Here is a 72,089-nt window from a genome sequence, read left to right on the forward strand (position 1 = left end):
TAAAGCAAATGCAAGGGCATTACAAGACAAGAAGTCCTCATTTGAAGGAGCTTAATCAAAAGGCTATGGCATAATGTAGTCGGTTTGATTTCTACAAGTTTGTTCATATAAACAGAAAAGAAAATCAAAGGGCAAATGAGTTATTAGCTAAAGCCATTGTAGTACCAGACCGGGGGGTGGTTTCTTGGGTAGACACTGGATGGCCAAAACTAAAAGATGTTCAGCAATATGTGGAAGAAGGCATCTTTCCTCGAGGGTTAGCTCCACAACAGAAGCAGAGATTGGATACTTTTGGCCACGCCTCCATAAGGATGTATATGAATGTCACGAATGGAACCTATCAACTTGAGGATATTGATGGCATGGTGATACCCAGACGCACCAATGAGTATCTCCTTAAATTCTTCTATGCTCGACCACCTTAAGGGCTAGCAGACCCTCTCTGTACTAGAGAGGATCTGCTGGGGGGGGAAAGATGTGACGCCAAAAATTGATATTTTTAACTTGGCATTGATATTGTTTTTCTCTATGTTTGATAAGGGTTTGAGTATCAAGTGATAGCCTAGTGGCTCTCACTTATTTCTATTTTCTATGATATTGTATGGGATTGAGAGGATGAGTGGAATGGCTCATTGTAAATACCATAGGTATGAATTATAAATACCTTGGTATGGGGTGAGAGTTATTTGTGTATGGGATATTATGAGTTTTTTTAGAAATTAGGAAGAGTGAGTCATATAAAGAGGTGGGCTCATGTCCATGTGTTCCAATAATATAAGAGAGGCCACATGCCAAGCGTGTGGAAGGCATGTGGAGGAGTGTGAAGTCAAGAGGAATCCTTCTAGAACTCCTATGTGGAATAAGGAGGATGTGGACATGTGGAAAAGAGAGGGTCCCTATGGGCTCCATGTGAGGAGACTCTTTACTTTCTCAATATTTTAAGAGTCTTGAGCATCTTTTGATGGGACACATGGCAAGAGTAGCCAAAAAGGACATGGATGGTGACATACGTGCTTATGTGATTGATGGGGAAAGGAATCTACAGGCAGCAATTGTAAATGGGTGAAGGAGGGTAACAAAATCTCTATAAAAGGAGCCCTCCTCTCCCTTGTTCATCAATCTCTTCCACCATTAGGCCTTATGTTGCTGTAGTTCTAGTCTCCCCAAGCCTCTTTCATGAGCCTTCTCTCCCTCTTGTAGATATTCTCTTATAACACTTATTTCATTAATTTTGGACTTGTCAATGTACAAATTCATTTTTACATATACTTTTGGACTAGTTTTCAGATAAAATTTAAGAAAAACCCAATCTTCAAAGCACATATAAAAACATAAAAACAAGCATTTTTTTATATATTTTTTAAGGACATGAAACTAAAATTATAAAATTTAACGCAATCTAGATAAGTTACATGAAAAAATAAGATTAGGTTGTTGTAAACTCTCTTAATATTTAATGGTGTTAATAAACACCTTCAAAAGTTAAGCCTGAGATAAGTTACACAAAAAAGAGTGGTCCATTAATTGTAAACTCACTTTATATTTATAATAGTGTTTAGGAAACACTTTCAAAAGTTACAAGTGGAAGTAGCAAACTCTCACAATATTTATAATTTAGGTGTTGAAAAACACCAAAAGTTACAATAAGACTCTCATTGGAAGGCAAATTACACCAAAAGTTACAATAAGACTCTCACTGGAAGGCAAATTTATTTTCAAGACTACAGCCATTCAATTGCCTGAATTTTCTATTTTCAAGTCCTTAGCCTAAATTCAACCCATTCAAGAGCTGAGCTCATCTCATCCTCATCGATGTAGTTAAAATTATAGAAGAGAAGTAAGGATTGATGAATTTTCTCTTGCATAACACTTTGTTTATTCCGAATGGCTTGCGCTTCCTCGGGGGAAAATCTTCCATAACGAGCCACACGCGAAGATATCTCACTTTGAAAGTCTATCAACTCTCTCCTATATGACTGCAATTTATCTATTTCAGTAGTAGCTATACTTATTTTTCTTTCCTCTTCCTTCTCTAAGCCCTTCTGACAAGCAAAGTCATCCTTCTCGTACTGGGTTAATGGAGCTGGATTTTGCTTTCTCTCCTCTCTCTTTCCTTGGTTCTCGGCAATCCATTCTTTGAGGCTGCTAATGGCTTGCTCGACAGAATCGATTACCTTAAAAAGATCCATAATGGCTGCAAGATGAAAGGAGTATGCTTGAGAAGAGGAGGTAAGATGGAAGGAGCGAGCAAGCTTGAGGAGAGGAGTAAGGTAAGAAGAGTAAAGTGGAAGAAGTGTGGAGAGGAGTAAGGTAAGAACAGTAAAGTGGAAGAAGTTTTTACTGCGGGTGAGATATAGAAGATGAACGAGGTGAGTAAGGTAACGAGAGTGAGGAAAGATATAGAAGACTAACGAGGTGAGGAAGGTAACGAGAGTGAGGAAGAGAGTGAGGAAAGATATAGAAGACGAACGAGGTGAGGAAGGTAACGAGATTGCTGCGGGCAAGATGGAAGGAGCAAGCTTGAGGAGAGGAAGGAGCAAGCTTGAGGAGAGGAGTAAGGTAAGAAGAGCAAAGTGGAAGAAGTGTCTGCTGCGGGTGAGATATAGAAGATGAACGACTACTAGGGAATTTATAGAACTACAGATGCAAGACCGTAATGCGAGATGACTAGATGCAAGATCGTAATGCGAGACATTATAAAATAAAATGATGGGATGCAAGACCGTAATGGGAGACATTTGAGACATATAAGATAGTGATAGTACATTGAAATCTATAAAGTAATATGATGGAACACAGGAATGATATAATTAATAGAAAATCTATAAAGTAATATGATGGAACACAGGAATGATATAATTAATAGAATCTCATCATGAAGAGCAAAGTGCAAGAAGTGTCTGCTGCGGGTGAGATATAGAAGATGAACGACTACTAGGGAATTTATAGAACTACAGATGCAAGACCGTAATGCGAGACGACTAGATGCAAGATTGTAATGCGAGACATTATAAAATAAAATGATGGGATGCAAGACCGTAATGGGAGTCATTTGAGACATATAAGATAGTGATAGTACATTGAAATCTATAAAGTAAAATGATGGAACACAAGAATGATATAATTAATAGAATCTCATCATGAGATACTTGCTATACATAATAAATGATAGATTTTGAGTACATTGAAATCTATAAAATAAAGTGATGGAACATAAGAATGAATTAGACTTTCAAAAATGTAAAACCTAATGTATTGTACATAATAAATTAGACTTTCAAAAAAGTAAAACCTAATGTATTGTAATGAAAAAATATCATAAAATATCCTAATGTATTGCAACATTTAACATAAGTTTTAAAAACACTATCATTAATCGATACAAACAAGATAAAAATCTTCAAGGACTCATGTTTCTTTCTAAATGTTTTACAACTGAATAGAGTCGGATGAGTTCTCTTGAGGCTGTGATTCTCTAAGAGTACATTGAGTCTCTACTTGTGTGGATGGTGTACATTGAGATTCTACTTCTAGTGCAATCGGGATAGACTTAATCTCTTCCTCCTTTACAAGATGTGATGTTGTAGATGCACATTGAGTCTCCACTTCTTGTGTAGGAAGAATGCATTGAGTCTCTAATTCAAGTGGTTCTTCATTGAGTCCATCATGTTGTTTCCCAATGATAGCAGTTAGATAGTGAACAGTCTTAGCCACAAAATCTTGTAGCTCGAGCTTGTTATATGCTTTTATGGAGACATGTTCAAAAATTTCATTGAGATACAACATGAAGTTGTATGCAATTCTCCACCCACTACTAAACATGTCCTTTTGGTCCACTGCGAGGCGTGTCTGGAAATTTGGTTGGTCTTGATGCTCCCTGATTTTCATAATCGCAGAAACTAACTTGTTTGCAGACCTGTCCATCATGACATATGCCAAAGTGAATTTGTGTAGTAAATAGTAACTTGATGCATGTTCATAATGATATGATAAAAGAACACTTACTTGAACACCCCGTGAAAGCCTGTAATTGAGTTGACAAACCAACAATGGTTGTCATCAAGGTCCCATACTATAAGGCTCCAATGTGAACTACATCACCAATAAAGAGCGATAAGATTTATCACAATATTAATTATTAATTGACACAATATTATAAATAAGAGAGTAAAAGAAAGATTGAGACCATACTTACTTCTCATAGTATGGCATAAAGACAAGTAGTATGCCATCCAAGTCTAAAGGTTGTAGAATTGAACAAACATCATCTACTGTCTTCTTGGTATCACTAAGTACAGCTGAAAGAAGAGAATCGAGCATACAGACGCGATTCTGTACTGATCTAGGAAAATGAGATATAACCGTACTGCAGCAATAAATAAACAAATGTTAGAAGCAGATTGAATCAAATGATTGAAGTATCAAGTCAAGAGATGTTCATATCAAACCTGAGGATGGCCATCATGACTTTGTCATTAGCCTCTTTCAAAGGGTCGGAGAGGATTGTAACTTCCTCGCTACCAAAAGTCAAAACACGAGGTTGCTTGCTAATGATGACCTTAACCTCAGAAGAGCTCCCCATTTCGTCCAATACAGCAGTTACATCAGGACAACTTATGGGCGTAGCAACCAATGTTTCCTCTGGATGCTCCACCACGTTATCAAGAAATGCCTTAATGATAGATGACATAAATGCCTGCAGATGCAAGTCTGTATATGTGGACAATGAGGTTTCACCGCCTCTCAAATCAAAAATTTGAGCAAGGAGCAAGAAGCAGTTATATCCAACTCTCCACCCACAACTGTGGTCATCATTCTGCTTCGCTGCAGGGCATGTTACATACTCTATTTGATCTTCCAAGTCACCCTCCATTTGCATAAGTGCATCTATAGCACTTACCAACTTTCGAGCAGATCTACACATCAAAATAGAAAACATAAATGAATGTGTGCATTGCATAGGATGCATCTCATTGACATAATTATGACACAAGTAGGTTATACTTACTCTGACACACTGCCATGGATAGATGCTATTGAATTGACAAAGAAGCATTGCTTGGCTAAGATGTCCACAATTACCAAGCTCCAATGCAAGCTGCATTATCAATTAAGAATAATTATTATTTGATATAATCCTCCACAATGTAAGAGATAAGCTAGGTAGGGATTGATACTCACTCTTCGTGATATGCGGTAAAGATAACTCGCGCCGCAGTCAAATCAATAGGTTGCAACCACTTAAAAATGTCATCTATGGTCTTCTCCTTATTGCTAAGTACACTAGAAACAAGAGGATCGACCATATATGCACATCTTTGTATATATAGCGGAAGCTGTTGTAAAACCATACTGCAATAAAAAGAAAAGAATATTAGTTCATTTGATCCAATGGAAATACAAAAGCATAAAGTCAGTAAAAAGTTTGTGTCAAACCTGAGGATGGCTATTATAACCTTGTCATTGACCTCTTTCTTGAAGTTTATGAGGATTGAAATATCCTCTTCATCGAATATAAAAGTAAGAGGTTGTTCTCGAACTTGAAACCTAACTTGAAATGACTTCTCCATTTGCTGCAATGTATGATTATTTTCTAGAGTCATCCGATGGATAGCCAGAGCAGCTTTGCTTTCTTGAGATGAGCTTTCATGATTCTCTGCTCCAACTATGTCCTCCTCATCCTCCTCCTCTCCCTTCTCCTATAAAAGGATAAAATAATTATGAGATTCAAAATTTTAAATTAATTATAAATTTAAAAAGACCTTTAAATGAATAAAGAAAATTAAACATAAGTCTTCATACCTCTACATATCTTCGTGGTCTTTTTATGTAACCTTCAGAGGCAAGGTCAGTGTCATATCCATCTTCCTCTGCTTCCTTGCTATTGCTGGTATCCTCACTATTATATCCAGAGCTTTGATCATTTTCATCATCTTTCTTGCTCTCATCGTACATGATCTGCTCTATGTCATCCTCTTCATGTGAGATCGGACCTTTCTTATCAAACTTTATTGTGAGAGAAGCCACGGTATCAAGGTATTCCAAGCAAGCAGGGCTCTCAATAATATTTACATTGTGTCCTTTTCTGATAAGAGCTTCGAACAGATGTCCCATTCGGCACAATGTGACTTCCCATCCAGACGGTAGTAAAAATTCCATCATACTAATTAAAAGATCAGCACTTTTTGCTGGCCTTTCATAGTGATTTGCATTGCGATGGAGGGGACTTGGAGCTTCATGCTCTTCCAGCAGTAGTTGTAATCTCTTTGCATTCCCTCTTATATTGTTTTGTAAGGAGTGATCATTATAAGGGCTCTTCATGCACAAGAAAAAGGTTTCCAAACTCTGTATCTTGAGACCGCATTCTCTCTTGTCCCTTTTTCTTGAGTATATCCCATTGTAAATCTTGAGCTCATTGCCATATTGTTTTTCTAGGGTAGCAGACATTTGTTCCTTGTCATCTTTATCAGCAAATATGACTATATTACATTGTCCCACTCTACCAATGGTGGTATGTAATATTCTGTCAAGGAGTGGACGGATGTCATCCGCTGATATTTCATAGACAAAGAAAAGCTGAGGTCTCTCCCAAGCAGTGTCGTCGGACAAAAAATCACTCAATGAAACTCCCTTGCACTCAACACTCTTTCCAGACTCTGAAATGATTTCATGTATGAAATAAAAGCCCTTGTTCAAAGTCTTTTCTTTTCTGAGAGTGTGGTTATTGATGACTTTTTGTGCATATGCATACACATTTTCCGGAATGTCACTTCTCATAGAGGGAGTAATTTCAGATCCATCATCTTCTACCTTCACCCATTTATGCGCCCAAGCCTTCTGTTTAGCTGACGGTAAAGCTGATGCCATCTGCCTCACAATGTTATGATCAATTTTACATTGGCTGATTGGAATATTTTTTTCTCCCAATAAATATTCAATTGCACTCTTTACTGCATCACGCTTCACCTGTTGGATGATGTTATCTTCCATGCAATGATCTTTATCCTTTTTGCCAAAAAACCATTCTTTTGACATTAATTTCTCTGCAGCAAGACTTGCATATTTATCTGGTAGGTTTCTTAAAGGCCTCCACATCCGAGCTGTCATCTCTTTTTTCTCAATCTTCTTTGCCTTCTCTTTAATCAATGATGGAGCCTCATATGTAACATCTCCTTTCTCACATGCAAGACACACGTCTTTGATCTGATGAAAAACTTCATCACTACGGAAAAGTATGCTTGTGTAGTCTTGATACCTATCCCTTACTGTCTTGAAGCTTGTAATCACCTCAGCTCTTTCCTGCTTTCCCCTTGGTACAATGGCACTCAAGCATGTGTAGAAGTCAACAAGATTATCCGCTTCCACTTTAGTTGCAGTTCTTTTGAGAGTGGTCAAAGGAGAATTAAAAGTTTTCCATATGGTCCTAGCTTTGAGCAACATCTCTGAAGTGGAGGTGATTTTTCGTAGTGCATAAATGTCATGATTAAGTCTTTCCGACTCAATCAAATATTTCTTCTCGTTCTTGAAGATACAGATGCATGCAGAATAGTAGTGAAATTGAGGCACACTCGCGAAAGTTTGATAAGTAATTTCTCCTTTCTTGTATGCATCTCTAGAGCGCTCATTACAAGCATAGGCATAGTGCTGACCATCTATTGCCTCAAATGTACAATGAGCTAAGAAATTTCTCTTGGCATCCCTTATATGTCGTTCTGGATCATTCACTGAACTCTGTCCTTCTTGAAGTGAGGGAACTTGTTTTCCGAGGAACTTAGTGAATTGCATCTCAAAATCTATAGGCTGAGAGAAATTGATGGATTGACTATAATCTCCCATGACTGGCCAAAATGTTCTTGGACGGAGTACCAAATTAGAAACAACTGGTTTTTTTCCATCAATCAAAGCCTGAAAAATCTTTTCAGCATAGGCTGTATCTAAGGTCCTGCTATTGGTGAAGACACTTGCTTTGACCACTGATGAAGCATGTATAACTTGAGTCTTCTGGCCCCATATATATCCTGGATCCTCATCTGTCACAGCCTCATTCAAGCGAAGATTTAGGTTCTTCATTGATAACATTTCTGCTTCTAGATCTGACTCCATTTCAAGACCCTCCGCATCCTCTTCATGTTCTTCCTCTTCTCTTCTTTGCCCTTTCTTTGTATATGAACGACCTCTTTTTCTAGTTATAGGACTTGGAACTGTAGCTCGTGAAGTACTTGCCTTTTGCATTTGACGTCGAGGTTTATTTTTTAGGGGCTCAATGTGAACTGCTTTAGATCGCCCTACTTCTTCTTCTATTGCCTCAACTTCAGGTATACGTAAGGGCTTCACTTGTTCTGTTATTCCATCAACTTCATGAGTTACACCATCTAAGTGAGTAATACCATGAACAAGAGATGTGTGTGCATGTCCTGTCTTATCTGATGCATGTCGTGTCTCACTCAATTCAATTTCTGTCTGAGATGCATGTGCATGTCCGGTCTCCACCAATTCAATTCCTGTCTCAGATGTAGATCCCTTGTAAGCATCCACGTGTACAAGACCCTCATCCATTGCTACAATGTGTTCTGTCTCATCCACTCCACTTCCTCTCTCATTTGTATTACCATGAACCAAATCTACATGGCGTGTCTCATCACTTCCTTTCTCATGTGTGGATTCTTGCACCTTAGGTCCCTCCAATGAAGTTGAACCTTGTTGGATGACACCCTGAAAGTATTCAAGGATAATCTTTGACTGCATTTTTCTTGCTTCCTCAATGGGAAATTCCTCCCACACATGTTGAAGGATCTCCAATGCAGGAACCAATTCAGGAAATCTAGGTGCTTTTGGCGGCGGCATCACAAAGTGCATTGCATCTTTCTTAGAAAGAAGAAACGATCTGTTGCTCATTCTTGACTTTGTGTAAATCATCATTGTAGTGCTGTCTTTTTCAATTTTTATTCCTACTAAGGTGCCCCCTTGAATCAAATTGCTCTTGGAGAAAGATACATTTGATGCGCACTCATCTTTCTCCAACTCTCTCTTTGTCATCACTAGAATGAGATTTCCTTTACTTAAGACCAAGAACCATGCTTTCTTTGTTGTGTCAACAACTGTCCAGTTTGTGAAGTCCTTTGGGGCATAAATTCTTCCATTGTATTTCAGTGACATACCATTGACAAATGCTGTAGCCTCAAGATCCATCCTGTATTCAAGCACAACACAAATTTTAAGTACTTTGACAAACTACAATTACTTTGAAAAATCAAAAGTACAATGAGTCCCATTAATACACCTCCAGTTTGTATTCTTCCCAATCATATAAGTATCAATTTCATGCTTTGGGAATAGCCTAAAAGGCTTTACAAGGCTTAGAGCATAAATGCTTTGGGAATAGCCTAAAAGGCTTTACAAGGCTTAGAGCATAAATGCTTTGGGAATAGCCTAAAAGGCTTTACAAGGCTTAGAGCATAAATGTGAAAAAAAATAAGGATTTACAATGATCTCTGAATACAAATTTGAAGTTTGTCATATATAAGTACAAAATGCTCTGTCAACTCCCGCAACTGATATAAGTGTAAAATGCTCTGTCAACTTCCACAACTGTAATCTGTCATGTCCACTGATACAACTTTCAATCATCTTGAAAGTTTAAAAACCTAAATCGTTGCTTAAATGGTAGGGTTGTTGTGTCTGTGAAACCGAATGTGAATGTGAACGAATGGACTGACTCCGATTAGGAACTAGTCGGGAAATTTTGAGCATGGCTTTGATTGGTTTTTTTGGAGTTCTCTCCTCTAAGGACAAACTAATCTATGCTAATCTAGACTACACCAACCGTCGAAGCGAAGAAAAGCAAGAAATAATTTCTTTTCCATTGTTCTTTTTAATATCCTTAGGTTGCGAATTAAAAGCAAAAAATAATCTTTCCATTATTCTTTTTAATACACTAAGGTTGTGAGTTTAAAAAAGATAAAATTTATATTTTATCTTTTTTAAACTCACACCCCTTTCTCTCTCTCTCTCCCCCCCTTCTCTCCCCCCCTTCTCTCTCGCTGCTGCCCTCATCCTCCCACCCCACCTTCCCCATTCTCACTCCCACGCCCACGTCCATTCTTTCACCTTCCCCATTCCCACTCCCTCTCCCACTCCCATCCTCCCACCACTTTCTCTCTCTCTCCCCCCCCATTCTCTCTCGCTGCCGCGGCAGCGACCCCCCCTTCTCTCTCTCTCTCTTCTCCTTCTCATTTTAAAAAAGATAAAATTTATATTTTCAAAAACTAATTTACTTACAACTCATAAGAATTGAACATTCACATTATCCTCCCACCCCTTTCTCTCTCTCTCCCCCCCATTCTCTCTCGCTGCCGCGGCAGCGACCCCCCCTTCTCTCTCTCTCTCTTCTCCTTCTCATTTTAAAAAAGATAAAATTTATATTTAATTTACTTACAACTCATAAGAATTGAACATTCACATTAATAAGAAGTTAAAATCTTAATAAATTTGAATTTATATAATAAAAACTATAAAGTAGTTTAACTTAAAGTTTATGAAAAAATAACGTAAAATAAAGAAAACAAGACTTAAAATTAAAAATTTAATATTTACCTAGAAGAATATATTAATTCTCCCTAAAAAGAAATAAATTAAAGTAATAATAACGAATATTCTCCCTAAAAAGAAATAAATTAAAGTAATAATAACGAATGTAAGTTAAACTACTTTTAAAATTTTAATTTAAAATGTAATAAAATTAAAATTATACTCTTTATATTCCAAAACAAAATGCATTATAGTCTAAATTAAACTAGTAAATTAAAAATGAAAGTGAAACTCATTTTAAATTCAAAAACAAAGAAAAATTTAAAATTGAAGTTTCACATCCAGGGGTTTGTCTTTTGAAACACAAGGTTGTCTTTTATCACAATTTTCAGTCTTTTGAAACACAAGGTTGTCTTTTATCACAATTTTCACATCCACGCGTTTGTCTTTTGAAACACAAGGTTGTCTTTTATCACAATTTTCACATCCACGCGTTTGTCTTTTGAAACACAAGGTTGTCTTTTATCACAATTTTCAAGTTTTCACACGTTTGTCTTTTCAAACACAAGGATTCAAGTGAGAAATTTTGAAATTCTAGTTTCCACACGTTTCTCTTTTCAAACACCAAGGTTTGTCTTTTCAAACACAAGGATTCATAGTTTAAAAAAAGGCGGGAAATTTTGAAATTCTAGTTTCCACACGTTTCTTTTTCAAACACCAAGGTTTATAGTTTTGTTTGTTTAAGTTTCGACTAAATCACACACCAATCTTCTCTAATATGCCTCATTGATCGTAGCTCCCAAATTCTTCCATCAAAACATCTCTCCTTTATCTCTTCTTGATCGTCGCCCACTCATTTTTTCTCCTCATTGGTAAGATTTTTTATCTCGATCGTACTCTCTTGTGCCCTTCCTCTCTAAATTTTCATCAAACACCAAGGTTTATAGTTTTGTTTGTTTAAGTTTAGACTAAATCACATACTAATCTCCTCTCATATGCCTCATTGATCGTAGCTTCTTCATCTTGTCTAGATCGTCGCCCACTCATTTCTCCTTTTCATTGGTAAGATTTTCTATCTCGATCTCTTTATCTTGTCTCGATCGTCGCCCACTCATTTCTCCTCTTCATTGGTAAGATTTTCTATCTCGATCGTACTTTCTCGTGTCCTCCCTCTCTAAATTTTCATCTCTCTCACTCTTCTCTCTCTCTCTTTCCTCTCTGCTCTAGTCTACGTTTCCTCTCATCTTAGTCTACTCTCTCCCCTCCTCTTCATTTCCCCTCTCTCTCTCTCTCTTCCTTTCTCCTCACCTTTTTCCTCTCTGTCACTTGCGCTCCCCACTCTCCTCTCCACTCTCTCTCACTTGCCGAGATCTCCTCCCCCATCCCCTCTCTCTCTCTCCTCCCCCTCTCTCTCTCTCTCTCCACCCCTCCCTCTCTTTCGCTGCCGCGGCAGCGGCCCCTCCCCTCCTCTCTCTCTCTCCCTCCTCCCCCATCCCCTCTCTCTCTCTCCTCCCCCTCTCTCTCTCTCTCTCCACCCCTCCCTCTCTTTCGCGGCCCCTCCCCTCCTCTCTCTCTCTCCCTCCCCCCCTCTCTCGCATCTCCCCCCTACTCTCTCTCCCCCCCCCTCCTCTCTCGCTGCCGCGGCAGCGGCTCCCCCTCTCTCTTCCCTCTCCCCACCCCTTTCCTCTCCCCCTCTCCCCCTCTCTCTCTCCCTCCCCTCTCTCTCGCTACCCCCTTCTCTCTCTTCCCCCCCTCCCTCTCTCGCTGCCGCGGCAGCGGCCGCGGCCCCCCCCTTCTCTCTCTCTCCCCCTCCACTCTCTCGCTCCCTCTGCCCCCTCCCCCCTTCCCTCTCCCCCCCCCTCCCCCTATCTCGCTGCCGCGGCAGCGACCGCGGCCCCTCCCCCTTCTCTCTCTCTCCCCCTTCCCTCTCTCTCGCTGCCCCCGGCCCCTCCTCCCTTCCCTCTCCCCCCCCTCCCCCTCTCTCGCTGCCGCGGCAGCGGCCGCGGCCCCCCCCCCCCTTCTCTCTCCCCTCCCTCCCCTCCCTTTCCCCCCCCCCTTCTCTCTCCCCTCCCCCTCTCTCGTTGCCGCGGCAGCGGCCGCGGCCCCCCCCCCTTCCCTCTCCCCCCTCTCTCGCTCCCCCCTTCCCTCTCCCCCCCCTCCCCCTCTCTCGCTGCCGCGGCAGCGGCCGCGGCCCCCCCCCTTTCTCTCTCTCCTCGCCTCCCTTTCCCCCCCCCCCCTTCTCTCTCCCCTCCCCTCCCTCTCTCGCTGCCGCTGCCGCGGCAGCGGCCCCCCCCCTCTCTCTCTCTTCCCCCCCCTTCCCTCTCTCCTCCCCCCCCTTTCCCCCCCCTCCTCTCTCCCCTCCCCTCCCTCTCTCGCTGCCGCTGCCGCGGCAGCGGCCCCCCCCTCTCTCTCTCTTCCCGCCCCTTCCCTCTCGCTGCTCCCTCTCCCCCCCCTCCCCCTCTCTCGCTGCCGCGGCAGCGGCCGCGGCCCCCCCCCTTTCTCTCTCTCCTCGCCTCCCTTTCCCCCCCCCTCCTTCTCTCTCCCCTCCCCTCCCTCTCTCGCTGCCGCGGCAGCGACAGCGGCCCTCCCCCTCTCTCTCTCTTCCCCCCCCTTCCCTCTCTCCTCCCCTCCCTTTCCCCCCCCCCCCTTCTCTCTCCCCTCCCCTCCCTCTCTCGCTGCCGCTGCCGCGGCAGCAAACCCCCCCCCTTCTCTCTCTCTTCCCCCCCCTTCCCTCTCGCTGCCCCCTCTCTCCCCCCTTCCCTCTCGCCCCCCTCCCCCTCTCTCGCTGCCGCTGCCGCGGCAGCGGCCCCTTCCCCCCCTTCCTCCCCCCCCCCCTCTTCCTCTCCCTCTGCCCCCCCTCCCCCTCTCTCGCTGCCGCTGCCGCGGCAGCGGCCCCCTCCCCTCCCTCTCCACCCTCGCCTCCCCTCCCTCTTCCCCCTCTCTATCCCCGCCCCCCCTCCCTCTCTCGCCGCCCTCCCTCCCCCCTCGCGGCAGCGGCCTCCCCCTCCCCTCTCTCTCTCCCCCCCCTCGCTGCTTCTCCCCTCTCTCCCCTCTCTTTCCCCCTTCCCCCTTCTCTCCCCCCTCCCTTTCTCTCCCCTCTCTTTCCCCCCCCTTCTCTCGTCTCTCTCCCTCTCTCTTTCTTTCTCTCTTTTGCTGCCGAGGCAGCAAGACTCTCTCTCTTCTTTTCTCTCTCTAAAAATCTATCCTTCAAAAATTTCAAAGAATACAAATTTTAAAAACAGTACCTGGAAAAAAGTTGAAATCGATGCTTGTGCTTGCTTGTGCTTGCTTTTGCTCTTCCTCCTCTTTTTGCTTCTCCTCTTGCTCTTCCTTGTTGAAATGAGAGAAACAATGAGAGAAGGAGAGTATATATAAGAAAAACTAGGGTTTTGAGTGCTTCTCTCTCATTGGTCCTTCTATAACATTATCTCCTCTCCCATTGGCCTCTCTATTAGATTATCTTCTCTCTCTCTCCCACCCACTCCCATCCTCCCACCCCACTCTCACTCCCATCCTCCCACCCCACCTCCCCCATTATCACTCCCACACCCACGCCCATTCTTTCACCTTCCCCATTTCCACTCCCTCTCCCACTCCCATCCTCCCACCCCACCCCTCCCACTCCCACCCTCACTCCACCCCCACCTCCCCCATTCCCACTCCCACTCCCACTCCCATTCTCCCACCCACTCACATCCTCCCACCTACACGTCTCACTCCCACTCCCATCCTCCCACCCCCACCCCTCCCCCCCCATTCCCACTCCCACTCCCATTCTCCCACCCTTATCCTCCCACCTCACCCCTCCCACTCCCATCCTCCCACTCCCATTTTCCCACCCCCCCACCTCCCCCATTCCCACTCCCACTCCCATTTTCCCACCCCCCCCACCTCCCCCACTCCCACTCCCTCCCCCATCCTCCCACCCCACCCCTCCCACTTCCACCCCCACCTCCCCCATTCCCACTCCCATCCTCCCACCTCACCCCTCCCACTTCCACCCCCACCTCCCCCATTCCCACTCCCTCTCCCACTCCCATCCTCCCACTCCCACTCCCCACCCCACCCCTTCCACTCCCACTCCCATCCTCCCACCCTCACCCCACCCCCACCTCCCCCATTCCCACTCCCACTCCCACTCCCACTCCCACTCCCATTCTCCCACCCCCACCTCCCCCATTCCCACTCCCTCTCCCACTCCCACTCCCACTCTCCCACCCCCACCCCCACCGCCCCCATTCCCACTCCCTCTCCCACTCTCCCTTTCTCCCACTACCACCCTCCCACACTCCCTTTCTCCACTTTCCCACTCTCCCTTTCTCCCACTACCACCCTCCCAACTATCAATTCCACTATTACTTATAAATTCTAATTAAAACTATTACTTAAATAAATGATATTACTTGAAAACACTCATAGGATTTAAGGTTTAGGATTTCGTGGTTTGGGTTTAGGATTTGGGGTTTGGTGAGTTAGGGTTTAGGGTTTAGGGTTCAAGGTTTGAGGGTTAGGGTTTGGGGGTTAGGGTTTAGAGTTTGGTGGTTTAGGGTTTAGGGTTTAGGGGTTAGGGTTTAGGATTTAGGGTTTGGGGGTTAGGGTTTAGGGTTTGGGGTTTAGGGTTTGGGGTTTAGGGTTTGGGAGTTAGGGTTTAGGGTTTGGAGTTAGGGTTTAGGGTTTAGGGTTCAGGGTTTGGGGTTTAGGGTTTGGGTTTTGGGAGTTAGGGTTTAGGGTTTAGGGTTTGGGATTTAGGGTTTAGGGTTTAGGGTTTGGGAGTTAGGGTTTAGGGTTTAGGGGTTAGGGTTTGGGGTTTGGGGGTTAGGGTTTGGGGGTTAGGGTTAAGGGCTTAGGGTTTAGGAGTTAGGGTTTAGAGTTTAGGGTTTGGGGGTTAGGGTTAAGGGTTTAGGGTTTAGGGTTTCGGGTTTGGGAGTTAGGGTTTGGGGTTTGGGGTTTGGGAGTTAAGGTTTAGGGTTTAGGGTTTAGGGTTTAGGGTTTAGGGTTTGGGAGTTAGGGTTTAGGGTTTAGGGTTTAGGAGTTAGGGTTTAGGGTTTGGGGTTTAGGGTTTAGGGTTTGGGGTTTAGGGTTTGGGAGTTAGGGTTTAGGGTTTGGGAGTTAGGGTTTAGGGTTTAGGGTTTAGGAGTTAGGGTTTAGGGTTTGGGGTTTAGGGTTTAGGGTTTGGGGTTTAGGGTTTGGGAGTTAGGGTTTAGGGTTTGGGAGTTAGGGTTTAGGGTTTAGGGTTCAGGGTTTGGGGTTTAGGGTTTGGGTTTTGGGAGTTAGGGTTTAGGGTTTAGGGTTTGGGATTTAGGGTTTAGGGTTTAGGGTTTGGGAGTTAGGGTTTAGGGTTTAGGGTTTAGGGTTTGGGGGTTAGGGTTTGGGGTTTGGGGGTTAGGGTTTAGGGTTTAGGGTTTAGGGTTTAGGGTTAAGGGTTTAGGGTTTAGGGTTTAGGGTTTAGGGTTTAGGGTTTGGGGTTTGGGGTTTGGGAGTTAGGGTTTAGGGTTTAGGGTTTAGGGTTTAGGGTTTGGGAGTTAGGGTTTAGGGTTTGGGGTTTAGGGTTTAGGGTTTGGGGTTTAGGGTTTAGGGTTTGGGAGTTAGGGTTTGGGGTTTGGGGGTTAGGGTTTAGGGTTTGGGGTTTAGGGTTGAGGGTTTAGGGTTTAGGGTTTAGGGTTGTTATTGGTTAGGATTTAGGGTTGTTTTGGTTTACGGTTTAGGGTTTAGGGTTTATGGTTGTTATTGGTTAGTGTCTAATTAAATTTTCAAACACGTTCTGGATTTTTAAATCATTAATAAAGTAGATTATTGAGAAGAGACTAATGTTCTTTATAATGGTTGTTACAGCTTGTTTGCAGAGGAAACTCACAAAGGAGATGGCTACAAAATTTATTCCGGGGATGGAGGTGATTTTATGTTGCAAAAGAGAAGTAGTTGCATTTGCTACAATCCATGAAAGTGATCCAAATTCTATTTGTCACTTTAGAAGACTTGGCGAAGATAAGGTAGCGGTTATCGTATCAAGGATTCTTAGTGCACATGTTGAGCTAAAGCATAAGTGTGGGGATATGGAAATCCTTGGAGATGTTATGCCCTATAATACTTCCAACAAAGCATTTATTGCATGGGACAGAGATGAGACTTATCCAACACATGTCATCAGGAATACAAAGTGCATATCTTTGGATTTTAGAGTGGGAGATATTTTACAAATGTTATCATTTACAAATAAGTATGTAGCAGAAGGTCAAGTCTTGGGATTTGAACAAGTTGAACACTGGACATTTGCGCAGATGAGAATTCAAAAAGTTACTGATGATGGTATGGATGATAACTCAATGTCATTGGATGGTCCCTACTATGAGGTAGGTAAGGATTTGAGATGGAGCATGCAATTTTTAAAGATTGGAAAGACTCGGCATGTGGTTTTTAATGATAAACATAATGTATACTACAACATCAAAGAATTGAAAGAATATGCCAATGTACCAAGCTCTATTCCTTCAGAGATGGATGATTCCAATGCACTCAACTATAGCACTGACGTCTTATCAGAAGTCGATGAGTTCATTGGTACCGAGAAAGAAAAATATTTCACAAGTGATGCCTTATCCGGGGTGGATGAGTTCATGCACATTGAGAACTTGGGCAAAGATGTGAAAAGTGTTATATCTTCAAGCATGGATGGCTTCATGGATACTGACAAAGTTCTTGGAGTCAAAGCAGGTAACTATGGAATTATGGAAATCATGCACGATAGTATAATGAGTGATGTTCTCTCTGGAGTAGAGGAGTTTCAAGACTATGGAGTTATGAAATCCATAGAAAGTGCATCAATGAGCGATGTTCTCTCAGGAATAGATGAGTTTGAAGATCATTCTGGACAGTCTATCACCACTGACTATGGAGTTATGAAATCCATAGAAAGTGCATCAATGAGTGATGTTCTCTCAGGAATAGATGAGTTTGAAGATCATTCGGGACACTCTAATGCCATTGTGACAAGTGGTTCTACGATTGTATCAAAAGTAGGGATGAGATCAACAAAGGACTATTCGGTGTTTGACTTTGATTGTGAACTTGTAAATGTTACAAATGGTTTGACGAATGTATCAAAAGCAAGGATGACATCAACAAAGGAATATTCAGTATTTGACTGTCAGAGTGATAAGATCAAGGATGCAACATCTCATGAAAACAACGTGACAAATAAATCTTACAAGGAGAACTACACAAATCCAAATAAGAATGAACAGAAGGTCCCAAAACGGACATACAGATGCATGAAAAGACAACGAGTGCAGGCAGATCCAGAAAAGCAACCAAAGAGAATAAGAGTAATGAATGAAGATGTTATGCTAAAAGCAATGCGATCTACATGCTGTAAGCATACATGTATGCGATCCATTAACTTACATGACATCAAGGGTTGTAGAGAACATGTATGGCAAAGGAAAGGAAGCAGAAGAAATGAATACCTACTCACGAGATTGTCTTGCTTTCTTGTAAATGATAAGAGAAGGCGAAGTTCAGGACATCAAATAAGGCCTCTTATAAATGGAAAAAGTATATGCAATAATGCATATCGCATTATTACAGGATTATCACATGGCACATATTGGAATTTGGCTAATAAAGCAAAGTATGGAGTTAAATTTAACATTCATGGAAACATAGGAAGGCCCAAAACAAGAGCCTCAACGGTTGCGGCAACAGCAATTTTGAAAGATTACATTTATGAAAATGCTTTACCACAACCCCACCTATCAGAAATGCATCTTCCGATAGGTTTGACAAAAAAAGAAGTATTTAACTCTATTGGAGAAACACAGAGGCAAAGAGGGCATGCACCGGCATCTTTTCATACTTTGTATACTCTTTGGAAAAAAAGCTTTGGACATGTTAAAATCCCAAAGAGGCAAAAAATGTCAAAGTGCAATGACTGTGATGATCTAAAGCGAGCACTTGAGAGTGCAACATCTCCAGAACAAAAAGAAGCTTACAAAAGAAAGAGAGAATTTCATCATGGACTTGTTCGACATTCTAGAATAAAGTATGCATTTTGGAAGGAGCAAGCTATTTCTCACCCAAATGAGTACATGTGCATTATTGTAGATGGTATGGATCAAAATACAACAACATTACCTCGATTCGTTAACACTCCACCTAAGCTACAAGGCAAATACTTTTTAAAGACACATCTATGTGGAGTGTTAGTGCACGGATTTAAGTTTTTTGCAGACATATGGATTGATTCCTTGCATCTACACGATAGCAATCAAGTTGTAACATCCGTTATGAAGGCAATTCACAATGTACATGCAGAAAAAGGTCGCCTACCAGCAACTTTGAGAATACAAGCAGACAATTGTGGACGAGAGAATAAGAATGTACTCTTCTTTGCATTTTGCTCAATGCTAATCGCTCATAGAATCTTCAATGAGATTGAAGTTGGGTTTTTGTTGGTTGGGCACACACATGAGGATATCGATCAGGTATTTAGCACAGTTTCAAGAGAACTAAAACACAAGGACATGGAGACAATGGATGACTTGATAAGAAAATGCGGGAGGCAAGTTGGTGGCCGTAAGGAAGGAACAATATGCTCAATGGTTGAGAGGATGTATGATTGGAAGAGCTTTATTCTACCTTTCATACAAAAAGGTGGTGATGCCCTGATTGGTCATAGCGCTCCACACTATTTTCGATTTTTCTTAAAGGATGAAAAACCAGTGATGCAATGGCAACACTATTCTCTTGATACAAAATGGGAACCTGAAGAACCTTACTCTCTCTTAACTTCAATCCCGAGCAAAGAAATGCATCCAACATGGGCTCCTATAAAAGAATTCAGTGAGAAATCCAAAGGTGAAATAGAAGGCTTAAAAGCTTTTATTGCATACAAAGAGGAAATGCTCCGGAGATTTCCTGATTGGAAGCCCTCTTGGAAGGAACACACTACTGTTGTAATTAGCAAGACCTACCAATTGATAAAGGACCTTGCAAAAATGCGAGAAGATGATATTAAGGCAGAACGGCCTTTATTTTGGCCAAATGTTGGTAATGACTTGCGTCCAGCATGTGGTCTCTTTGAAAATGAGTTTGAATCGTTGCTCCCACGTCCATATTGTGGAACCAAGAAGAGAGAGTTTATGCCACAAATAGACATAGATGTCCATTGTTTTGTTGCAGTTCGACCATCGGATGATGAACATGAGAACGTGAAGTTTTGGGTTGCAAAAGTAGTTGACGTGAGCATGGATGACTGGGGGAGAGCTACAACATTTACAGCGGTATGGTATGAGCCAAGGGGCAGGAAGGAGAACCAAGATAACAGTACATTGTATAGTAGTTGTTTGAAAAAGGAATGGGTCCCAAACCATGAAGCAATTTCAAGACTTTCCACAGAGACAGTCATAGTATCCTGGAAATCAAGGTCAAAGAAAACAAAGAAGCACATGGGGTATGATGTAGAAGACAAAATAAAATTACCGCAACCAATTATTACGCACATTACAGAGTTCACAAAGATGCTCGCCCGGGAGGAAGTAGAAGGAGATAGCGCAAATGAAGAATGCCCATGATAACACCATTCAAATATCGAGAAAGAGTGAAGGTGGTGGTGGTTGTCAGATGAGAGTGAATGAAGATGGCACCCAAGCGACAAGTGACGACAGAAAGGACATTCTGAACAAGCAAATGTTTGGATCGCTCATTTCTGTGATCATGATAGAAAAGGACATTCAAACAAGCAAATGTTTGGATCGCCCATTTGTACTAAACTCATTGTAAAGGAAAAATTAAATTATTGAAAAGGCCACAGGAGATTCTTTGTACAAAGACTCATCCAGAGCAATATTTGTTGTAAAACTTATGACATGATAATGTAAAATTGCAAGCATAGCTATTGCTACTTTTTGGAGTACAAAAGAGGCTTCCATCATGTCTCATGTGTATATAAACCTTTTAATTTCTTGAATATTCAAGAGTGTTATAGTTTTCTGCATTGAAAGTAAAAAGAGTCTTACAGGTCTCTTATGTATACATTTTTAAAATGTTGTGAATCCTCAATAGCATGGTTTTTCATGGATTTAAACTAATAACTCGGATTTTTTATTTTAAGAATATGATTCTTATAAACAAGAAATAGAAATTTAGGATTTAATAGTAGTTTTTGCATTATTTGTACAACATTGTAGAGAGATATTTTGAAATGTCTTATGTGAAAATGATAGTGCCAGAAAGTAAACTTTTGATTCTCGAATGACAGTTTCATAAAGTAAACTTTTCAGTTGGGAAGGATTTTAAGGAATAGTCCAAAAGTAGACATATGAGTCCAAAATTAATGAAATAAGTGTTTTATGTAGACTCTTGAGTCCTTCTCTCTCTAGTTTATTCTCTCTCTATGAGTAGTCCTGGAGCTTCCGCTCCCTCTTGTATGTATGAAACCTCTTCTTCTCCCTTGTGTTTATAGTGTTGAAGGGGATTCTCACTCTATTTGTAATGAAGGTCACTTCAGGTTCTCTCTCTCTTGAGTATCTCGTCCCTTTTCTCTTTTAAAGCCTTGAAAGTTCTTTCTATTCGGCTGCTCATTGTGCACCCATGGTCCCTTTGTTTCTCGAGCCACCATGCAAACTTCTTCCCCTCTTCTAGGCAAAATCTATGAGGGGTGGATCGTTGATGAAGGTGGAGTCTTGAGGGAGCATCCTGCTCAGGCGAAATTAGCCTGGGTGGAGGGTAGTTTCCATGACAGTTTGACCCCCTGTTAGTGTTTTGCTCATAACTTTCTGTTCGGTAGTCCGATTATAACAAAATTTATATCAGCGCGAAGCTCTCTTCAAGGCGCATGTTTCTTTGTAATCAGATCTTGAATCAGATATTGCTGCAAAAAGTTATGAGTCTCTGTGTTTGATAGTCTGTTTTCATGACAGTTTTTACCCCCGTCTAGTAAACTATCCATAACTTTTTGGCCGCTTCTCTGTTTCTTACAAAACTTATATCAACGCGAAGCCCATCTCAAGGTGCATCTCTTTGTATGCTTGATTCTCTGATATCATGTCTCTACTGAAAGTTATAGGCCTCTGCGTCCAATGACAGTTTGTAGAGTGTTTTGAGCTAAGTGTAAAGGTGTCTATGAAGGAGGTGCAATGTTTCCTCGGAATCTACCCATCCAACCTAATCAGCCCCTTCACACTCCTCGATATATATCAGTTCACATCATGTTGAGCCGCAATATCTTCTTTCAACAACGTATCGCTCTTCTCTTTGGTGCAGATCGGCTCGCTGAGATTATGGCCTCTGCTGATCCTTTCCTTCTCCCTATGCTTGATTACAACATCACTTGGGATGTTACCATCTTCATTCTCATCTAAGGGAGGAAAGTATGGTGTGGTATCTTGGCATAAAAGCTTCTTTCTAATGTCCCATTCTCAGTGATAAATATCTTTGGCTGTCAGTTCGAAAGCAGCAGGAAGTGAAGAGGTGCGTGAAGTTTATTACCCCCAACTTCATGTCACAGTATGAGATTGGCACCACTGCCATTCTCCACTGGTGGCATTCTCCACAGAGATTGACACAATTCCATATGATATCTACACAATGGAGATAGTGATCACTACATAGAAGAATGCACATGTGAGTTTGATGATCTGAGTGTCATTATGTAGTTTCCAGCATGAGATTGGTATCACTGCCATTCTCCACTAGTGCCACTCTCAAGGACTTCTTATGAGGTCTTTCAATTTATCTCAAGGGATATTGGCACTAGTGCCACTCTCAAGGACTTCTTATGAGGTCTTGGAGAATGGCATTGGTGCCATTCTCCATTTAAAATTAGAATTTCAATCTCTAAATTTGCCATTCAATCATGAAAATCAAAATTGAGATTGAAGTTTAACTTGAAATCAAAATTTGAAAACTAGAATTTCGGTTTTGAAATACAATTTCAAACAGAATAATTTCAATTTGAAATACAAATTGAAATTAAAAATATCAATATGAATTTGAATTTAAATTTAATATTGGAGAGAATGGCATAAGTGCCACTCTATATATCCAAAATTCAAAAGGGAACAATGGCGGGAAGAGCTATATTTCAAAATTTTATTTATCTCAAGGTATATTGGCACTAGTGCCACTCTCAAGGACTTCTATGAGGTCTTGGAGAATGGCACTAGTGCCATTCTCCATTTAAAATTAGAATTTCAATCTCTAAATTTGCCATTCAATCATGAAAATCAAAATTGAGATTGAAGTTTAACTTGAAATCAAAATTTGAAAACTAGAATTTAGCTTTTGAAATACAATTTCAAAAGAATAATTTCAATTTGAAATACAAATTGAAATTAAAAATATCAATATGAATTTGAATTTAAATTTAATATTGGAGAGAATGGCATAAGTGCCACTCTATATATCCAAAATTCAAAAGGGAACAATGGCAGGAAGAGCTATATTTCAAAATTTGAATTATTTAGTAGTTTCAAACTATCACTTTTAACTTTCAAATCTACATTTCAAACAAATCAAGACCTTTTCTCTCATTTCAATTGATGCCTTTCCCTCATTCACTTTCTATTCATTCCAAACAAATCATTTCAATTTAGCAGAATTGGAGAGGAGTCTCAGAGTCTCAGAGTTTTACTCACCACAGCTCTCAGAGGCAGGGGCAGAATCGACTTTGTGAAGTCCCTTTTGAGGCCGGTGACTTTGTGAAGTCCTCTTGTGGGATTTTACCACTGAGATTGTTGTGACTCAAATCGAGGCTCACAGTGTAAGGAAGGTTCCCTACATTGTAGGGAATCGGACCAAAGAGGTGGTTGAAGGACATATTGAGCGTTCCCTGCAAAGATGAAAGGCCCCCAAGATCATCTAGGATTGCACCTGAAAGAATCGGCTGAAAGGTCAAGCTGCTCCAGGGCGAGAACGACTCGTCTGCAGCTGGCGGCATCCCGTGATAGGCTGACGAATTTTGTCGAGCAGCTTCTTACTTGAAACATCAAAAGTTTGCAAGTTACTCAGGCGGCTGATCTGAGGAGGCAAAGCTCCCATTATTTGGTTGCCTCCAAGCAAGATGGTGCGAAGGGACGTTGCGTTGAAGAGCTCGGGCGGGAGAGTTCCATTGATGCTGTTTCCCTGCAGGCTCAAGCAGCGCAGCTGATCGAGCGCTCCAAAAGCACAGGGTATGGAACCAGAGAGCTTTTTGCCGATGATGGCCAGACTAACAACCCGTGGAATAGCTTTCTGTGGGACGTTGGCGCAAGAGACGCCACTCCAGTAGCAAGGTGTGTCGTTGCTCATGAGAGCACGAATTCCCACGAGACCTTGCTTGAAAACAGTCGATCAACATAGGGCAACGAGCGCAATGACAGAGAAGTACTAGGGTATTTCAATTTTTTACCTTCTAACCTTTTGCTTTTCGTTAAAAAACAAATTTAACAATTTTTTACCTTCATTAGTTTAACCTTTTGCTTTTCATCAAAATTGCATTCAAGGCTTCATACTACATTGGCCTAGCCTATAATTTGCCATTATTGCCAGTCTTTATAATTAGCGTCCATGGGATGATCCTCTTTATCACATCCCTATTCCATTTCTAGAGATTTGTTATAGGAAATCTGGGCACAAAGAGAGAATGGAGAGGCTCATAGGATCCTCTGACATATGTATAGACAACATGGGATGGGAATCTAGGGGATCTGGCAGCAGCAGGTAGCACATGGGCCGATATGTAGGTAGCACCTACCTACCACATGGGTTGACATGGAGGTAGTAGCTAAGCCAAGCTAAAACAAGGAGCATATTGGAAGTATAAATTGGACTGACATGGATCCATTAATTGTAGAAAGCTGGTCACACGGAACTTCCCTTCATTTATTGTTGTTAGGGATTTAGATAAAATCAAAAAAGTGACTTAAGATGTTTTCCAAGTCAATACTTGCAAGACTTTCTTTGGCAATTTCCCATTCCTTGCATCTACATTCTAAGTAGCACATGCTTCAACATGTAATCCTTTGATAAGTCTTGACACATTTCTAGGGAAGCACTTTTTTCCAATCAGAGCTTGGAAGCACTTATTTTTGTGTGTAAGAGTGTACTATTAGCCGGAAAAGAAATCAAGACCAGAGGCTAGAGGCTAAGCATGGCGACGCTCGAGGGCCATAGTGAAAAGGAGATCGTGAGGGCGAACCGTTGTCATGGGAGGGGAAAAGGAATTAGAAGTGGAGGGAAGGAAGAGGGAGACTATGACACAAGGGGAAAAGGAGAGGGGGAAGAGAAGCATGTACATGATAGGAGAAGGAATGTAGAGATGGACACATCAAGGGTCTCTCCCCAATTAATGTATCCTCCCACATGCATGGTGTGTATGGAAAAGTCTCCATGTGGGCTAGGCGGTTACACACTCTCAATTGTGTGTGACAACCCTTTGCCTCAATTTTCCACATAAATCAAGCCCCATATCTCAAGTCTATGATACTCCCTTGGTCTCTTCCCAATTTTATAATATGTTCAAACCTCTAGGAGGACAAGTGGAGGGTTGGCACAAGGAATCTTGCCACCTCATCCTACTTTCCCCATTATTTAACTTGCCCTCTTGGACCTTCCCCACATGGGCCTATCCCATATGGAGGGAATAACTCAATATAATATCCATCTCCACCTATTTTATATTACTTCTCCCATGGACTTTGAGCCATATCTCACTAAATGTAGCCTAGGTGGAGGGGTGGCACATGGAGGAGCCATGCCACCTTACATTTTATAATATCACTATCATGGATTATGTACAACACACCTTATGGGTCCTCTTACATGGAAGGGTGGCACATGGTCATGTTGAGAGTTCGCGCTCAACATCATGTGATCATGTGTGCATAGCACCATCACGTGATCATATGTGCATAGCACTAACCTTATAGAGTGCTATAAAGGAAAGGGTTAGATTCCCTAACCCTAACCCTAGAAGGGTTTGTATATATTCTATTTTTTCAACTAATTCTAGTGTACAGTTAGTCATTTGTGGTGTGCTCTCTAGCTGTGCCCTCTCTCCTCATCTCCACTCTTCTCCTCTCCCCTCTTCATATTTTGTCATGGTATCAGAGCTCCCTTGTCTTCCGCTGAGACATTGCGATTCTTGAGAGTGTGAGAGAGATTGAGAGATTGAGAGTTTGTGTTCATTCTTTCACTTCCGTTGAGTGATAGAATTTCCGTCCATGTGAGAGAGATTTCTGCCCATTCATTCTCCGAGAGAGAGAGAGAGAAAGATAGGTATTTGTCTTGAGAGATTTGTGACAGCATACAAGGAGAAATTTCTAAGATATAGGGAGAGATTTGTTTTTCTTTTTTGAGAGACACTTCTGTTCCTCGAGAACTGGGAAAAGAGAGCTCTCATGCAAAGCAAAGCAGAGCTGCAACAGTGCGTTGAGACTCCAAAGCCTCTCCACCGACTATAAGGCTCAAAGCTCTCCTATTTACAACAGCCCCGCGACCTCAGTCTAGCAAGCAGTAGACGGCTGCCTCTTGCTCGCAACATCCAACGTGCCTCGCCATAGTTAAACGCAGCCAAGGTTGTTTTTTTTGGAGAAGGCCCAACTCTCGACCGGGTTGCTCTTGCTTTGCTGCTGCTAGCCAAGTTTGAGGTCGTAGCGGCCGAGCCAATCCTTCTACTCGAAGCTTCTAACGCTCCAACCGTAGCACTACAGCCACGACCATTTACAACTTTCGGATCCCAACTTCAGCCAAGCCAAGCGCATGCAAGCTCTCGTGAGCTCCTACACATCTTCTCCACCGACAACGACCGTAGCTAGCCTCTTGCTCCAAGCTCACGGGCTCCGCCGCCAACGCCTCCTCTATCAACCGGCCAAGCACCGAGCTCCAGCAGCAACTACAGCAAGCAATTCGTTGTACACTGGAGCAGCCAGTAGAAAGCTTAAGGATGGAGTAGTAGGCGTCCTCGAGGTCCTGCTTGTAGCTAGAGCCGACGCTTCGCTTGCGATCGAGGCAAAACTTAAGGCGGCGAAGGGACGGCATCAGAGGCAGAAGGCGTGACGGGGCTGGGCAACTGCTGCACAGGGTCAGAGTCCCCCTCGTAGTGCTTGCATTTCTTTAGCGGAGGTTCGATCGCCATAGCTTCAGTCGACGGAGAAGAACAGAATCTCAAAAGATTTCGACGCATCTTGAGAAGATTCCGGCGGCCCACGAGGCGACACGTGGCATCCCACACTCAACCCAACCTTATCCTCAGGGTCACCACTCACCCCAGAAGTGGTCTGCAGGTTGACACGTGGCAGACCTTATCTGCCACGTCACCATCGGAGCCACGTCATCAGTGCCACGTAAGCAATCCACGTCAGCTGCCACGTCATCACTGCCACATCAGCTGCCAGGTCATCAGGCCACATCATCTGCCACGTCATCGGCCACGTCATCTGCCACGTCATTTGCCACGTCACCTATGCCACGTCATCAGTGCCACGTCACCCTGCTGACATCATCTGTGCCACCTCAGCAGTCCAGTCAGCACTGACCCCTGCAGGCATAGTCCCTTGCCAGGCACACTATGCACACACTGCATGTGCACACTCCTGCCACCTCAGCACAGAGCTTCACTGGCACACCTCTTGCTAAGCACAGTGCCACATCATCACTGCATGTGACTCACAGTGACACATCATCATTGAGCACCATTTGCACTCCTTTTGCCCCTCCACCTAGATCAAGTCATATCTCTTGATCCAGGAAGAATTTGAGGGTGCTCCAAAAAGGAAAGTCGCTCGATTTTTCGTGCTCTACACGCTCGTTACATCACGCGCACATTTCGGCGCAAGTTACACTCACATTTGAGCCTCGCTGACAAAACCACTTCCTTCACGCACATTTGCCTCTACATCGACGCATCTGACCCAGCACTTAAAAAGAACAAAGGAAAAGGAATTATTTGCTGTTCTTTCATCGATCGACGGTTGGTTTAGATCTAGATGAGAGTAGACTAGATCGCCATAGAGGGGACGCTTTGAATTCCCCAAGTTGCCAATCTAAGCCATGCCCGAAATTCCCGACTAGTACCTACTCGGAGTCAGTCCATGCGCTCACATCCGATTTCACATCATTACATTACCTGAAATCTTACGTTCATCAGTTCAGTGAGCAGACTTCAGAGTTCAGAGGCATTGCAGATTGATTCAGTGGGCAGATAGCACTTGATTTCACACACACATGCCACCATTGTAAAGCCTATTTGGCTATCTCACGGCATCGTGCACATCATTTTTTCAGCCTTGTAAAGCCTCTTGGCTATTCCCGGCATCATTGCCACAAGCCTTGTAATACAGATCAGATCTTATTTACTGCAGTTCTATCTTCACCGACGGTACAGAGATTTCACTTGGCATCTTCAGTGTATTTGCAGTAGTGTATTTGCAGTTGATTCATACAGAGTTTTTTCAGGACACTTTTTTGAGTACATTGTTTGCACCATGTCGACTAGCAACCTCAATCTGGAGGCATCTGCTAAGTTAGACAACTCCAATTATGGTACATGGAAATACCGAATGGAGACCATTCTTGTGCTTCAGGACAAATGGGAGTATGTCAATGGATCCATACCTAGACCATTGGCCGATCCAGCCACCAGTAGCTCTACTCCATCTGTTGTCACAGCACCAGCAACGGGATCTACATCAGGATCTACATCTACACAAACAGTTTCCGCACCAGTACCAGATTTTGCCATTGCCCGAGCTCAAGCAGAATGGGATAAGAAAGACAAGTATGCCTATCACCTGATCAAGCAGAATGTGCAAGATGTCATGTTAGGACAGCTCAACACAGTCAAGACATCAAAAGAAGCATGGGATATGTTCGCAGCTCTCTACGAGTCCAAGAACACATCCAGGATTCTCACCCTGAGAAACCAGATCAACCAGAGTTTCCGCAACAGTAGTGAAACCGGTCATGCTTATGTTCTCCGCATCAAAGACTACAACAATCAACTTGCAGCAGCAAGAGAGACTATGAATCCCGCAGAAATGGTTCAAGTAATCCTGAATGGACTAGGAGAAGGATATGAGAATCTAGTCCAGAGTATTGCCATCCAACGGCAAATTCCAACACTGGAAGAACTTCAGTCAGTTCTACTTGGTGAAGAACTCAGGACTCAGGCCATTCAAGCACGTAAAGGTCATTCTAATGATCAAGCATTCACAGCTTCAGACAGAAGCAGAGGCAAAGGCAGAAACAGAGGTAGATCATATCAGAAAAGTGGTCATCATCAACAAAATCAAAGTCAGAATCAGCATCAGAATCAGCAGCATCCTCAGCAACATCAAAATCAGCAAAGAGGAAATCATTCCAACCGAGGAAGATTCCAAGGACGAGGGAATGCATCCACCAATGTGTCAAACATTCAATGCAACTATTGTCACAAGTTTGGACACTATGAAAGAGATTGCCGCAAGAAGCAGTATGACCAAGGCGGTCAATCCAGCAGTAATCGAGGAAATTCCCGAGGAAGAGGAAATCATCGTGGTGGACATTCTAGTCACAGTCATTTTGCAAATGAACATGGAAATATGTTTCTTGCAAGTGAGGAATTGCATCAGACTGATACAATGCACCTAGACACTGATTTCAATCCCAAAGAGGATTTCAGTTATCAAGTCGACCAAGTGGAACAGGATCCTTGGTACATCGACAGCGGTGCATCATCTCATATGACAAATCATCAGGAATGGTTCACAGAAATGAAGCCATTAGAAGGTCAAAAGAATGTCATCTACACAGCAGACAATACACCGAATCCGGTTCAAGGGACAGGTGTTATCCCTATGAACAATTTCACTGGTACAAAAGGATTAGTCAAAGATGTGCTCTATGTTCCGAAGCTCAGCAAGAACCTTTTGTCCGTAGGTCAAATGACGGAACACAACTACAAAGTCATCTTCGACGGTGATGAATGCACTATCAGAGACAAATCCAAAAGAGGTCAGCTAGTAGCAAAAGGTGTCAAGGAAGGACGCTTATACAGGATGCTAGCTACAGTACCAGATAAGCATGCCATGTCAGCTCAAATGCAACAGATGCCACTATCCGCAAAATGGCACAAGAGATATGGTCATGTCAACTTCAAGTACTTGTTAGATCTAAGGAATCAAAATATGGCAATTGGGATTCCGAAGCTACACTTTCTTGGAAAAGTTTGTGAAGCATGCTGCTTCGCAAACAAAAGCGAACCAACTTTGTCAGAAGTACCTCTCGTGCACGAGGTATTCTTGATTTAATTCATACAGATGTATGGGGTTATGCCCAGACCCGCAGCATCAATGGTTCACTTTATTACTTGACCTTCATCGACGACTACAGCAGATATTGTTGGGTCTACTTTCTGAAAGAGAAATCTGAAGTGTTTGCCAGATTTCAAGAATTCAAAGCCATGGTAGAAAACCAGACATGCAGAAAGATCAAGGTCATGAGATCAGACAGAGGAGGTGAATACATGTCTTCAGCATTCATGAACTTTTGCAAAACTCACGGCATTCGAAGACAATTCACATGTGCAGATACTCCTCAGCAAAATGCAATAGCTGAAAGGAAGAATGGGACTTTAGCAGACAGTGCTAGAGCAATGCTTAGTGAAAAGCATCTTCCGAATCAGTATTGGGCAGAAGCAATAGCTACAGCTAACTACTTGCTTAATCGGCTTCCTACCGAACCGATACAAGGTATGACTCCTTATGAAGCATTCACTGGACACAAGCCACGCATTGGGCATCTCCGCATATTTGGTTGCATAGCATATGCACACATACATGATGATCATCGCAGAAAATTGGATGCGAAGTCACGCAAATGCATCATGGTTGGCTACAGTGAAGAAAGTAAAGCATACAAATTGTATGATCCCATCAACCGCAAAGTCATTATCTCCAGAGATGTAATCTTTGATGAGGAATCAGAATGGAAAACCTCACCTACACAGGAGATAGAAGCATCGACTTCACAGTCATCTACAGAACAGGTTGATGAAGAAGAGCAAGAATTGCCAGCAACACCCCAATCAGCGTCACAGCAGCTCAGACGGTCTACTAGGGAAAGCAGACCACCAGCCAGATTGACATATGCTCAGAAAGGCAAAGCCATTCAGGTGGAAACCACCAACTATGCTCTTATGACTACCATCATGGCTACAGAAGAGCCAGTGTACTTCGAAGACGCAGTAGATAAGCCAGAATGGCAAACTGCAATGAATGAAGAAATGGATGCTTTGTATAAAAATAACACTTGGGAATTATGCGACCTTCCACCAGGAAAGAAGGCCATAGCCAACAAATGGGTATACAAAGTGAAGTACAATCCAGATGGCAGTATTCAGAGATACAAAGCCAGATTAGTTGCAAAAGGATTTGCACAACAATATGGCCAAGATTATGATGAGACTTATGCTCCAGTAGCAAAGATGGATTCCATACGGTTCTTGATATCACTAGCGACACTCAGTAAATGGAATGTGTATCAGCTCGATGTCAAGAATGCATTTCTCAATGGTTACCTAGACGAGGAAGTCTACATGCAACAACCAGCCGGTTATGTTGAACCAGGAAAAGAGAACAAGGTTTGCCATCTCAAGAAAAGTCTCTACGGCTTAAAGCAAGCACCCAGAAGTTGGTACAGCAGAATTGACAAGTATTTTGCTGATCTGGGATACATGAAGTCCAATGCAGATCATACTCTCTACTACAAAGTTCAAGGGGAAGATATTACTATTGCACTTTTGTACGTAGATGATCTGATTGTGACAGGAAGCAAGGATAGCTTCATCAGACAACTAAAACAATACTTATCTGCAGAGTTCGACATGAAAGATCTTGGACTTATGCACTATTGTCTTGGAATTGAGTTCTGGAGAGATTCAGATAGCACATTCATGAGTCAGCTCAAATATGTTGACAGTCTCCTGAAGAAGTTTCATATGGCAGATTGCAAGATTGCAGCCACTCCCATGGAACAGAGTTTGAAACTTACTAAAGATTCAGAAAAGCCTACAGTCAATGACAGATACTACAGGCAACTCATTGGATCTCTTATATATCTGACAATCACACGGCCAGATATTTGTTATGCAGTAAGCTCACTAGCACAGTTTATGGCAAATCCAAAACAGTCTCACTGGAATGCAGCCAAAAGAGTCTTGAGATACATCAGAGGTACAAGACAATTTGGGATAGAATACAGAGGAAGTCATCCACGGTTGCATGGATACTGTGACAGTGACTATGCTGGGGATCATGAGACCAGGAGATCGACACAGGGATATGCATTTTTCCTTGGTCAAGGTGCTATATCATGGTTGTCAAACAAACAGCCAACTGTTTCTTTGTCTTCGACTGAAGCAGAATATAGAGCACTCACTACAGGTGCATGTGAGGCTATATGGCTCAGAAGACTATTGTCAGAAACAGATTACTTTGATGAGTCAAAGCCAACAACAATATACTGTGATAATCAATCGGCTCAAGCATTGGCCAAAAATCCAGTATATCACTCCAGAACAAAGCACATTGATGTCAGAGAGCACTTCATCAGAGAAAGAGTGTTACTTGGTGACATCACACTCTGCAGCATTGTGATAGCAAAGAAAATATTGCAGACATCTTTACCAAACCACTCGGTAAAGAGCTATTCGAGAAACACCGACTAGCTCTTGGTTTGACGCAGAGGAAGGACATTCCCATTAAAGGGGTGTGACAGAATGTAATGCTCAGTCCTTCTTCGATTCCCCAGAATCATCATCTTGAGGGAAGGCCTACTTCATGATGTTGATCTTGAGGGAAGGTGTTGAGAGTTCGCGCTCAACATCATGTGATCATGTGTGCATAGCACCATCACGTGATCATATGTGCATAGCACTAACCTTATAGAGTGCTATAAAGGAAAGGGTTAGATTCCCTAACCCTAACCCTAGAAGGGTTTGTATATATTCTATTTTTTCAACTAATTCTAGTGTACAGTTAGTCATTTGTGGTGTGCTCTCTAGCTGTGCCCTCTCTCCTCATCTCCACTCTTCTCCTCTCCCCTCTTCATATTTTGTCAGGTCATGCCCTCCCACCTCAACCTTGGGCCCTATGCACACCATATTTTATTATACTATTGCCACATATGCAAACACACACACATATTAATGCCTTTTTCCTTATACAATTTTATCCATAACAGTTCCTCCCCCAAGGCAAGGAATGCACAACATTTCCATGCCTTGGTCCATCATGCACAAAGAAAGGCTTGAGGTAACGCTTGTTGATCACCTTCTTGCCATATGGTTCATGCAGCTCCTGAATTTGTACAGACCCATTGCTACGTTCCTTGATGACTTTGTATGGACCAATCCACAGTGGCAGAAACTTCTTATCCATTTGGTGGTCCAATCTGTTATCAAAGCATAGCACAACATCCCCCTCAGCAAAGTTTCTTTCCCATCCCTTCCGAATCTTAGCATCCAAGCGGGCCTTTTGTCGATTCTTTTGGATCTTTGTTTGGTGTAGTGCAAGGCGTCGGGTTTCATCTAACTTCTCAAGTTGTACCAATCTGGCCTCTACATGTTCATCTTCTGTCATCCTCTGTTCCTGTGCCAATCTCAAGGTCGGAATCTCTATCTCTAGTGGTAAAACTACCTCAGTACCATACACCAACTCAAAAGGAGTGTGACCTGTAGACGTTTTATGAGTGATGTTGTAAGCCCACACGGCTTCAGTGACCTTCTGATCCCATTGGCTCCTATTCCCTGTGGCCATTTTTCCCATGGTTTTACAAAGGAGGCCATTGGTCCGCTCTGTTTGACCCATGGGTGCTAGATAATAGATGCTAGAAGTGTGATGATCAATATCCATGCGATCCATTAGTAACTCTATTGCTGCATTTAAGAATGGACTCCCATGGTCAGAGACAATCTCCATGGGTGTCCCAAACCTTGTGCAGATACGTTCAAATATAAAATTTGAAACTGCCTTACCATTTGCAGCGGGGAGGGCGATAGCTTCAGCCCACTTAGTGACATACTGAGTGGCTACCAAAAGATACTTCTTTTTGCGGGCAGTCATGGGCAAGGGCCCGACAAAATCTATTCCCCACTTCTGAAATGGATGGATGGACATCACTGGGTGACGTTGCCCAGGACGCAAATACTTCCTACCAAAGAATTGGCATGGTTCACAGGATTTGCAATACAAAGTGACATCCTTGAACAAGGTCGGCCAATAGTATCCAGCATGTAAAATCTTCTTAGCTGTATAGTCACTGGCATAGTGGCCTCCACAAAATCCATCATGATAATGCTTCAATACCTTAGGCACTTCATCTACATCAATGGCCCGTCTTAGTACCCCATCCATGTCTTGATGGTACAACACCCCATCAAGGAGGGTGTAGTGCCTACTATCTCTGTGGATCTTCTTTCTCTCATAGCTAGTACTTTCTGAAGGAAAGGAGAAAGCAGTCAGAAACTTGTAGATACCACCATACCATGGATCCCCAACTTCTATGGCTGCTATAAGGGTTACATCAAGGCACTCCTCTAAATCAATCAAAGCATTCTTCAAGTTGGAACAACCCCCTTTTACAATTTTGAAAGAAAAATCATATTCTTGTAGAACTGCCAACCATTTGGCCAACCGACCCATGGGATTTGGTGATTGAAGAACCTGCTTTGCAAGACCAATGCCAGTGAGTATAAACAAGGACTTTCCAACCACATAATGCTTAAATTTCTCAATGCAAAACACCAAAGACAAGGCATGCTTGTCAGCCTCTGAATAGCATCACTCAGTGTCGAGCAATTGTCGAGAAGCAAATTGAACGGGATACATGAACCGATCCTCCCCTTGCTGGAGAAGAATACCTACCAGAGTGTGCTCACCAAACCCAGGATTGATATAGAAAGTCTTTGACCAGTCTGGATTGCGTAGAATGGGTTTTGGAGCCAGAGCATTCTTGATTTGTGCAAACCCATGATCACAATCCTCATCCCAAGAGAAATCAACCCCATCTTTTAATAGCATAGTCATGGGTCGTGTCAAAGCAGCATATTGATCAATGAAGCGGCGATAGTATCCTGCTAGATTGACAAATGAGTGTACCTGATGTTTGGTTGTAGGCGGGGAGAGCTTGAGGATGGCTTCTACCTTCTCGGGGTCAGGCTTGACGCCCTCGGATGAGACAATATGTCCCAATAACCTCCCTTGAGTGGCTCCAACGGTGCATTTCTCAGGGTTGAGACTGCCATTTGCATCATTGACCCTTTGGAAGGCCAATCTAACCTTCATGACGTGCTCCTTACATGACAAGAATATACAGAAATCATCTAAAAACACCTCCTAAAAACACCTCCAAGAAATCCCCCAAATAAGGAGCAAACACCATCTGCATAAATCTTTGAAAGGTAGCAGGAGCATTGGTGAGGCCAAATGGCATTACTTTGAATGCAAATGTCCCCCAGGGTGTGGATGTGGTTTTAAGCACATCTTCTTCGGCAATTTTGATTTGATAAAACCCAGAGTAACCATCACAGAAAGTATACATCTCATGACCACTTACCTTCTCAAGAATGAGGTCTTGAAAGGGCAGAGGATGATGATCCCTCTTGGTGGCAGCATTGAGTTTCTTATAGTCGATGCAGACCCGCCACTTGTTGTTTTTATTTGGGGTGACTACCACTAGTGAAACCCATTCAGTATTGTGAACTGGAACAATAAACCCAGCCTCTACAAGCTTCTACAACTCTGAGTGCAAAGCATCGATCTACAGGGGCCCTAATCTCCGATACTTCTAAGCCACAGGCTTCGCATCAGGCTTCAGCTCTATCTTGTGCTCTATGGCAGTCACATGGCGAAGGTGGTGGTAGCTAGTTGTAAAGAGGTCAGGAAAATCTTTGAACATTTCTAGGAACTCATCTTTCTCACTTGGAGTGAGGTCTGGGGAAAGCATAGATTCAAGCTATTGAGGACTAGCTGTTATCTTTTCTGCAGGTGGCAGGGTCGGAGACACCACCCCCATCAACTTCCTCTTCTAAGAATTCCTTCCCCCCGTCTAATTCTTCCATGGACTCAGACACCGAGGATGAGAGAGTATCACTATCTTGCTCCTCTTCTTCTTCCGGTTCCATGGCACTGGGTTGCACCGGGATCTTCTCCTTGGAAGCACCAAAAGACATGTGTCCTATCTTCCAATAACTGACTGCATCACTCTTTCTCAACCATGGTCTCCAGAGTATGGCTGGGTGAATTCTGCCTGTATCTTCAATGTCCAATACATAGAAATTGACAGTGGTGGTCAACCCATTGATAGTGATGGGCAAATCCTCAATGACTCCCAGGGTGGTGAGTCATCGACCATCTACTACCTTGATTCGAGTGGAGGAACACCTTGTACATTTCAAATTCAATTTATTCATGATTCGGGCACCATGATATTACATGCAGCTCCCCCATCAACACACACATTTTTGACATGGCCATTATCTATGATGACATCTACTGTAGGTGGGTGCCGATCAATTTCTTCAGAGATAGAAGATACCTCTCGTACCTTTCCCTTTTTCTTGCTCTTCCTTGTTGAGAGACCTTGCTGCAGCTCACGTCTCACCCTAGGGCTTAATGCTATTAGTTGAGGAAGCGTGATTCTCAAAGATCGATGAGCAAGGTCCTGAACAACCGAATAGTCCTCTTGCCCTGAGCCGATGGGAAAATTCGAGGGTGACCACTTACTCCTACGAGATCTTTTAGTCTTCTCTGTTGGTGGGTCTGCCATCTCAGCATCTGAGGGATCTGAGAAGAACACCTTCTTCCTGGGGTGGCCCGGTCCACGGTTTGAGGGGTCCAAGGTGGCATGACTTCTTTTCCCGAGGTCAAGGATCTCTACATCAGAATCCTCAGTGCCCGACTCACTTAAAAGATTCACCCTTGGAATATTGGGGCATTCTATGCGATAATGACCCTTCTGGTGGCACTCGTAGCATACAACATTAGCACGGTCTCTTGGAGGGTGGTTGGCTTGATTTCTGATGCCCACCATCTCAATTCGAAGATCATTTAGGGCCTTGGCTAGGTCATTGACTCCAGGTTCTGTTGCAAGGGGGGCCTCTTTAGCTAGAGGGGCCACAGGAGTAGAGAGGAGGGGGGCTCGTGGGTGAGGCTGGGAAAATCTTTGAGGCGGAGGGTGAGGATATACACCTTGTTGAGGGTAAGCATCTAAGGGAGGACCATACATTTGAGGTGGAGGCGGTGGATACATCCCTGATGAGGGGTGGGGGTATGGCCCTAAGTTAGATCCCCCAGGTTGTTGTTGCAGGAATTGAGGGGGTTGCGGAGGGACAATCGTCTTCTTTGAAGTGGGGTCAGGCTGAACTTCATGAAACTTTTGAGCAATCTCACATGCTAGCACCATAGTTTCTGGATTCTCCCATTTAAGCTTGAGGCGGAATTCATCACTTGCTCCTGCTTCAAGGTAGCCCAGCACATGCTGAGTCATTCTAGCTTGAAATCCGGCATTGTCCTCCTACGTGGCAATTAAACGGTCCAGGAGCACGGCTACTCGATCCACATATCGACGTGCCATCTCACCTTTTGACTGCTTCAAGTTTGCCACCTGCATGTACACATTCTCTGGCTCCTCTTCTTTTCCGAAATACTCAATCATCGCTACTGTCAACCTTGGCCAGCTTTGGCGAACGTCTTCGGCCTGCTTCTCATACCACACTTGGGCCAAACCCTCTAGAAATGTGGGAAGAACCAACAGCCATCTGTCTTCAGTAAGAAAGTTGAGAGAAACACAACTGCGCTTGAAGGCCACAAGATACTCATTTGGATTTTCTTCCACCCGTCCACAAAACACAGGAATGTCAGCCATGCTTAGAAGATGGAAAACAGAGGCTTATCTATGGATAAACAATAGAAAGAGGAAACTAGAACTGAAAATCGGGTGAAGATACATCCACAAAGCACACATAGGCAGGGTAGGGTGTGACTGGTGTAGTGTGAAATACTACACGGGAAGAATCTTTAGCATAGAATAGCACATAGACAATCTTAAAAGGACCAACCCTCATGATATCACATCCATCTTTACAAGTGAGGGTTAGAGGCGTGGCGTTGCATGAGGTTGTTCATCAAGGCAAACAAGAATGCCATGACCAATGTCAACAGTTGGAGAGCTTGCACATCACCTTCAGCTTCTTCCAGTTCTTGTAGTCGCCATGCTATTTCTTCAAGGGGTGTGCGGTCTGGCATCCTTCTTTTGAGCAATGTCCTTGAGGACCTTTCTGATGATCTTCCAAAGTCGGTGAACTCGTATCAAGTATGCCCAACACTTAGTTTCATGATGACCACAACCTTTGCATTCCTTACAAATGATCACCCTCCTTCGTGGCTTGCAGCTTTGTTGGGGTGGTGCTTCCACTCGCGTCATGCGTGATTGAAGTACAAGCTTCACATGCTAAGAAATTAGCAACTAGATTTCGAGCTCGAGGGATATCCTGAATTTTTACCTCTTCAAATTGGTTGCAAAGTACCAATGCTTGTTGATGTCGTGGAACCAAGCCTTTGCTCCGCACCTTCCACCTTCCACTAAGTTGTTCACACACTAGTTGAGAATCTCCTTGCACTTCAAGTTGCTTGGCATGATGTTCTTGTGCCTTTTGTAGCCCGAAAATGAGCGCGGAGTACTCAGCTTGATTGCAAGTACTTGCAGGTGCAGACTTGCTGTAACAATACTTCTCACCACCCGGTGAAGTGAGCTTCACACCCACGCCAGCAGCCTTGGTCGAAGGTTTGTAAGCTCCATCAAATTGAAGGATCCAAGATGTCATCAGACCAAGACTAAAATTCAGACATCCCAAGTTTTTTGGTAGTCCAAGATAGGTAGGAGGAGAGGGTGGGGAGAATTCAACACTTGAGCCAAACGTTCAACACCAAATAAACTTGCAATCCTTTGTTGATAGTTTATCTTAAGACCAAAAAGAATTACAACTTGAAGCTCAAAATGAGGCATAAAAGGTTGATTAGGTACAAATGGATTCCTTGGTCGAAACATTACCAACCATAGCCGAGGCCTAGAAACCTTTGTAGTGAGATTGAGAATAAACCATACAGGACGAGCTTATCCATAGGAATCAACAAGCAGATGCACCAAATCTCCCCCCAAGCTTGGGGAGCATCCCACCCTTCGACGGACACCGTTTTAATTACCTCTGAAGCAGCAAGTAGTTTGATCACCACACAATGAGTAGAAGTAAAATCAAAGTTCTCCCAGCGTATCAGTAGTTCTTCACCATGAATCATCCATGGTGTATCATTCCACTCGTCATCTCCTTGAACAATGCACTGGACAATTAGCCGTTGAAGGTCGACATGAAGATCAAGGAAGAGATCTCGTGCATTGGTACCCGTAAGGTGCGGAGGACCAGGCACCAAATCATTAAACGCGTCGAGAAGTGACATAAATGTCTACCCTCCTCGTGTGGCGTGCATCCGTGAAGTGAGCTTGGAGAAGTTCTGAATCGGCGATCTAGCAGGAGATGTGAATAGAGCACATGAAATGAAGTACTTTTCAGCAAGAGCAAACTCCCCATGGTTAGAGAGTTACAGTTCCGAAGATTTCAATATATGAACAAAAATCATTACATTTTTACCACTTCCAACTTGTTGGCCCAATGATAAGTCTCCCTTTTGTGAAGGGGGAGGTCTTGGGTTCAAATCCTACTCTTTAATAAAAAGAGAGGAGAGGAGAGGAGAAGGAGAAGAGAAAGAGAGGAAGAAGAAGAAGAAGAGAAGAGAGAGGGGGGCGCGGGATCTACTGTTATAGTTTTGCAGGAACTCAGAAAACTGTCCGCAACTAGAAGGCGCAGCAGCCCAAAAAACTGTCGCACGGGTGAACACAGTAGATGCACTGAGCGAGAAGACTGTCCGCAACCAGAAGCCACAGCAGTCCAGAAAACTATCGCGTAGGTGAATGCAGTAGACGCACGAAGTGAGAAAACTGTCCGCGACCAGAAGCCGCAGCAGTCCAGAAAACTGTCGCGCGGGTGAACGTAGTAGACATGCGGAGCGAGAAAACTGTCCACAACCAGAAGCTGCAGCAGCCCAGAAAACTGTCGCACGGTCAAACACAGTAGACACGCGAATCGAATGCACACGCAGTAGCTTAGAAGGAGCATAGACGGTACAGTTTTGCAGATGCGATCGGTACGAGTAGAAGATTCGCCACTGCCCGTGGAGATTTCGATCCCAGCAGCCACACCATTTCTATTAGCTGGAAAAGAAATCAAGACAAGAGGCTAGAGGCTAAGCATGGCGACGCTCAAGGGCCATAGTGAAAAGGAGATCGTGAGGGCGAACCATTGTCATGGGAGGGGAAAAGGAATTAGAAGTGGAGGGAAGGAAGAGGGAGACTATGACATAAGGGGAAAAGGAGAGGGGGAAGAGAAGCATGTACATGATAAAAGGAGGAATGTAGAGATGGAGACATCAAGAGAAGAGAACCATACTTTATTTGAAAGAAAGGATGAGAGGGAAATATCAAAATACTAGCTAGGTGGCTTTACAAGAATGAGCGTGTCCCATCAAGGAATAGCCCCCTCCTTTTATAGCCAAAAGAGGGGGTCTCTCCCCAATTAATGTATCCTCCCACATGCATGGTGTGTGTGGAAAAGTCTCCCATGTGGGCTAGGCGGTTATGCACTCTCAATTGTGTGCAACAACCCTTTGCCTCAATTTTCCACATAAATCAAGCCCCATATCTCAAGTCTATGATACTCCCTTGGTCTCTTCCCAATTTTATAATATGTTCAAACCTCTAGGAGGACAAGTGGAGGGTTGGCACAAGGAATCTTGCCACCTCATCCTACTTTCCCCATTATTTAACTTGCTCTCTTGGACCTTCCCCACATGGGCCTATCCCATATGGAGGGAATAACTCAATATAATATCCATCTCCACCTATTTTATATTACTTCTCCCATGGACTTTGAGCCATATCTCACTAAATGCAGCCTAGGTGGAGGGGTTGCACATGGAGGAGCCATGCCACCTTACATTTTATAATATTACTATCATGGATTATGTACAACACACCTTATGGGTCCTCTTACATGGAAGGGTGGCACATGGTCATGCCCTGCCACCTCAACCTTGGGCCCTATGCACACCATATTTCATTATACTATTGCCACATATACAAACACACACACATATTAATGCCTTTTTCCTTAGACAATTTTATCCATCATAGTACATGCTATCTTTTATCACCTGCAAGCTCGTTGAGTTGCAAGCACACCTTAAAGCTACATCAATTATCGAGATACTTGTCACCATCGAAGTATATGTTGCTTCCATGTTCTCTAGCAATTGCCTTTTTTGAATAATGTAGCAATGAGTATCATAGAACCAAATCACACTAGTTGTACAACAAACACGTGATCTTAACTTGAAAAGATGAGTATCTTAAAGCCAAATCACAGTCCTTATTTTGTGAACCACCATGTGGTCATAACTTGGAAAACATGAGTATCATAAAGCCAAATCACACACCTGATCTTAGACATCATAATGATCCCATATTTATTCTCTATTATGACACTAAAGCAGATACGCTAAAGCTTAAGATCAAACAAGCACACACTCAAAAGAAGTACAAAGCCGTTAGTTGCTACAAAGAATTTCCCAACAAAGCTTTCATTGATGTTGACATCATTGATAAATGAAGGCAATTCCTAGTTTGTGATAGATGATCTGTTTCAAAGTTTTTAGTATATGCTTTTCAAGTTGCTTTTTAGTATAAACACCAATTAGCCAACTAATGGAGGAATTGGGACAACTCAAAAACATGTGGAGAAAAATCTATGTTACGTTTAAAATTTTTGATCTAGTGACTCGAGAATTGGGAACGACGAAGAAGTATGAATTGCTTTTGAATGCGATTTTAAAAGTATGATTAAAAGCATCAAGGGACATTTTGGGGTCACAAAAGGTCCCCCTGAAGCTTTTCTTCCAGCTATTTAATCTATGTCGCTATTTTTCTTCCACCTATTTAATCTATGCCACTCCTTTTCTTCCACCTATGTACTCCTTTTATTTTAACCTACGCTTGCGATATAATGCTTCCAAAGCCAATATTTTTTGTTAAATGTAGAGAAAAATTGGACGCTCGTCAACTAATTCAGTCTGCAACTTAAAAATTTACTTTTATTGGACCTTTACTTCGGAAGCTTCGAAAGCATAACTAAGCTAACATGAAAGAACTCACACAACTGAAGTAATATCGATCAAGTATTTAGCTTATGCTTGTCTTTTATTTAACATATTTCTTTTATTTAGCCTATGCATATATCTTGTTTAACATAATTAACCTATGCATTTCTTTTATTTAACATATTTCTTTTATTTAGCCTATGCATATATTTTGTTTAACATATTTAACCTATGAATTTCTTTTATTTAACATATCTAAACTATGCATTTCTTTTATTTAATATATTTTCCCTATGCATTTATTTTATTTCTTTCATTTAACATATCTAACATATGCATTTCTTTTATTTCTATTTTACATTGTCCACACTCATTTTCTTTTTTTTACATTGTCCTCACGCCTTTTATTCAACCTATTCTCATCTTCCTTTAAAAAAATCCATAGCTTGCGATCTAATGATGAGCATGATTACAATTTTTTTAACACGGAGAAAAATCACATTCTCGTCAACTAATTCAATCTACACCTTAAAATTTTACATTACTTGGACCTTGATCAAGAAAAACATACTCTAACATAAAAATTTGTAACTTAACCAACCTAGCATAACCAAACTAACGTGAATAAACTCACATAACGAGCTAGGTTTCATAAAGTAATATCGATCAACTTTACCACATATATGAATAAATGGAAGTAAAATAGTGTATGGTTTCAAATGAATACCACGTTCACACACACACACACACACACACACAAAGTCTATGGTCTCAAGTTCTGGCATTGCAATGGGAGAATGGCACTACTGCCATCCTCCAATCTCCCCATTTTGCAAAGCTAAAAATTTCTAAATTTGCTCCACTTCCATTCTCCCATTGCAATGTCCCAATTCAAAACTTTGGCTTTGCAAAGGGGGAATGGCACCAGTGCCATTCTCCCATTGTGATTTCCCGAATCAAATCTTGGCTGTGCAAAGGGGAAATGACACTAGTGCCAATCTCCCAGATTCAAAGTTTTGGCTTCACAGAGTCAAAATGGCACATGTGAGTTCGATGATCTCAGTGTCATTATGTAGGTGCTAGCATGAGATTGGCATCACTGCCATTCTCCGCTAGTGGTAATCTAGGCAAACTAAACCTATAGATTGACATTCCACTAATTTTATTGGCTACAGTAGGATAATGTCAAAAGTGCAAATGCACATGTGAGTTTAGGATTCCTTGTGCATGTTTTCAGGTCATGGTATGAGATTGGCACCACTGCCATTCTCCATAGAGATTGACACAAATCCATATGAACTCTATAGAGCCGAGACTGTGATCATAGGAGAGTGGTATCCAATTCCATTCCACATGTGAGTTTGATGATCTCAGTGTCATTATGTAGTTGCTAGCATGAGATTGGCATCACTGCCATTCTCCGCTAGTGGTAATCTAGACAAACTAAACCTATAGATTGACATTCCACTAATTCCAATGGGAGAATGGCACTGGTGCCCTTCTACCTTTGTGAAGCCAAAATTTTGAATCAGGACATTCCATTGGGAGAATGGCACTAGTCTCCATTTTCCTATTACAAAGCCAAAAATTTTAAATTTTAAATTTGCACCACTGCCATTCTCCCGTTGCAATGTCCCGATTCAAAACTTTGGCTGTGCCATTCTCCCCATGCAATGTTGTGATTCAAAATTTCTACTTCACAAAGACAGTATGGCACTAGTGCCATTCTCCCATTGCAATGTCATGATTCGGAATCTTGGCTTTGCAAAGAGGAATGGCATGATTGCCAGTCTCCCAATGCAATGTCTTGATTCAAAGTTTGCCTTCATAAAGGGAGAATGGCATGGCACCAGTGCCATTCTCCCATTGCAATGTCCTAATATAAAATTTTGGCTTCATAAAGGGAGCATGGCACCATTGGCATCCTCCCAAGGCAAAGTCCCAAGTCAAAATTTTGTCTTCCAAATGAAGAATGGCACTAGTCTGTTCTCCTCTTATGAAGACAAATGTTTTTCTCAAGTCAATGCATGGGGTGAATGGAACTGGAGCCATTCCCCTTTTCAAATATGGGATATGCGATTCTCCATAGGAAAGCCGAATTCACATGGAGAATGTCACCAATGCCATTCTCCACAATCCCACATGGAGAATGGCACTGGTGCCATTCTCCCCCCGCTACAAGGGTTCTTTTGTTGTAGTTTGTTCATAATCAATTTACTGTCATCATAATGAGAGGGGATGGCTACTATTAGATGCATGAATCAGGTCATGATGATGGTGAAAATAATTCATGCTTTAGAAAAAGTTTTATGAAATTGCTAAAATTTTTAGGGAAATAATTCATGCTTTCATGAAAATTTTGTATAGACTCATTCATGCATTCTAGAGATTTGCACCAATGCCATTCTTCCCCTCTAGAAGGACACGTTTGATGGTCTTACGAAATTCTTTGGTTGTAATTTGTTCATAATTAATTCTCCGTAATCGTAATGACATAGGATGGCTATGAGAAGCGGGGACAAGGTCATGATGATGGTGGGGAATGAAGTGGTTGGAATTGGTGGAGTGTGTGCAATAGATCGGGAGGCCTACTGTAGTGGTGTGAAGATTGGGACAGAAAATGTATCGGTGATAGTGGAGAAGTCTATCAATAGTGAAATGCTCTTGCCATTTCCCACTATGGATGCAGTGCTTGTTGGTGAGGCAATTTGGAGCATTGTGAAGTGGCCTAAGGGCTCTCTAAAACATGTTGGTGATTCTTTAGATGATGCAGTAACTGAAGAAGCTGCACCAAGTGAGCCTGAGCGACCTTATGTTGAGGCAATGCCAGTTTCTTCATTGGAAACTGACAATTTCATTTGTGAATCTTGGAAAGAGAAAAAGGTTGTCTTATGGGATGAGAGCAAAACAAAGACCATGGGGGAAGGTGTGATCTTATATGTTTTCCCAGGAGACTCTATAAACTTTGACCTATTGGGTAACGATTGCATTGGTGTGGGTATTGAAAAGAAAGAACAAATTAGAGGAAGTGACTTAGGGTCTTGTATGCAAGATGTCGGCTCTCTCAGCCTAGTAGAGTGGCCCATCAAGCAGATTACCTTACTTGAAGGAAGCCCATTGCAACAATATGTGCCCATGGACCACGTTGCTAGTATAGATGAGTTGGTCAATGATCAAAAGGGATGATCCAACCTCGGGGGGGTCACTATGTATAAACCCTCTATATCACGTGCGTTCAAGGCCTATATTTAAAGTCCCTTATCTGTAAAAATTTTCATTAATAAAATGTACCCCTTTTCTATACAAATCTGTAAATTTTTTCCAAAACTATTTTAAATAGTCCCTTATGTATATTTATTTCTGTAAATTTTAGAAATAGAAAAAATCCTTCTGTTGAACTCACGTGATAGGGTTACATATGATGAGTGACCCCCCCGAGGATCCAACATCAAAGAAAAGAAGGTACACTTTCATTAACAGGGTGCCTAAACAAAGAGAGCCTCCAACACCAATGTACAAAATGTCACTAGATTTGGTGCAGCAGGTTTCTTCCATCGATTGTTGTGGGAGTAGGTGTTGCCAACATGTAGAGCGAGATCTCTTAATGAATCTAAGGAAGAACTTTTGGGGCAGCTCCTTGGAGTCTCGTACAAACTTTATATACGATGTGTTGTCAACGGCTTGGCATCATGACTACGCAGGGAGGATATGCTACAACTTTAGGATAAATGGTCGGGATGTCTGTTGTAGAGCATGGTATGAGATGCATGGAATTCCAAGGACATCATTTTATCGATACAGGAAGCAATTTGAGAGTGGTGTGCAATGATATGTGCATGGCAATTCAGGGATTATGAGGAGAAGCAGGGAGCACATAGGTATGGGAAGGGCTCTCATTCAACACTTTGTGGATAATAGCACAGAGCATATGCCTCACAAGAGTAGAACCATGCAGGATGTTTCTAGAGAGACACAGCAAGTGATACCTAAAGTGTATAAGAAAATAGACGTCCTACGTGAGGTCAACACTTTACTTAATCAACGTGGTTATCAGAGCCTATCCACATCCACATTTGGCAGGATTTGGAAATCAGACTTAAAAAATGTAGCCCTTGCTAAGACGAGTGAATTCTCTAAATGTAGCTTGTGTAGCCGGATCAAGGCTCAATTGGCAGCCACAAAAAGTCAAGATGAGCGCAATTCGCTGATGGAAGAGAGAAAGATGCATATGATACAGCAACAAAGTTGTAGGAACTTATACTATGCATGGCGTAGGTACTCCGAGATGGATCCAAAAAAGTATGTATGCATAGTCCATGATAAGATGGACCAAAAAAAGACGGCAATTCCAAGACTTCTAGTGAGGTCCAAGGACACCGATTCTGCATGGCAATTACAGGTTTCACTCATTGGAATGATTACCCATGGGCATGGAAACGGTCATTATGGACACTTCACCCTCAATGGTTTGTGGCCATCTAATCCCAACCTGACGATTGGATCGCTCTCAATTTGTTTGCGCAACCTCGAGAGGATGGATATGCATGACCTTGGAGACCTTGCTACCAATGGGATTCCTAGAAGCAATGCTCGTCTTTTGAATGCTCTATGTTCAAGAAATGCTTTGGACTCCCATTACAGTTCTAAAGGTGCACATGTTTCCACAAGTGGAGCTAGCTTGTCTAAAAATGTAGATGTCACGATCACAAATGCAAATCTAGAAACGGTATCAGAAAGTGACCTGAAGTCTATCACGGAGGCCATGACAACTTCCATTGCAAGGGCTACAAACACATGTATGAATTTTTTTCCATCAAATACAAGAGAAAACCCACCCTCTTTAGAGGGGAGTGTTGCTATTGAGCCACTATTCCAAAAGTTGCCAGAGAACTTGCTACTCCAACTAGATAATTTTGGGCCTCAGAACAAAAATAGATACTTGTTTGCATACCTTTCTCTTCTTATAGCAAGGGGCATTTTTAAGACAGTTCAATTGGCTTCTTGATGGTAGGGCACACACATGAGGACATTGATGCAATGTTCAGCAAGTTTTCTGAGAGCTTGTGGGTGGGACTAACATTCACTTTCCCGCATCTGATGGATACATTCAAAAAATGTACATCATCTTCACCGGCACCATTTGTTCTTACACGGGTTCCTAACTTCAAGGATATACTGCCAATGGCTACATTTGTGAGAAATCACTTGCAAGTAATATCAGGGATAAACGATTACATTAAGTTTTGGGAGAGATGTGCAAGTGGAAAGAATGCATCCTATGAGTCCTACATTAGGCAAGTGATAGACTATTGGAAAACCATGATCGGTGAGCTCGAATAGGAAAACATCTTAGAGATAGGAGTGTATAGAGAGTTTTGGCCAAGAACACAATCTCTTGATGAGGAGGATGATATAGATGCTTGCATTAATGATTTCCAAGGCTATGAGGAATGGAATGATCACTATTGTGGGCCTTTAAAAGGTAAGCTGAGGGAAGAGTTTAGACCAATGGTGGATGTTAAGCAAGGTGACTTCGTCTTGGTGAGGCCATCAGATCCTATATACCCCATATGGCTTGGGGTTGCCATATCAAGTGCCGAGATGGATGCTGCTTCTCCTAATTTCAAGAAATTATTAATTCAGTATTGGGCACCATTGGTTAAGAGAAAGGGGCTCAGTGATGCAGATGCCTATGTTGATTGCTGGAATAAGTATTGGGTAGAGAATAGGTTGGATCCACAATTTTATAGTAATCAAATTTTTGATTCTCCATACTATCTGCTTTTCTCTCTTGCGTAGAGATCCTGTTATCTGTTGAGCATAGATGTTGTATTGTTTTCTTACATGGTATCAGAGCCTGGACTCTAGCAAGAAGATTTGGTAGTGTGTTTCTATTTGCGAGAAGATTGTGAGACATGGCCCAACCCACAAGACTGTGAATCCCACCATTTGGTGAAAGCGGAAAGTTGGACGGCACTAACTATCCACTCTGGAAGTTCAAGATGAAGACCATCCTAAGTGCATACGAGCTTTGGGATATTGCTACTAGGGTGGACGTGAGGCCTATTCCGAGATCGGATCCAGCCAATGCAGGACAACAAATAGTACCAACTGCGGATGAGATTCTCGCATGGACAAGAAGAAATGTATATATGCAAAAATCATACCAAATGGAAGAGAAAGAGACTCTTAGTGGTCACTATGGACTGCATCCTATCTTACTCTATAGGCAAAGAAATTTGATGTATCATTGGCACTGCTAGTGGAGGTGGGGTAAAACTATAGTTAGACTGTCAAAGTATGATGAAGCCTTGTCAATGATAACATCCCTAGATATAATAAATTTTGCTTGAGTGGATCATAGAGTCGGTATCAAGTAGTATATCCACTTCTCTCATGCTATGTGATTCATACCCTTATTTACAACTTTTGACCACAAAATTCATATGCCAGTTTTCATGTATTTTTGGGCCCCCTTGGAACCCCTTGGTGATGATAACAGGGGGGGGTATTGCCCCCCCTACATCCCCATTCATAGACTGGGTATAAACATGCCTATCTCCAAAGCATGGCTAAAACAAGCCTCTGAAATAGGATCAGGATCCACATATAACAATTTTTGCTATCAAAGCACCATGCTTCTCAATAATATCCATTGTCTCTTTAGCAAAACGAGCCCAATCCATTGTCTTGGGTTACATCTTTGATTTTTGTAAGGCAAATCCCTTAGCAAATGGCTATCCAAACTTCTTATTCTTTGGAGTTTCTCGATACACTTCACCTTCTATCAAGGGGTAGGCTTGGGACATCAAAAAACGTTTTGCCAATCCTCACTAGAAATGTCTGTATCCACAAATAGATCAAGGGTACATGTCATGCATGGAGAGTCCATTCACTCTAGCAAATTCAGAAGAAAGCCTACCAAATCTACCTTGTAGTGGGTGCATCCACCCACTTGGCATTCAATGCCTTCTTACTGGGTGTCTTAGGCATTGTGTAAAGTTGTATGGTAGGATGGAAAGCTGCATGCTAGGATGGAAGTGAAGCTAGAAGTTGCATGCTAGGATGTAAGAGAAGCTAGAAGCTACAAGTTGTGATCATATGAGAAGGTGGAAGTGAACTCAGAAGAGAAGTTGTGGTGCATGAGAAGCTGAAAGAGAAACTAAAAAGTACAAGCTATGGTGCATCTTTGTTCACCAGCATCAGAATTCTTCCCTTGTTATCTACAACATCCTTTGACCTTGTGTCAAATCTAGTTGTGAGATTCCACATATTTTGAGCCACAAGATCACTCCAAACCTTTATCTTTTGGATGAAGTAATTTGTCCCATCCATCTTCCTGGACTCTCCAAAGTTGGGGATGGTAAAAGAGGGAACGTTACTTGCTAAAGGAGTATGAAGAGTGGTGGCAGAAGAGGCTTCTCACTTTGACATGTCTACTTTAAATTTCAACAACACATAGAATTGCAATAGATGAAATGAAATTCTACCAATCTTGTGAATCAAAGTCGATGAATCAGAGTCTCTTTCTTGAAGAAGAACTCATAATATTAATGTGAGAGCATCTAGAGATTTGAACCATGTTGTGATACCATGTTGGAGACAAAGATAGAATCACTTTAACCTCTAGTGAACCTCTCAACCTCTATGCATAATAGGAACAACTCAATCTCACCCACACAATACAATTAGAGTGTAGGAAGCACATACAAGAGAGAGTATGAGAGAACTTAGATATATTCTTCCACTAGATGGTGGGCAAAGCATAAGCTCAAGATGAGCACAAGAAACTAGCAAAGGGTTGGGAATCTAGAAGACTAAGAAACTTTCTTCCTCCTCTGATCCACAGTGTTAGTTCAGTGGCTAATGCAAATGGAGGAGGGGAGGGGGGACTTTTATAGACCTCATGTAGGCAACAGTAAGCCTAGTAGGGAGGCAGCCAACCCCTACACTAGGATGACTCATAAGGGCCTCCTGGCTCACCAACCAAGTCGGTTGTTAGGCCTACCATGAAGCCCTATTAAAGGGGCTCCTAGCTACCCTCATATGCTGTACCTTTGTAGCCTAGATATCCTCTAGGGAGGCACCTATGTGGAGTCCCAAAAACTTGGATTGAGATACCCCAATCCCCTATGATTAGATGACCCTTTGCCCCCTCAATTTGGTGCCCATAGGTGGGTGCATTGATCTCTAAGATGATGTCAACCTTCTACTTTTGTTGACTAGCTCAAAAGCAAGGGCATGTCTTCCTATTGGTTTGTTAGTCATCTTCCCTAAGACAATTGTCACATTTTAATAGAATATATTATTGAACATTATTGCTATATTTTAACATATTTTATCCCTCAACTACATCTAGCTCCCACCCATTGCTAGCGATAGAAGCTAGCCTATATATAAGAAAGCATTGCGAGTCACAATAGGGAGCATGCAATTACATTGAGTGCTTTGAAACCTTTACAAAGCTTCCCAGAACAGTAGTGGTGAATGTACTTTGATTTTTACATTATCCTCATGCCTCATGGAGCACATTGTTGGAAATTATGGGGCCTTTGTGTGTGGTCCTAACCCCCCTGGTGTTACCTTGGTAATATGAATGTATTATAGGGGTATTGGAGCCCCTTGATGTGTAGTTCACATGTGGAAGATTAAGGGAGAAATAGCATATACTAATGTGTAATAAATGGGGAATATAAAGACCCTCCTCTAATCCCTCTCGGAAGTTTTTGGGAGAAGAGGAGGTTGGTGTGGCTAGGAGGCGGGGGTGTGGGACCCCCTGTACTTGGTGCCCCCTGGTGACACATGGCATCTAGCTACGTTTTCCAAGACAAATGATGAGCTACTAAACCCTACCAATTTTTTAAACCTTGGAGCTCCTAGTTAGACTTCTCAACCCTATCCACCTTCTACACCCTACAACTACCTTCTAAACACTTGCACTCTTGTGTAGGCAAGAACCTTCATCCATATTTGCATTCAATCCCACATTCTCACCTAAGCATGCATGAGAGAAACTTTCCATGCTTCCTCATATACCTATCACTGGAATAAGACCCGAGGACCTACACTTGTGAACATCTATGCTACAATGAGCAATGACACGACTGTATGTGACCTACACCCCTCGAAACTTGGACTTGGGACAGATAATAACAACATTTTGGCACCACTGTTGGGTAGGTTCAGCTCTTGATGTGAAAGCAAAACAAGTGTTTGCATGTGTGAGAAAGAAATCCCTTCACAAAACCATCCGAGATACATCCCTCAAGGAAAAGGGGTGAAAAAATGATTCCAATTGGTGCAAAATGATGAGATTTACATCCTAAATAAGGGTGACCTACATATACACATTAATCAATTAATCACAAAACTAACCTTTGAATTCTCCACACCCTATAAAAGCAACATCCTCCTCCCTCATTATTTCCCCCCACATTTGCAAGCCACCTCCATCTCCAAGTTCCCATCAATCTGCCATATTCTCTATCCACCTTGACTTTTTGCCCTCAACCTTCTCCATCCCCTCCACCACCACTTTTTCTATCCATCTACTCCCCTCCATCCCCCACCTTCCATCCACCTTTTTCATCCCCTCCAGCACCACTTTTTTTGTCCATGTCCTCCCTTCCACTCCCCACTTTCCATCCACCATCCTCCACTTTCCATCCACCTTCTCCATTCCCTCCACTTGCACTTTTCCATCCATCTCCTCCCCTCCATTATTATATTTCTATTTGCCCCCTCCTTACTACCACTACTTTTCCTATCCATCTTCCCCCACCATATCCTCCCCCATTCTTTTCATCAATCTCCTCAACCTCCTCCCCTTGAGCCCCACTTTTCTATCAACCTCCTCCCCTTGAGCCCCACTTTTCTATCAAGCTCTCAAGGTATCTCCTTCCTTCTTTTCTCATCTTCTTCCCATCACCCCCTTCTCTTTCTTTCATCACCCTTTCTCTTGTTTATATCATCTATCTATAGCCATTCTCTCCCATTTCCTTGTCTCATCTTGCTCCATTCTCCACCCATTCGCATCCCGTTGTTCTCTCCACCACCCCTCTTCAATTCCCCCTACCCCTCCATTCTCTCCACCACCATTAGCCTCGAAACTCTCTCTACTGCCCCCTTCCTTTCTCCACCACCCCTCTTCTGTTCCCCCTACCCCTCCAACCCATGTCTCCTCATCACTAACTCACCCCCCACACCTGTATCGAACTCCCATCCCTCTTTCTTCTCCCTTATCACCCCCACATTCGCTCTTTAGATCTCACCCCTCTTTCCCCACCCCCCACACCCACTATCAACCTCCCTTCTTGCCCTCTATCCCCCTTCTCATGCGGCCTCTCAATAGATGTGTGCCAATGCATTGCCATCCACCATCATCTGCGGTGTCCTACCACATGATACCAAAGTGCAACTCCTTGGCTAGATGGGCTTGTGTTGCTACATTGCCATTTGACGGTTGCAGACATTGCATTGCCATCACTGCACCACTGTTTGTGCAGGATGCTGCCCTCAATAGTTGTGCATCAGTGATTGTGCCCTGCAATGGTGGGCACCTCCATGCCCTACACCCCAATTTCCCTCGTCATATGCTTGTGTCCCACACCCTCTTGTGTGCCTCGCTTGCATCACGTCCAATCATGATGATGCCACCACACCGTCGCTCCATCACCATCCATTGGATGCTAACCCATGCACTAATCCCATCCCTGCTGATCCATTCTACCACCCCCTCATCTCCAACATTTGTGTCATTGCCACCATTGGCACCTCGAGGTGCCCGAATGTGACCCACAACTCTAGCTTGCACACACATACACACACACACGCATGCACGCACGCATGCACGCACGCATGCACGCACGCATGCGCACACACACACACATACACACATAGGGGGTGAGAGAGAGAGAGAGAGAGAGAGATAATGAGAGAGAGAGCAAGAGAGAGAGGGGAGAAGAAGAAGAAGAATTTGAATTTTTAAATGTCAGGCCACATGCCAAGGCACTTATGGGGTAATCAAACATTAATCTAGGGATTGAGCTCAACACACTCAATGACAAGAATCACTCCCATAACCAACAAGTCTTCTCACCAAGAGCAGCAAAAATGTTGGTTGGGATGAGAGAGAGAGAGAGAGAGAGAGAGAGGATGAAGTGCAATGATAGTGCATCATAGGTAGACAAAGGATAGGTGTGTTACCTATTATTACAATGAATCTAAATCTCCGCTATTCAACATTCTTAGTCAGAGCTTCGAAAGGCCCCTGGCAGCCATTGTTTCATCATGACTATATTTTCATTCATGTTAATGCTTAAGGGTGCAGCAAAGAGAATCATCAAGCCAAAAGAATTCCTTCTAATTACTCTAGCTGCATTTGTAATTGAGAATCCAAGATCATAAATTATAGCTACATCTCTAATCGAGAATCCAAGAAAATGACTCCTTCTCAATTTCCCCAATGATAAACACCATAACATAGTTTCTAGATTCAACAAGTTACAAGGTAGATCAATTTTTAGTTCTCATTACCAATAGATATATTTTTGTAAGTGTGTGCATGATAGGGTCGAGAGTACTATATCTCTCATCACAAGTCTCCCAAGTGTATCCTTCAAGGTTGCCAACATCTTTTACTGCAATACCATGCCCAAGACTTTACTTGCAAATTCAATGGAGAGGTGTGCCAACTTACCTGGCACCATCACAACCAAAAGAAAGTTAAAAAAGAAAGTCGAAATGTATGTGAGAAGAATGAAGAGGTTGATATCCAATTGTGTTTACCATCTTGACAATAAGTACCTAATTGTATGGTTCATTTTTAGACTAAAAGAAGTCCATTCGCAAAGAAATAAAAAAATTCAACAGCTATGTGCAGTTCAATGATGCTCATGAAGGTGCAATTGACATGGAGGATGGCATGAATGACTCTGAAAGTGATAGGGATGACTATAAATAAAGTCATCATGACAATAGGTCTTCTAATAATAGAAGCACTGCCACCAAATAATGCACCACTGAGGATTGAGTGGAAGACATGGCCTTAAGGGTGGATCCATAGTATCTCCCAATCTTGCTCCACTAATCTCAATGCAACACTCATGCAACAACTCCAACTTGAGGAACTCGAGCCACAATATGAGTACAAATCAAAATACCCCATGTACTATATGGATGTTGTAGAAGGACTCATTTTGATGTATGCCAATCATGTAATACTAACAACATATCAAGCATCAAGTTCTCTAGATGTGGAGAAAATCATCGGATTATTGAGTGCCCACACAAAGATAGTCACATTACTTTTCAACTTATATGCATAGATTGTGGAGTTGGGCATGTGTGCATGGATTGCCCACTTAGGGCAAAGCCTCATATCCCAATGAAACAAATCTGGATGTATCCTTTGGAATCATTGGCATTTAAAGTCATAGTGTTGTATCCCAGCCTGTACTAGTGATAGCAAGGAAGCAAAAGGAAGCAACATGGCAAAAACTACTTTGTGCTCAGAAAAGCAAAAATCCCAAGAGCCACACAAGCCTTGCCAGGAACAAATGCGGACAATGCAAAGCATATCTTTCCCCATTGCCCTTCAAGAAGAAAAGGAATTGCATTTATAGTTCTCCCTCTCAACTAAGCATCTAATTTTTGATTTTTTACCTATAATCCCCAATTTAACTTCTCTATGCTAGCATATCATGTTTTCTTCTTAAACCATTTGAATACTTGTAGCTTGAATAGAAGATACCAGATGTTGATTCCAAGCCTTTAATGTTGCAATCTTATTTCTCTTTTGTCAATAGCCAAGACTAATATTGGATGTGAAGGCTAGATGCTCCATGAGTAGTGAGGATTTGACAACATCCTAACAAACCATTCTCATCCTTACACAAAAACTTTATAAAACTGGTCAACCCATGGAATTGTGGAGCCTCATGCCGATGTGCATCTAGTGGATATATCCTCCCATCTAGACACAAATCCATATGTGTTTTACCTTTATTTTGAAGACTTACAAAATCACTCACTTGCTAAAGAGTATTTATTCCTCTTTAGAAATGGTGCATTCTTTGCATCAATATGAAAATGGATGTCCATCTTTTTTTTACCCCAAGGAACCTCCATGGTTTTATACAGTTTCCACCTCGTATGACATAATAATATGACATCATCAACTAACATACAAACTTGACATATTGAAACTGAATTGTACACACAATCGAGTCATTGAAACCTATAGATTTAAAAACACATAAACTTGGCAATAAGTAATGGAAAATATCAATATAAACAAGAATTAGCATAGCTCCTAGCTATCTAATCATGGTTAACCAAATCAAACATGCTAATAGGGGGAAGACTTCTTGTGAATCACCATATAAAAAGCATTCATCCGCTTGATGACTTTGTTGACAAAATGAGTTCCCTTGTCACTAACAATCTCAATTGGACACTCGAACCGAGTGAACACATCGCAGTATAGACACTTTGCGACCGATTTTGTGGTGTTGTCCCGCAAGGCCCAAGCTTCCACCCATTTGGTGCAATAATCAGTAAAGGAAAGTCTGACTAGCTAATTCTCCTTCTAGATGCCCTCTTTTTCTTAATATGACATTCCTCTTCCTGATGTTCCTCATCTACTTCTTCCTTGCTTTCTTCTTCTTCTTTTGCTTTACCACGCCCCCATTTAGCCATCATTACCTGTCTTTCCTCATCCCTTGAAGAAGCTTCTAGCAAGGATACTTGTTTTTCGTCTTTCTTTCTCAATCTAGGACACTCAGGATGATAGTGACCTTTTTCATTACATTCATAGCAAGTGACCCCACTCTTATCTCAAGGCCTATCTTCACTCTTTGGTGCTCTAGGTTATCGTGCATTAACCAAATGCAATTTCAAATCAACAAACTCTGCCATCAATTGGGAGATATTAGGATCTAACTCAGAGGACTTTGGTACCTGAGGAGTTCCCATTACCTCCACCTTAGAAGTTAAAGCTATTGAAGACACAAAAGAGGATTCGATATTAAGAGAAGCTTCTTTCTTGATCGCAATGCAAAGTGCCTCCATGTATGTTGTTGGATATTTACTCATTACTTTTGAGTGAAGACGAGGCTCCAAATCCATAACAAATTTGCTCATCTTTAAGTGCTCCATCCCTACGAGACTTTGAGGGGCCGATGATGTAGATGCCACAACTTGCAAAGCTGCCCTTTCATACTTTGTCCATAAAGTTTCATATCAGATTGCCAATGCAGAGATCATCTCACCCTCTCCTTGATAGAACCGGTCCAACTCCTCCTTGGTAGAGTCCGGCAAGGCCTCATGCCAACTCAAGGCTACACCTTCAAGAAAATCAGGCAAAATCTCCACCCGATCCTTCATGTCTCATCCAAAAAGCCGGCATCCTCGAACAAAATCCTGAAGATAAGCCTTCGGGTCTTCCCCTTGGGTCCCTTGAAATACTGGAATCTTCACCATGATGAAACACAAAAAGGAAACACCAAGATCCAAATAATATCCCAAACAAGATCCCATAGAGCCTTAGTATACCAAGACCAACTTATTCTGCATAACTACTTGTTGAAAAACCTCCGCAATGTGATCCTCAATAAAATCTTCAAAAATAAGTGACCAACCAGTATCATAAAAACATTGTGTATACATGTGTTCAAGAATCACCCTTCTCACAATTGGAAGTGCACATAACAGCTTCAAGATATTGTACTCTTCATCATTTGCATAGCAAAAGAAGTTGAAAGCATTGAGAATTACCACTCCACTATTATAGTCAAAAACTACCCAAAGACTCAACTCTTCTTCACACCAAGATGCTAGTGCATGAAACAATCCCCAATCTATCATTGTGCCTACTGTTGGCATTGTTGATTCACCAACATATTCAAGAGTGCAAACATAAAGGATATGATCATGATGAACATGTGAATAGCTTGAGCATCACCTCCACAATCTTCTAGTTCTCTTAAATGGGCTGCAATCTCTTCTAGCAAATTTCTTCAAGGCATCTTCTTTATTACATCAAAAAACACATGCCTATACTAGGCCTAACTGTGAAGAGAGTGGGAGAGAAGTAAGGAGTCTCACTTGCAGCTTTCTCGCATACACAATGGGGGAATACACACAAAGGTGGAGGCTGAAAATAGTTTTCCTCTTCTTAGTTGTGAAAGACAAAAGAAATCTCTACAAAAGGAATAGATGAACCCTATATGTGGGCCTCCAACCAAACTCAGCTAACCTAAGTGGCATACTAACTGAGCCACTAACTAGAGTACATAAAGATAGCTGTCATCCAGCTATTATTCATGGGCGGTGTACCAACCGCATCTACAGCTAACAAGTCAGTGATATAAATGCACAACGGTCACCCTGGCATATCACAAGTGGAGCTCGATATCTCAACACTCCCCCTCAAGCTCAATCCCCATTCCTGTACACCAAGTAGGTCTCTAAAATTGCACAGCTTCTCTGCACCCAATGCCTTTGTGAATATGTCAACTACCTGATCCTCTGTGCTGACATAAACCAGATCAATAAAACCTACTAGAACCTTCTCCCGCACATAGTGATAATGCACCTTAATGTGCTTTGTTCTAGCATGATAGACTAGGTTATTTGCCAAGTGTATACTGCTCATGTTGTCACAATAAATGACAACTGGCCCATCTATAGATTGATGCATATCATAAAGTAGCTTTGGCTCCCCTTGCCTCTAAGGTTACCACGTCCTCCTCCATAGGATTGGTTTTCTTGAATTTGCTACATATTCTAATTTTTGCCATGGCCTCCAGTCAGCGGCCTGCTCTACCTCTACCTCTACCTCTACCTCCTCTAGCATTTGAGTAGAAGATAACTTCTTTTCAAGTTCCTCCTGAAGAAGATGCACCACCATTTCTCTACTCTTCAGAAATTATAAGAGAAATCAACTCCCCAAAATCAGGAAAATTCTCACGGATGGCAATGGATGTCCGGAATTGTGCATAATCCTTTCCTAGACCATTCAAGGTCACAAAAACTAAATCATCATCTTCCACTGCCGACCCAATGGAAGCAAGTGCATCTGCAATCTTCTTCACCTTCATGTGGTGGTCAATGATGCTCATATTTTCTCTCTGCACATTATGCAACTCCTGCTTGAGCTACATTTTCCTGGCTTGCATATTTGTTCTATACATTTTTGTCAAAGTATCCCATGCCTCCTTTGGCATGCTTGCATCCTGAATATGCATAATCATAGAGTCTGAAATACTGATAGACAGCCCGTACATAACTTTCCTGACTCTCTCATGCTAGCCTTTAAATGCCTGCTACTCCTGTTGATTGGGAACATTAGGAATTACTAGTTCTTATTCAGCTCTAGTATGTTGGAGAAGTGAAAGGAAAGCATGGAGCTGAACACAAACCAAGAGAATTCTTTTGGAATGAAGAAGGGTGAGGTCCATATGTAGGCACCTCTACATCAGCCACCAAGCTCGACAATCATCTCCTCAATTAGCTCCTAGAATCTCTCAATTAGCCTATGTGGCATCTACCACCTCCTAACATTGCTTATGGGCACCTAACTGTGCCTCTAGCACACACACATAGAACCCAAGGTGTGCCTAGGGCATACACCTTGAGATATCCCAACAAACCCCCCCTCAAGGGAATGCCTCAGGCTATGTCAAGGATACATCTAGTCTCATAGTGTCTCAAGCCATCTCATGGTGATCAAGGATAAATCTATGGCCAGGATCTCATGCTAGCGAGGGTTCCCAAGGGTGTGAAGTCAAACAAAGGGATACATAAGACCCCCCAATGGTTATCTCCCCTACATGTACATGCACACAATGTCTGCAGGAGGTACCATGGAGCTAAACACATACACATGGCCTACATCATATGATGACTAGAGGTGTTTACAAAGAACACAATAGTTTATTCCATTAATTTTGGAGGACTATCCAGGCAGAGTACCTTGACTTAACATAAAAGAGAGATATTGAGCATATGTGGAGCTGGTTCAAAAAGCATAATCATCATAGGAGGCCTCGTCTTGTGGAGGCACATCAACCGAAAGTAAATTGGCAGTTTTTGGTTTTGTAGTTAATGCTTCCTTTTTGGCAACCATTATCTTGGCAATCTGCAACAAGGAAGCCATGTTGGCATTCTCTTCCATTGTAACATAACAAAACATTGCTTCATGATTTGGCTTTCCACATATTTTGCATAAGCAAGCCATGAGAGGGCCTAACCCAAGAATTGGGCAGTGTCTACACTCTTACAAGGCTAGAAAAAATTGAAAAGCTTCAAAGTACAAGCATTTGGTGTAGCAAAGATTTGTAACCAAATTCCATAATAAAAATCATAGTGGAAATGATACTTCAACTTGCATGCTTCATAGAGGTGGCTAAATGAAAGTATTCCAAGCAAATCCATGTATAGCAACCTAAAGGAAAGTTGTAGCCACAATTGTATTGATGCTATTCAACACTTTAAAATATCAGAAATGCCAAAGTAGCATCTAATGTAGCACCAAATTCACAACACTATCAAAACTATCCAAAACAGAGGCCTGATATTGGAGGGCTTGTATCTCACTCTTCAAGACAAAGAAAAGAGGGCTTTTTAGGTAGAAATAAAGCTGGTATACTAGAGAAGAGCCACTGAAGAGGAAAGTCAAAATGCCACGTCATGTTACCATAGCCGAGAGCTTGATTGTCGACTGGTTTTTTCATGTTTGCTCCCTCCTTGGTGGACCATTTCACTTCAAATTTGGACAGAGGCTATCTCATGTTGTTGTGCAAGCATGACTCTGAGGAATTTTGAAATGGTTTCTCCAACAAGTCGTATTGCATGAAATGGCATCAGAAAGAAAGTAGCTATTGTGCGGGTATGAGGGCACCATTCCCTACTTGCTTTGATGTGGGGGGTCGCCTATATGAAGGGTCTCTCAAGACAAAAGGACTCTAGAAGAGGTCACCTGTAGGAGGAGAATTCAGCCCTCCAAGTGGTTGGGTAGAAAGGGGCAAAATGGAGAGGAAGGTGGAGGTGGGGAAGAAGATGATGACATGGCATAAATGGGCTCAAGGAGGATCATAGTGCTCTGATACCATGTTGGAGAAGTGAAAGAAAATCATGGAGCTGTACACAAAACAAGAGAATGCTTTTGGAATGAAGAAGGGTGAGGTCCATATGTAGGCACCTCTACATGAGCCACCAAGCTCCACAATCATCTCCTCAATTAGCTCCTAGAATCTCTCAATTAGCCTATGTGGCATCTACCACCACCTAACAGTGCTTATGGGCACCTAACTGTGCCTCTAGCACACACACATAGAACCCAAGGGGTGCCTAGGGCATACACCTTGAGATATCCCAACATAGTAATGAACTCCCAATAGCCTTTTCCCTTAAGGAAATTCATCATTCTAAACTTCCATGCTAGGAAGTTGTTCTTGTAAAGCTTTTCAGTGACTATCTGTGAAAGAGAATCAGACGCCATTACAGAACACTGCAAAAATATTATATCACTGCAAAAAACACAACTTCTGCCTCACAAGGGCAAATCTGCAAAACTTACGAAAGTGGTATTTGACCACACAGTCACTTGCTAGTGACGATTTTGCATCAACAGGCAATAAGAATGATTCTGTCACTCCCAATATCTCTATGCATAGGCATTCAATGCAATTTTTGTGGCAACTTTTCATCAACTTGTAGAACAGTCGTCGCAAGCAAAAACAGGGCACCTTTCTGAGTGCCTACGGACAACTCCCGCCACCAAAACGGGCCCCAAATTGGCCTCGAGTCAAAAAAATTGAGAGTGCTCTCAACAAAAGCAAGAACAAAAGAGGGAGAGAGAGAGAAACAGAGAGCCACACAAGTTTTGGTGGGTGCAGGACACCCTAATCTTCTTTTTCATTCATTTATATATGTGTTTGAGTATTGTACATAACCGAGGTAAAGGCACAGTGACCTTTAACCCCCACAACCTCCCACTTAAAGGAAAATGTGCCTTTAAGGAAGAACAACCAGTGAGCATACTATCCAATGCCCATCAATACATGACAATACTCAAACCGCTGACTAGGTAGACTCTTCATTAGCATATCTACAGGGTTATCATCTATATGAACCTTGACAAGCTCCATGTGCTCGTCCTCAAGTACCTCCCTGATGAAATGGTACCTGACCTTAATGTGTTTGGTCTTTGCATGAAAGACCGGATTCCATGCTAGCTAAATAGCACTCATGGAATCACTAACACCTATTTCATTAATTTTGGACTCTTGCACTGTCCAAATTCACTTTGTGAGATAATTTTGGATAAAACATTTCAAAAAAAGAGGCTCTTATAAAACAAAACATTGAGTCAAAAAGGAAGATTTTAAAAAATCAAATTAGAAAAAATGATGTGAGATGTTAAAAATAGAGTACATCACATTGTTAAAAGAGACAAAAAAGTAAGATTTTAAAAAATCAAATTAGAAAAAATGGCGTGACATGTTATGAAAACTAGAGTACATTTCAAAAAGAGCACATCACATTTGTAAAGAAGTAGATCATATTACTCAAAGCCATATGGTGTCAAAAAACACCTTAATACAGTCTCTCTTAACATCATCTTAACATCACATTTGTACAAGAAGTAGATCATATTACTCAAAGCCATATGGTGTCAAAAAACACCTTAATACAGTCTCTCTTATCTAAGTCTAGAAAATCTCATCATTGGTCTCTCTTATCTTCTCAACAACCCAATCTTTCACTGCCTCCACAGCTGTATCCTCAACATAATTACATGCGAAGAAGAAATTTAAGCAATCACAAATTGTTTCTTTATAATTTCTTTGAGAGGCTCTTATTGTTCTCTCAGCATCCGCATCAAATCGCCCATGACGAGAGCTGCGATAACGCAGGTTACTTAAGAAGTCTAATAGATCTTGTCGTGCTTTTATCATACATCTTAGAAGTCTTTCACTGTCTGCTATCTTGAGAGTCTCCTCCCTCTCTGCATGCCTTTGTGCAGCAAATTCCTCTCTCTCCATGTGTGTCAAAGGAGAACCTTGTCGAATTCTGGCCTCTCTCTGTGCTCCTTGGTCAGCAATCCATTCTTTGAGATTGTTAATTCCGAACTCCACGTCTTCGACAATGCCAAGGACATCCATGGGTGGGGAGATGATAAAGAAAGGGAGATGGACTACGATGCAAGAAAGAAGAGAGTGTATGCAAAAGAACTAGGATAGAAGAATACTTGGTTATCAGGATGGATGAAAGAAGACTCTGAGAGTGTTCGCGGAAGGACTAGGATAGAAGAATACAAGAAGAATACAAGTTAATGAGAAGCACTAGGATGGATGAAAGAAGAGAGTGTTTGTGGAAGAACTAGGATAGAAGAATACTTGGTTATCAGGATGGATGAAAGAAGACTCTGAGAGTGTTTGCGGAAGGACTAGGATAGAAGAATACAAGAAGAATACAAGTTAATGAGAAGCACTAGGATGGATGAAAGAAGAGAGTGTTTGTGGAAGAACTAGGATAGAAGAATACTTGGTTATCAGGATGGATGAAAGAAGACTCTGAGAGTGTTTGCGGAAGGACTAGGATAGAAGAATACAAGTTACTCAGAAGGACTAGGATGTAAGAAATAAGAGAGTGTTTGTGGAAGGACTAGGATGGAAGAATACAAGTGCACTAAGGCACGATGTGTTCACTACGATAAGGATAAGGGTTGGAATAAAGTGAGAGGCACGATGTGTTCACTATGATAAGGATAAGGGTTGGAATAAAGCGAGTGGAGATTGAATGCTCTACTTTAAGTGAGTGGAGATGATAAGGATAAGGGTTGGAATAAAGTGAGAGAAGCATTGCGAATGCTCTACTTTAAGTGAGTGGAGACTGTCCAACTGAATAAAATTCTCATCACACAAGGATTTATTTCCAAATAATCACATCATCACACATTCATATCATAAAATTGTGTGCATGAAGAAATATATTACATCATCACATATTCATATCAAAATTCTCATCACACAAGGATTTATTTCCAAATAATCACATCATCACACATTCATATCATAAAATTGTGTGCATGAAATAATTATATTACAAATATTACATCATCACATATTCATATCAAAATTCTCATCACACAAGGATTTATTTCCAAATAATCACATCATCACACATTCATATCATAAAATTGTGTGCATAAAGAAATTATATAAATATCATGATTATGCCACTTAAGTAATAAGTCACAAATTGGTGTATAATCAACAAAAACTACAAACTTAACATCATACATGCATCACAACTCTTGTGATGCTTCTAGTGGAGACTGTGGCAACTCTTCGGATGCTTCCAATGGAGGTTGTGGTGCTGTAGATGTACACTCGGTCTCTACTTCTTTTGTAGTATGTAGTGCTTTCGGAGTAGACTCAGTATCCTCTTCCTTAAATGCAAGCGGAGGCGGTGGCAACTCTTCTGATGCTTCCAGTGGAGGCTGTGGTGCTGTAGGTGTACATTGGGTCTCTACTTCTCCTGTAGTGTGCAGTGCTTTCATAGTAGACTCAGTCTCCTCTTCCTTAAAGGGAAGCTCTGATATTGCTTCAGTTGCACGTTGTATTCTAATGGCAGCAATTAGGTCTCGAATGATTTCAGCCCTAAACAATTGTATATCCTCCTCTGAATATTTGAGCTCCAAAGAGTCTTCCGATGAGATCTGTGGCTTAAGTGAGAAAATTTCTTTGAAAATCAACATGCAGTTGTAGGCAACTCTCCACCCACAACTATGCCCATCTTCCTACTCTACTACTAAATGCTTTTGGAAGTCTACCGAGTCTTTGTACTGTCCTGTTTCTCTGATAGCAGATACCAACTTCTCAATCGACCTGCTCATCGTGACATATTAAAAAAACTTAGTGTGTCTATCACATAAGGTACATAATATAGAAGTAACAACCGATTAATAGAATACTTACGTTTGCACTGAGCCATGAAAGCCTGCAATCGAGTTAATAAACCAACAATAGTTGTCTTCAAGGTTCCAAACCACCAGACTCCAATGTTCCTTACACGAATAATTAAGAACCATTATTATTTAACACAATGTTGCCAGTATAAGATGAAAATAAAGGTTGCCATGATACTTACATCTCATGATATGCCATAAATAGGACTCGCACGCCATGTAAATGTAAAGGCTGTAATAATTTACAAACATCGGCTATTGTCTTTCTGCTATCACTAAGTATAGGAGAAAGGAGGGAATCCAACATATACACACGATTTTGTACGACTCTACCAAATCGTGAGATAACTATACTGCACTAACAAATAAATGAATATTAGCTTATTAGATTTAATCAAAATATTGAATTATCAAGTAGAGAAAAAGTTTGTATCAAACCTGAGAATGGCCATCATAACATTGTTATTGACCTCATTTGAAGCTCTAGAGAGAATTGGAATCTCCTCTCCCCCAAATTCAAGATACTGAGGTCTATGTTGAATCATAACCCTAACATTAAAAGAGCTTCCCAATTCTTTTAATGAAGCCATGTTTGTAGAGTTGAGGTCTTCTATCCTCTTTGACTCTTTGATGGCATTCATTTCGCAATCAATGATTGCTCGAATGGTACATGTTATAAATGCATAGAGACGCAAATCCGTATATGTTGATAGTGTGGTGTCATTTTGTATCTCAAAAATTTGACCAAGTACCAAAAAGCAATTGTAGCCCACCCTCCATCCACAATTATAGATGTGGCTATTCTCTTGATGTGATACCTGACATGTTATATACTCTATTTGTTGTGCCAAGTCACATTGCCGCATTACTATGTCGATAGCATCTACTAATTTTCGAGCTGATCTGCATATCAAAACATATAACAACAGTGAATATGTGCATTGCATATCAATCTACATGTCAAGAAGTGACAACAAGTGTAGTCTATACTTACTCTAACACATTGCCATGGACGGATGTCATTGAGTTGGCAAAGAAGCACTTCTTCGCAAGGATGTCCACGACTACCAGACTCCAATGTGAGCTGCATTATCAATAAAGAATAATTACTATGTTTGAGACAATTCTAGCAATGCAATAGAAAAAACAAGTAGGGTTTCATACTTACTTCTCATAATATGCTGTAAAAATAACTCGTGCGTCATTCATAGGAACGTGCTTCAACCACTTGCAAACATTCTCTATGGTTTCTTCTTTGTTGCTAAGCACTTCCGAAATACGAGGATCGAGCATATATGAAACGCTTTGTATATTTTGCGAAAAATTTGCTATAACATTACTATATTTAAAAAAAAAGTATTAGCTTCTTGGGTTTAATCAAAATAAGCAAAGTATAAAGCTAAGGAAAAGGCTGCATCAAACCTGAGGATGGTTGTAATGACTTTGACATTAACCTCATTCTTAGGATTCAAGAGGATTGAAATCTCTTCTTCACCAAATTCAAAAAAATGAGGTTGTTGTCGAATTAACAACATAGCAGTGAATGAACTTCCAATCTGCTCCAATAGATTCATATTTTTATGACTCATCTTATTGAGGGAGTAGTCTACATCGTATTCTTCTTCACTTGCTATGTCCTCCACATCCTCCTTCTACCATAAAAATATAAAAAAGTTATGCGATGTACACATCCCAAATAAAGGCTTAAACAAGCAGATAAGGTTTCATACATGCTTTCATTAGTGTAAGTCTCTCCTTTGCTTGGAGCAAAAATTTAAAAAGGTTTCATACACGCTTTCATTAGAGTGAGTCTCTCCTCCTTTTGGATGAAAAATTTAAAAAGTTATGAGATTTACACATCCCAAATAAAAATAATGGTTTAAATAATCATAGAAGTATAAAGATAGCATGCTTTCATTAGACAAGTTATGAGATTTACACATCCCAAATAAAATTAATGGTTTAAATAATCATAAAAGTATAAAGATAGCATGCTTTCATTAGACTCAGTCTCTTCTCCTCTTGGAAGAAAATATAAAAAAGTTATGAGATTTACACATCCCAATTAAAGGCTGGAACAAGCATACAAGTATAAAGATAAGGTTTTATACATGCTGCAATGTAGTCATATTTTCATGTTGTTTCCCAATGGTAGTAATTAGATGCTGAATACTCTCAGCCTGAAATGCTAGCAGATCAGCTTCTGTATATGATTCCATTTTGACTGGTAACTCCAAATCAAAAGTCTCTCTAAGAAACAACATGCAGTTGTAGGCAACTCTCCACCCACAGCTGTGTCCATCTTTTTGCTCCACTGGCAGACGTCTTTTGAATTCTACTTGATCTTGTTGCTCCGTGGTTGTTCTGACAGCAGATACTAGCCGATATGCAGCACTGTCCAGCATGACATATGAAATATATTAATATGTCATGATCATAAGATACAAAATAAGAAAGTATCAAAAATATTAAGAGAATAATTACCTTGGGGAGTTGGCATGATAGCCTTCTATTGAATTCACAAACCATAAATGGTTGAGTTCAAGGTCCCAGAAGATCAGACTCCAATGTGAGCTACACGACCAGAATAAAAATGATTATTGTTTTACACAAACTTGCCAAAGAAATAGTAAAAATAAGGTTAGAGTTGATACTTACGCCTCATGATAAGGCATTAAGATGACTCGCACCCCATCTAAATTCAAAGGGCTTAACCAGGTACAAACATCTTCTATAGTCTTTTGAGGAGAGCTAAGAATAGAAGAAAGGAGAGCATCGAGCATGTAGACACGATGCTGCACTATACTAGGAAGCTGAGAAATAACTACACTGCACCAAGAAATAAACAAACATTAGCTCATAGAATTGATTTGCATTCTGCACTAGGAAACTGATATATAACTGAACTGTGAATAAATAAACAAATGTTAGCTTATTGAAGTAGCAATAAATAAATAAACATTACCTGAGAATGGCCAAGATAACATTGTCATTAACCTCTTTTAAAGGATTGGAGAGGATTGAAACCTCCTCTCTACCAAAGCTTAAATACTGAGGTTCTCGTTTCAAAACGATCCTAACTTCAAATGAGCTCTCCATTTTATCCAATGCAGCTAAATTTGATTTTTCAATCAAATTTAGAGGTGGTTGCATTGTTGAAGTAGAAGGGAGTGCCTCCGTATTGACTTCATCCATTTCTTCTCCCTCTATTGCCTGTAAACAAATATGAGAGATTAGATTCATTATCTTTAAATTTAAATCTTATTTAAAAAATTGTATTTAGTTGAGAAATACAATTTAGTTGAGAAATAGAGAGTTCATACCGCTAAGTATTGTCGTAGTGGCCTTTTTTCATAACCCTGCGAGCCATAATTATCAAAGAAGGCATCATCATGTTTGTCTTCATCCACCAACCTCTCTGTGAACGGGTCATGTAAGTCCATCTTTTCATCATCATCAACTGGGACATTATGATCTTCAAGGTAATCATCCATGTCATCGGTGTCCTTGTGGTCTATCTCTTTTTCATAGCCTGTGGTTAGATCTGCTTGAAGCTGGAAATAGGCCATGAAATGCTTAGTTTCAATAATATTGGTGGAGTTGCCTTTTCTTAGGAGATCCTCAAATAAATATCCCATCTTGCACAAGGTGACCTCCCAACCTGCCGGCAGCAAATTCTCCATCATGGTAAGCAAGAGACTCCCACTTTTTGCAGGACTTCCATAGTTGTTTTTTTGATAATGTATGGACCTGGGAATATCTTGCTCTTCTAGCATCAATCTCAAATTATTTGAATTCCCTCTTATGTTCTTTTGTAAGGAGTGATCAGGGTTGGGACTCCGCATACACAGAAAGAATGATTCAAGAGTTTGAATCGCTATGCCACATTCTCTCTTGCCTCTCTTTGGTGCATAAACACCACTATAGGTCTTCAAATCTGATGAATATGCTCGCTCTAGACTAACCTGCATGGCTTCTTTGTCTTTTTTATCAACAAATATGACAATGTTGCAAATCGCCACTTTGCTAATGGTGGTATATACTATTCTATCAATGAAGTTATGGATATCATCGCTAGAAACTTCATTGATAAAGAATAGTTGTGGCTTATCCCATGCTGACTCATTCTTGAAGAAGTCATCTTCTGAGACTCCCCTGAAGTTGACAAGCTTTCCAGACTGTGCCGTAACCTCTACATTGAATTGAAAGCTTTGGTGCATATCTGTCAGCATTCTTATCTCGCTGATTAATCTTTCCACATATGCAACCACCTGTTGTGGGATCTCTTTTCTCATATAAGAGGTTACTATTTCCGACCCATCTTCATCCTTTTTAACCCACCTGTTTGCCCATAGCTTTACCTTGGGTGTTGACAAAGAAGCTATATGCTTCACCACATTATAGTCAATGTTACAATGAGTAAGTGGAATTTGTTTCTCTGATAGCAAATACTTGATGGCACTATGCACTGTATCATGCCTCACTTGTACATTGATGCATTCTTCCATGCAGTGGTCTTTGTCTTTTTTTCCAAAAAACCATTCTTTCTTTAAAAAATTTTCTGCTGCCATGGATGCATACTTATCAGGTAAGTACTTTACAGGCCTCCACATCCTTGCTGTCAACTCCTTCTTATCCATTACCTTTGACTTGCCGGAGATAAACAAAGGAGCTTCATAGGTCAGCTGTCCACGTTCACAAGCAATGCACGTTTCAAGCATCTCATTGAACACTTCAATAGGACGAAATATGATAGAAGCGTAGTCGGCATATCTGTCCCTCACCACCTTGAGGCTTGTCATACTTTCTTCCTGCTCTTGGGTTCCCCTAGGCACAACTGCACTCAAAGAAGTATAAAAGTTTGTCAGTGTGTCGACGTCTGCTTTTGTGACCTTTCGCTTCAAATCAGGATTTGGAGAACCAAATGTTGTCCATATCACCCTTGCCTTCTGTAAGACCTCTGATGTTGAGGATATCTTACGCTTTCCATGGACATAATGATTAAGTCTTTCGGACTCAATCAAATACTTGATCTCATGCTTGAATATACAGATTGTTGCAGGATAATAATGGAATGAGATTATCTTTACAAATTGTTCTGGAGTGAGTCTTTTGCCCTCCTTTGCTTCTCTTGTGATCTGATTACAAGCATAAGCCCAATGTTGACCATCAATGGGCTGGAATCTGCAATGAAGGAGAAATTCCTTCTTAACTTCCTTTAGCATATTCTCTCCTTGTGCCTCTTCGCCTTGTTCATGTGGAATATTTTTTAGAGTGTCTTTAAAGAATTGACTGAAGATTTTCTCGAAATGTGTAGGCCCTGTAATGTTATTTGATCCAGAAAACTATTTTTGGTTGGACAAAACATTATTGGGCGCAAGACCACATTGCTTGCCACAGGTTTCTTACCATCTCTCAAAGCCTCGTATATTTGCATGGCATAGGATATATCAAGGCTTCGTCTATTAGTAAACAGAGCTGCAGCTTCCACATCTTTGGCATTCACAAACCACGTCCTTTGACCCCAGATATATCCCACATCATCATCTGTAACTGCTTCATTAAGACGCAGATTAAGATTTTTGATTGATGTGAGTTCATCCTGATCATCTTCAGCCTCGAATTCTGAGTCTTCTTCATCTTTCTCTGTTTTTGACTGTTTTTCATCCACATTATCTTTCTCTACAGTGGGACGATGTCTTTTCTTTCTGCTTGGAACCGTGGCTCTTGCAGTACTAGCCTTTTGCATTTCACGTCGTGGTTTGCTAGCAAGAGCTTCTAGCATAACTGCAGTGGATCGACCTTGATCTTCTTTAATTTTTGCTAATTCCCGTGCACTCAAGGCTTGTTTTTCATCATCCTTAGTTACATCCACCATTTCTGGCTCTAGAAGTTTACGCTCATGTTCTACAGGTTTGTGACAGTGTGCCTGTTCTTCTTGTCCATGCATCGAAGTCTGAGCTTTTTGATCTCCTTCATGTGAATATTCTTGCATATGAGGAGCATATTCTGCATCCTGAAAGTATTCAAACATTATCTTTGCATGCATCCTTTTTGCCACCACACTAGGAAATTGCTCCCAAGTATATGAAAGAGTCTCGAATGCCCTTTGCAGCTCTGGAAACTTTGATGGTTGAGGAGGAGGCATCACAAAGGTCTTTGCGTCTCTCCTTGACACAATAAAATGCATACCGCCAACTTCAGGATCTGAACTCTTTGTTAAAATATCCACAAAGGTGTCTTTTCGTTGAATTATTATGCCTACTACAAGGCTTGAAGTCATATCTTTTTTGAAGAAAGTAGCATCCCATGGATCTTCAACACCATTGAACTCCCTTTTTGACATAAGTAGAAAGAGTCTCTTTTCCTTTTGATGAAGAAACCAAGCTCTTCTACCCATGTGATATCGAGTCCACCTACCAAAGCCATTGGGGCTATATTCCTTTCCTTTGAAATTCAAAGTGACATCAGAAACCCATTCTCTGATCTCAAAGTCATTTAGGATAGCCATCACATTAGCTGATTGCTCCATAATCCTACAAGAAAAGATAATGAAGAATTTAGATACATACAAGTAAAGTACAATATACAACCCTTGATACAATAAATGTGGGAAATAGCCCAAAAGGCTTTACAAGGCTTCATATGGCAATAAATGTGGAAAATAGCCTAAAAGGCTTTACAAGGCTTAAATATTTGTACAAATGTAAAAGAATTAGCCAATAAAGCTTTACAAGTAGTATCAAATGTCGTCTAGTGATAAAGCTTCAATCTTCGTGAAGATTCATGTAATCTGTCCATCCATTGATATCTGTGCACTGATACCCAACTGATGCAATCTATCCACTAAAAACTGTTCCACTGATATCCACTTATGCAGCCCACATGATATCCACTTATGCATCCCACTGATACTCGTTAATTAGTGAATGGTCGGGATGGTCAGGTTTATTACAAGGCGCTTCATATGACAATAAATGTAAAAAATAGCATAAAAGGCTTTACAAGGATTTTTATGACAATGAATGAGCTTAAATATTTATACAAATGCAATAAAAATAACCAATAATCATCAAGCTCCAATATGTCCCATGACATGTAATCTGTCCACTGATATATGTAATCTGTCCACTGATATCTGCTCATGCAATCTGCCCACTGATAAACTTCTTGGTAAATGGTAAAAGGTCTTATTTAATAGCATGTTATGAGTGTTAAACCGCATGTGAGCGAAGGGACTGACAACGATTAGGAACTAGTTAGAAAAATTTGAGCATGGCTTCGATTGGCAACTTGGAGAATTGTCTCTCCTCTAAGGCAATCTAATCTATGCTAAACCAACCGTCGAAGCGAAGAAAAGCAATAAATAATTTCTTTTTCTGTGTTCATTTTAATGTGCTGGGGTTTAAGAGGCTTAAATATGCAAAAGAAGGGGTTGTGATGTAGAGGCTAAACCTGCATGTGATATAAATGAAGAACAAGTATCTAAAGAAAAGTTAACATTTTTCAATTTAAAAGATGAATATATATAAAAATATTATCTCACCTTCAAAACAAACCATAAATTCACTCTTTTATAATTTTTTAAAAGTATAATATAAAAGATGTAAATATATAAAACTCTCTTTACTTTCTCTCTCTCTCTCTCTCTCTCTCTCTCTCTCTCTCTCGACTCCTAAATCTCTTTGTAGCCATAGTCAAGACACCTCATTCTCTCTCTTAATCTCTCTCTCTCTCTCTCTGATAACTCTTAAGTATTTTTCTCTCTATCCTCATCCCAGTTATTCTCTCTCTCCCTCTCCCTCCCTCTAGCACAGAAGTTTCATTCCTTTCTCTCTCTCCCTCTCTCTCCCTCTCTCTCTTTCTCTCTCTCTCTCTCTCTCTCTCTCTCTCTCTCTTTCTCTCTCCCTAAGTCTCCCTCTTCTCTTCTCTCTCTCTCTCTCTTTTCGTCTCTCCTCTCCCCACATTTCATTCTGATAAACATCTCTCTCTCTCTCTCTCTCTCTCTCTCTCCCTCTCTCTCTCTCCCTCTCTCTCTTTCCCTCTCTCCCTCTCTCTCTTTCTCTCTCTCTCCCTACTCTCTCCCTCCCTCAAGCAGCCACGGCCCCCAAGAGACCTGCTTCTCTCTCTTAATCTCTCTCCCCCTCTCTCCTCTCTCTTTCTTTCCCTCCCTACTCTTCTCTCTCATTTAAAAATATAATATAAAAGATGTAAATATATAAAACTCTCTTTACTTTCTCTCTCTCTCTCTCTCTCTCTCTCTCTCTCTCTCCTCCTAAATCTCTTTATAGCCATAGTCAAGACACCTCATTCTCTCTCTTAATCTCTCTCTCTCTCTTTGACAACTCTTAAGTATTTTTCTCTCTATC

This window comes from Dipteris shenzhenensis, chromosome 4 (genome assembly GCF_047967505.1).
Source record: "Dipteris shenzhenensis isolate YYH24624 ecotype China chromosome 4, Dip_SZ_1.0, whole genome shotgun sequence".
NCBI classification, from domain to species: domain Eukaryota; kingdom Viridiplantae; phylum Streptophyta; class Polypodiopsida; order Gleicheniales; family Dipteridaceae; genus Dipteris; species Dipteris shenzhenensis.